We start from the raw sequence: 63,767 nt of genomic DNA, 5'->3' as shown, positions 1-63,767 counted from the left end.
TTGTAACTTCCTAGCCTAAGACGATGAAAGTAATTCTTCTGATGAGCATTGTCATTGTTGGTTTTGGTTGCCTTAGCACTCTTTTGCGACTACTTGAACTGCACAAACGAATCCCAATGATCTCTTAACTTTGGGTGCTTCGTGAAATCTGGTTAAGGCCCTTCTTTTTATAGTCTATGTTCATGTTCTTCTTGTACGTCTGAAAAGCAATCACACCCTTCCGAAAGCTCCAGTCTTTCACTTTTGCTTCGTCTACACCTTCAAATGTGAAGTTTTCTTTTATCTGTTCCCATATCATTTCCTTCTCTTGCTCAAGGACTACGCTTATGGGGATCATGCTTGTGGAAGCGACGCTCTCATCGATTTCATGGCTTTTCCAATTATGAAAATTTATGGGGATGTTATCTCTAACAAGAAACCCAATTTGATTCACCAATTTGGTCTTAGCATCGTGTGGAGCAATTGGTTCACCATCTTCATCAATTTTCGTGATGATGATACGGTCCTCTAACTTCCTCTTCTTGCCTCATTTCCGTTTAGGCCTCCTGCTCGATCCAGATGGCTGAAAACGAAAGAACTATAATTCCCAATAATCTTGATAAGTAAAGAATTCAAATAATATTTACATATAATAATTGATATACCTCAGCTTGTTTCCCATCATTGCCTCCCTCGGCAATCGGTTGCTCCTCATTGCCATCACCAGACATGTTGAGGTAGATGTCAGTCTCGCTATGATCGACCTCTTCATTTGGCGGATCATTCGTCCGACCTTGAGCAATCAAGTCCATTAGGTATTCCTCATTCAATCAGGCCTGCTCGTCCTCTGATCATGCCACTGTAACAAATATAATATAAAAATAATTATTCTAAGATATAGTAGGCATCAACAATAAAAACAATGACTACAAAAAGAATTAAACACTTATAAAATTTGTAAATAATAGAATATAAAAGGAATTATTCTAAGAAATAGTAGGCATCAACAATAAAAAGAATGACTAAAAAAGAATTAAACACTTATACAATTTGTAACAATAATAAATGACTAAAAAAAGAATAAAACACTTATACAATTTGTTACAATAAAAAGAGTGACTATTATAATAAGAATGACTATAACTTATACATATAATTAAAAAAAGACTACAAAAATGAATGACTAATAGTTATACATTTATTACAATTTGTTACAAAAAATGACTACAAAAATGAATCACTCATATTTATACATTTTGTAACAATAATTGACTACAAAAATATTGAATTTTCTACATTTTGAACTATATATACATTTTGAACGATTTGATGAATTTTGTAATAGTAAATGACAACATCATAAAATTTCTTGGTAATTTATAAAAGTATCAAAGTAATTTTCACTTATTTCTAGACATTTCTCAAAATTAATAGAATTTTGTAACATGGCATGTTGTACAATTTACAATTAATAGGCTTTTCCAAAAAGTTTTCTATAATTTCTAGCTAATTCAAGAATTTCTCTATATTTTCTAGCTAATTCAACATTTTCTACAATTTCTAGCAATTCATATAATGCAGAAATTAAAAAAAATAAAAAAAGATGACATCAGCCGGCCGTGGGCTTACATCAGCAGAGAAGATGCGAGCCCGCAGCCAACTGCGCGTGCGCTCGTGGAGGGGCGGAGGAGGCGCCAGTGGCGGAGTGGGCCAGGGGCTAGCGCCGGCGGCCGGGTCAAGGAGAACGCACGGCCAGCAGGTAGAGGAGGAGGACGACGGTGGTGGCGAAGTGGGACAGCAGCATCATCGTCGGGGGAGGAGGTGGCGGAGTGGCCGGGGCAGGTGCCGGCGGCTGGGTTGGGAAAGAGGCTAGCGGCGCGTCGTCGAAGGGGCAGCGGCAGGCGGGGAGGATGAGACCGGTGGGTAGGACACGGCGGTGAAGTGGGGGACGGCAGCACTGGTGTCGTCGGGGCAGAGGTTGGTGACGGGGATAGATTCCCAGTACCCGCAAGGAAGGAAGAAGTCGGACTCCTACTAGGATTTCCCTGTAATCCGACTAGGACTCATACCGAGTACTCCTACTAGGACTCCTTGTAATCTGACTAGTTCTCCTGCCCCTTGGAGTAAATAAAGGAGGGTAGGAGTACCTAGATCAGCAGTTCACCAAAGCTCACAACAAAGAACATGATCAATACAACACACAGGACGTAGGGCATTACGCGATCTAACGGCCCGAACCTGTCTAAATCGTGTTCCTTACGTCACCATCGACTCCTTGATTCTCGACGACACCCACCGCACAAAAAACCACATTGGGTACTCCCTAGGCGGGTTGCCTGTCTAAAACACCGACAGCTGGCACGCCAGGTAGGGGAAGTCGCCGAGTTTCTCTGTGCGAGATCGATGGCACCAGTCATCATCAAGCCGGTGTTCGCTTTTTGAAGCGGGTGCAACCTTCATCTTCAGCTCCTAGCTTTGCATTGCTAACGGTGTTGGATCCTACCAACGCTGCATCATCAACAACCAGGAGAAGACGCATCTCGACGAAAACTCTCTTCGACAACAAGCAGCAGATCTCGTCGAGAAAATCAACAATTTCGATCTGTTCAAACACCGAGTTCGACTACAACTCGGACTCAACCATGGCTCGGATTAGTCTGCGTGAGCTGGCAATCAAGTCACCGCGCAGACCGACTACAACTCCAAGTCATGTTCCATTCAGACTCCGCAATGCAACTGCGGTCCATCAAGCAATCCTTACTCGAAGTCCAATCCGGACTAGAGTTAGTTGACAACTCAGATACAACTATCTGGCGAAAACTTCGACTAATTACTAGTCGAGTATGACTACTTCAACTACGTTGCGGCGCTCACCGATGACTACGGGCGGCTCGCCATCGACTACTCCGACAACGTCGCGACACTCGTCGACGACTACTTTGACTACTCGTCTCGACTAGAAAACTAGTTGGGGCAGACTTCGCACCATCAACAACTAGTCAGAATTGACTCCAACTAGCCGGCTTCACCAGCAATTGTCGCAGCTTCATAGACGACAACTTTGTCTTCCCATCTCGACTAGAAAACTAGTCGAGGGCGTCTCTCGCACCCTCGACAACTAGTTGAAATCAACTCCAGCTAGTTGGCTTCATCAATGACCGCCACGGCTTCATCAACAATCATCCACAAATCAAGCTAAGTCTCTTTTCCAACTATTTTCCAGCTTGCTTTCCTCTCGCGCACAACGCGCGCTCTACTCGCTGGACGGCAGCAAACTCTTGCACACCACACGCGCTCTACTCGCCGAAGGGCAGCAAACTCTTGCGCACGACATGCGCTCTACTTGCCGGAGGGCAGCAAACTCTTTCACGCAATCGCGCTCTTTTTGTTGCAATGCCGACTACTCACTTTTTGTCTTCTCTTAAGGTCACTACTCTTGTTGAGCAGAACACGCCTTAACTCATGAAAGCCTCAGGTGCATCTGTCACGCCTAAGCCCATACGCGTATACGAGACAAAGGTCTCACACACGCAGTGGCAACAGCTACCCGGAGACTGAGAGCCTAAGCGTAACAGGCTAACTACTCGGGAAGAGTATGACCAAAACAAGAACTTGACTCGTAACTTTCATATTGATCACTGAACAAATTTCAGTAGCTTCAATACTCTGCAAATATGCTACATAATGTATGCATCTTTTCTTTCAGATCAAGCTTCAGCGACGACACTCCAGTATGCTCAGCGTACCTCCAAAGGCACAGCTAGTTCCCAAACTCGGGGGCTAAGCGCCAATCCGTACTCAGAATATCTCCAATGGCTCAGCTAGCTTCCAAAGTTTGGGGGCTAAGCGCCAACAAGTACTCGGCTTGGTTCCTATGGCTAACTTGGTGCATATGCTTGGGGGCTGGGCGCCGCGAGACTACTCAAATGATGACCTGAGTGAAGATTCAAGATCCTTTAGTTGATTACTTAATCAATTCAAGGCTCGGGGGCCGATAAGCTACACCCAAGATTTCTTTCAAGCCGAAAGAAGTAGATTCAAGATTTTGACCCTCAGCCTAATTCTTCGATTCAACCTAAGGCTCGGGGGCTACTCCATATGGAGTGCGACTTTCGCCGTCCTCCATATATGAAGACTACAATATCAAGATGATCAAAGGCTTTGAGCACACCATAGCCTCATGGCAGCTTTGAGAAACTTTGAAGATTCAGATGAAGTACTCGAAGAGCACCAACACTACTCACCGAATATCTTAAAGACTACTCGAAGACTGCTGCATTCGACTATAAAGTGCTTGGGGGCTTGATGGGGATAGATCCCCAATACCCGTAAGGAAGGAAGAACTCAGACTTCTACTAGGATTCCCCTATAATCCGACTAGGACTCATACGAGTACTCCTACTAGGACTCCTCCTTGTAATCCTACTAGTTCTCCTGCCCCTTGGAGTATATAAACGAGGGCAGGAGTACCTAGATCAGCAGCTCACCGAAGCTCACAACAAAGAACAAGATCAATACAACACACAGGACATAGGGTATTACGCGATCTAGCGGCCTGAACCTATCTAAATCGTGTTTCTTGCGTCACCATCGACTCCTTGATTCTCGACAACACCCACCGCACAAAAGACCACTTTTGGGTACTCCCTAGGCAGGTTGCCAGTCTAAAACACTGACAGTTTGTGGCAACAGGGGCATCGATGCACGACCGGGCCGGGGAGGAGGCCGGCAGCATGTCGTCAGGGAGTAAGCGGCCGGTGAGAAGGATGTGACCAGCAGGGAGGACGCGCGCGGCGACTAAGTGGGGGGCAGTGCCGCCGGTGTCATTGGGGTGGAGGTTGGCGGTGACGGGGGTGATAGTGGCGATAGCGGCGACGGAGGATGTCGATCGGGGGGGCTGTGGCGAAGGATCCGAAGGAGATAGGGGCGACGTCGCGGCTAAGTGTTAGGGGAGGAAGAGGATGGGCTTTTTATGCCCCCTAGTACCGAGAGTCACCCCCACACCTTTAGTACCGTTGCTGGCCACCACCCGATACTAAAGGGGGCAGAGCGTGGCAAAATGAAATTTCCCCCCTTTAGTGTCGGGTGTTTTTATCACCCGGTACTAAAGTGCTTTGTAGCCCCACTGTTTTGGCTTCCCGCCTAGATGTTTTTTTATTTTTCTTTCTTTTGCAATTGCTATTATATTCATTTATTACGTAGTAAATCAAATAACATTCAAAAAATTACAAAAACAATTTGTTAGCTTGATGTTGATTAGATATACACTATAAAAATATTAGATGCGGTTAAATATTAAACATAGTAAAATTATTAATTTTAACTTAGTAATAGGTTATAATGGTCATGATACTTATGTTAACTTTAAAATTCAAAAAAATAGATATTTTGACGATGCAAAAATTTAGAAAAATAGTGTCTATTGTGTTATTAACATGTTTACCATGACTTAGTCTTGTACTTATTTAATTGTACGTGAATTCATTATTTAATATTTAATGGTGCTATAAAAAATTAAAATATTTAATATTTTAACCATGCAAGTTCTTGTTTAATACCATGCAAATAGTATTGTTAATAAAACCATAGAATACATGACATATCATTACAATGCATTATTACATTACTTTATCTCTTGACCACAAAACATAGCATAATGGTTCTAACACATTACATATCATCATCCAACGAAACATTAATAACCTTCCTCCTGACGAACGTCCCTTGGTTGTGATCATGGCGTATGGAGCATCCTCTTTGGCTAACAGGATGGTTGGGTCAACATCGACTGAAAATGGAGGAAGATCATCAAACTAATCATAATCTTCTGAAATGTCAGTCTTGTCCTTAACTCCAACGATTTTTGTTTTCCCTAGAAGAACTATGTGGTGCTTTGGCTGTTCATCTGACTTATTAGCACCCTTCTTTTTTGGTTTGCTTAACATGTCATTCACATAGAAAACTTGAGTCACATCATTGGCTAGGACGAACGGTTCGTCTCTATATCCAATCTTATTTAGGTCCACTATTGTCAGCCATAGTTGTCTGCCGTTACGCCTCCTCCAGTAAGTTTCACCCATTGGCACTGAAATAGAGGGATTTTCAAAGGTCCATAGTCGAGTTCCAATATCTCCTTAATGACACCATAGTATCTGTCTTTTTTTCCAATGCTATCTATTGCATCTATACGAACACCACAATTTTGGTTTGTGCTTTTTTGGTCTTGGGCTCTCGTGTAAAATGTGTACCCATTTATCTCGTATCCTTGGAATGTCGATACTGAGATAAATGGACCCTTAGCCAACCATGCTAGTTGCTCTTCAATCATGTCATCACCCATCAGTCATCGCCGCAACCAAGAGGCGAAAGTTTCAATGTGATGAATTGTAATCCAGGCCTCAGTCTTCCCCCTGGTTTGAGGACCGTACAATGGTCTTGTACTCCTCCAAGTATGGAGCCACCAGGGATCATTGTTGCAGGACCGTGAAATGTGCTTTACAAAATGTACTCTCATCGATGTCCATCCGAGCTTTCCTCCATAGTGTGCCCTTTCCTTTGAGTCTCCCCTCATGGCATGATACAGGGACTCCAATCGAACTTAGATCGTCAATAAATTCAACACAAAACTCAATGACCTTCTCTATTCCATATCCCTTTGTGATGCTTCCTTCTAGATGGGCACGATTACGAACATACTTCTTCAGAACAGCCATAAACCTCTCAAAACGGAACATATTGTGTAGAAATATAGGACCAAGAACAAAAATATCTTCACCAAGGTGGAGAAGGTGGGTCATGATACTAAAGAAGGAAGGTGGAAAAATCATCTCAAAGTTGACAAGGCATTGCACCACGTCATTCTACAGCTTTAGTAAATTGTTTGGATGGATTGCCTTCTGAGAAATCATATTGAGGAATGCACATAACTTCACCATTGCCATTCTCACATTCTATGGTAGGATACCCCTCAGTGCAGTAGGCAGCAATTGTGTCATCAGGACGTGGTAGTCATGGGCCTTTAGATTTATGAATTTCTTCTCTTTAATATTTATTGTTCCCTGTATATTCGAGGAGTAGCCCGATGGGACCTTGGTACTATTCAAGCACTCAAACATGTTTTCCTTCTCTTCCTTGTTGAGAGCGTAACCGGTAGGATACAAGTAATGTCCATCACCTCTCTTTTTCGGATGTAGGCCATCTCGTTGTTTCATACATTTCAGGTCCCAACGTGCTTCAATTGTATCCTTTGTTTTTCCATATGTACCTAGGAAGCCAAGCACGTTTATGCAAAGATCTTTCCCAATAAGGTAGCTCCAAAAATATAGACTTCTTCTTCCACATGGGTGCATGTCCGTCCTCGTCGTTCAGAACAGGTTGACTACCAGAGCCCTTGCCAAAGACTATCCTCACATCCTTTATCATAGAAAATACACATTTATCATTAAAGTGAATGGGCTTAGTATGTTTTTCTTCCTCCCCTTCAAAATGCTTCCCTTTCTTTCTAAACGGGTGCTTAGCAGGAAGAAATCATCGATGGCCCATATACATGACCTTTTGACAGTGTTTCAAATATATGCTGCAAGTATCATCTAAACAGTGCGAGCAGGCTTGATATCCCTTGTTTGTCTGTTCGGATAGATTACCAAGCGTCAGCCAATCATTGATGGTTACGAACAACAATGCACGTAGATTAAAAGTCTGCCTTTTGTTCTCATCCCAAACATGTACACCTTCTTCCTTCCATAACAGTAAAAATTCATCAACCAACAGTCTTAGGTAAACATCAATGTCATTAACAAGTTGTTTTGGACCTTGGATATTTACCGGCATCATAAGGAACTTCCGCTTCATGCACATTCAAGGCGGAAGGTTGAACATACATAAGGTCACATGCCAAGTGCTATGACCACTACTAAACTCACCGAATGGATTGAATCCATCCGTACTTAAACTAAAACTTATGTTCCTTGCATCCTTTTCAAACTCGGGAAATTCTCTGTCAACTGTTCTCCACTAGGACCCATCAGCGGGGTGTCTGATCATTTCATCTTGCTTACGTTGTTCTTTGTTCCAACGCATCAACTTAGCATGTGCCTTGTTTCTGAACAAACGCTTCAAGCGTGGTACTATATGGAAATATCACATTACCTTTGCAAGAACTTTCTTCTTGCTAGCCTGCCCCTCAACATCACGGGGTCATCTCGCCTGATCTTATAACGCAGCGCTTCGCACATATGACAAGCCTCCAATTTCTCGTATTCCTCACCGCGATAGAAGATACATTCATTAGGACATGCATGTATCTTTTGTACCTTAAAACCCAGAGGGCAACCAACCTTTTTCGCTTCGTATGTTGAAGATGACAATTCATTCCCCTCAGGAAGCATGTTCTTTATGATTTTTATTAACTCATCAAAACCCTAGTCAGAAACTCCATTTTTTGCCTTCAATTGCAGCATTTTCAGTGTTGTACCCAACTCTTTTGCCCCTGTTTGCAATCTGGGTACGACAATATCTTATGATCATCTAACATACGCTCAAACTTCTTTGACTCCTTCACATTCTCGCAGTCTTCCTTTGCATCTCACAACACCTGACCTAGATCATCAGTAGGACTTTCTTCTACAACCATCTCTTCTTTAGCCTAGCCCATTGCAGCATCTACAAAGGCACTTCATTGAGTCTAGTCAAGAATGTAGTTATCATCTTCTTTATCATCATCATCATCTTCCATCATAACTCCTCTTTCCCCGTGCTTGGTCCAAACAAAATAGTTAGGCATGAATCCTAAACTGTATATGTGGGCGTGAATAGTCTTTCTGGATGAGTAATCCTTCTCCTTTTTGCAAATTCGGCATGGACAACAAATGAAACCAGATGGCGGCTTGTTAGCCTCTGCCAGATCGAGAAAATCATGCAAGCCATTAATGTACTTCATGGAGCATTTGTCCGTGTTATATATCTATTGCCGATCCATCTACAAAGTATTATCGAACCAAAGATATTCTGATCATCCATACAATTATACATGAAACACAACAAACAAGATACAAATACCATTAAACTTAAATGTTGCTCAAACTTTAGATAGAAATACACAAATTTAAATTTTAGACCTAAACAACATGATACATTACGACAAACTCAAATGTTTATGAAAGTTTAGATAGAAATACACAAATTTAAATTTCAGACCCAAACAATATGATACACTACGACAAACCATCCACTGAGTAGTATCTAGGAGAACTTTAAGCATCCTTGGGTGCGAAGATAAAGGTTTCGCTGACCTAGCCTCATCCTGTGGTTTATTTGTGCCTCCAGTGACGGTATTACTCAGTAGACCTGAAACACCCTGGACTGGCGGTGGAGCATAACGACCACCAAAAGGAGGTTCTATACCCGCCGCAACAGCATCTTCATGACATCTTTCCAAATAATAAAGCATTGCTCTCTCCCACGTGCTCATTTTCTTCAGCTTATCATGAGGGCCAACTATGGTTTTCCCCATACCACGAGAGGAATGACGATCGCCCCACCATCGCCACTACCTCCAGCAGCAGTAGCCATCTCTATGTACCACAATTTATTTAGCTCATATTTGCAAATGACTAAACTATGAACAAATTATATTTTTCCCCATAATTTATTTAGCTCAACCATAACATATAAATGAAAATTTTCTCCATTGTAGCTTATTCTAAAAATGACTAATTACATACCTCTATTCATCTTATTATCTCTATGTACCATAATTTATCTTGCTCATATTTGCAAATGACTAAAATATGAACAAATTATATTTTACACCATAATTTATTTAGCTAATATTTGTAAATGACTAAACTATGAAATTATTCCTCTAACCTCATATCAATTTCTTTGACTAATATGAAACATAGCATCCAAAAAAATTGTAGCTTATTCTAAAAATTACAAATACGAGCTCTAAATAACACATGCGTATAAATGAAAATTTCTCCATTGTACCTATTCTAAAAATCACAAATTAATCTAGCTCTAAAGCATAAACTTAGTATACTAACCATGTATCAAGGGAGGATGAAGTTTCTAACCTTTAGAATACTTGAATGAGTGAAATCCCCACGAAATGGTCAAAAATCCGACAGCACTTCCCCTATTTCGCCATGAATGGATGAAGCCCGAGCTGGAGGAAATGGCTAGGGCAAGATGAAGAAGATGCCTGATTTATAAGAGGGAAGTTAGGGCTCCAACCAATACTAAAGGGGGTCATGGGGGGCTTCTAGGGAACTAGTCGTTAGACCTGGTACTAATGCTCATATTAGTACCGGGTCAAAAACCAACCGGTACTAAGCCTTAGGACGAGTGCCGAGTTTTCCAGTATACTAGTAGTATACGTAGAATACATGTCATGTTTGGAGGCATCAATGCATATGCAAATGAGGAGCATTAATGGATTATGTGTAGTTTAAAAAGGGCTAAAAAATTCCACAAGGAAATCATAAGTGATGACTACACAAAAGGTATATAAATGATGGAAAGTTTCCGTTATGAGTTTTGAGTTTCACTCATGTAGGGTTCCTTGTCAAACTTTATAACGGTTCTTGACTGAAGACACACATCTATCGCTGGTTGCTTATTTAGAAATAGAATCATAACTTTGGTTTGAGGAGCTCCCTGGTGCGAAAGATAGGCACACATATTCCGGGCTAGGATAGCCATTCGGCTAGGATGGCAATGGCTATACACTACTAGACAAACGACCTTTCGTTCCATACCTTTGTACCAGTCACTTTTTGACCTGGTACTAATGCTAACATTAAATTTGGGAGTCCTTGAGAAACCTTTAGTACTGGGTTATAACATCACCTGGTATTAAAAGGTCTCTTTTAGTACCGGGTGGTGCTATGACCCAGTACTAAAGGTCCTCGTAGCTTTCGTACCGTGTCGTAATACCACCCGGTACAAAAATCCTCTCCACAGGTTACTTCAAAAGAGGAGCATACCAACTCCATCACATGTGCTATGTAGGTGAGATGGTAAGGAAGGCTCGCGCGAGGCTAGAGGTCGTGGGTTCGAATCCCACGGGCTGCGCACGCGCATATTATTACGCTTGAAAATCACGTGACTTGTGATGCACATGTGCAGGGGCCTCCCAGGTGTTCGTCAATTTATTTTTTAGGAAAAAACAGTTTAGTATCTGTTGGTACAACTAACCGATACTAATATGGACCCTTTAGTATCGGTTATTTGATCCGGTATAGTACCTACTTAGCAGTACCAGTTGCGAAACCGGTAAGGAAGGTTGAGCACCGGTACTAAAGGGGACTTCTCTAGCTACGATAGTGACACAAAAGTGTAAGATGCATGAGGAGAGGTATGCCTGCTTCCTCCTACCGTTGAATTTTGCTTTACAAAAGCTACAGATATATCTACATATCTACTCTATTAGATCCTCAGCTCCCTGTCGATTGGGCCACGATAGATGTAGGAATGCACAAGAAGGATGCACCATCGGTTGCCTCATATTTGATTCGTTCATGGGCGTGCTCACACACACATGATCAAGCAGAGCCTCTCGGCGCTCCTGGACCCAGATTGGGAATCCAAAAGATACAGGTGTGCGCGTGGGGTGGATCAGTTACCAGGCCCTTGTGCTGCCACCCGGACCACAGGACGTGGCCGCACGGATCTTCTTTTCTTGTTCTTGTTCTTTTTCTTTCTTGTGGCCCAAAGCATTTCCTTTCCATCCATCAGCTGCCATTCATCCATGCATATATGATCTGATATGATGACTGTATATATCTGTATCTATCTACCTACTATCTATATGTTTCTGTATGTACCTTTCTATCTATCTACTTGCATTAAGTACTGGCTCCACGGTGTGTATCTCTCATTTGTATGTTTGTGTATTTGTTTCTTTTTTTGAAAATGGAAATTATTCTGGTCTCTGCGACTGCACACAGCCAAATTTTTATAGAATATTCAACACATAAGCTGATCAAAAAGAAAAGGGAAACGAGCTCGCATATAGAAGGAAAAATTATAAGCAAAGTCTATTATTATTTCTCCCTCCGTTCTTGGCGAAGATATCCAAAGCGACTACCTCCAATGCTTTGCTTGCTAAATGTACAGTTTCCTTTGCTCCCTCACGCAGCAGCAAGGACCAGAATCGTAGCCAATATGCCTCTCTGAACACAGCGTATCTTTTTTTCCTAAAAACACTTCATTACGAGTACACCAAATTGCCCATATAAGAGCTGCGACTGGGATAAAGATTAATCTTCTTTCTTCAATTCTTATGCATGTTAGCCAATTACCAAGCATATGAGTTAAAGATCTAGGTGGCGTTAACCCAGTAGATATCCGAACCACCCTCCAAATATTTTTAGCATGCTGGCAATCAAAGAATAAATGTTTAATTGTTTCATTAGAATTACAGAAACAACATTTTTGACGCCCAATCCTGTTTCTTTTTGCTAGATTATCCTTTGTTAATATCACACCTCATTGGAGGTACCAAAGAAAAATCTTAATTTTCAAAGGAATATTTAGCTTCCAAATAAATTTATTTGTAAAAGGAGAACTCCTGGTTTATCAGATATTGATACATAGACCGGACTGAAAAATAACCTAGTTTATGCAAGTCCCAGGTAAATTTATCACTCCCATTTGAAAGTTAGAAAGTGGCTATTTTAGCTACTAGTCTAGTCCAAGCTGATAGTCTATCCCCGTTAAAGCCTCTTCTAAAAGATAAATTCAAAGGCGTTTGAATTTGTTTCCCTTTTAATTATGGTATACATCTCCACCCCTCATATATATCAAGGTGTGAGTAAGAAGATATATAGTTCAAGATCGATCCACAGTATCTCCATACGCAATTATATTATCAGTCCTGTACATGCCTTTTCTTAAGTTTGATTGAAATGACCTAGATGTTTCAATTATTGGATGAACATCCCAGACATTGTACTTAATATATGATTGTTTAATTTAAAGAATTTTTGGCGCCAACTTTGTAGCATTGTAAAAGCCTTTGCATACAATTGTACAGACATTCTTGGGGGGTCTCACTTCAGACGAAGGATGACAGATTCTTTCATTTATCGCATGTTAAACCAATATACAGAAAACGTGGGAATTAAATAATCACTTCAACACTAATGAGCAGGGCCCGGCTTCCTTGCGTGGCAGTTTATATATTAGTAAATATTTTAGAGAGATGGAAAGAGTTACCATTTGTCCTTTGAGTTACCATGCCTAAGTAGTTTAATAGTTTATGAGGTTTAGTTCATTGTATCCACGCATGTCTCATTGGCATGGGGATCATCGTTACTATCTGGTTTACTGATGTGGGGGATCGTCACTCTAGTTTGTATATGTACTCTACTTACTCCTGGCGGCAGGTCTTTTTTCTTTTTGCAAAACACAATACAACACTACAAGAAATGTGACCTTCTATGACGAATCTGTGCTGACGTTAGAGCTTTTCGTCATTACTATATTTTGTTTTATGATATTTTCTAGGAAGAAAAAATTGTCACAAACTAGACTAATATCATTTCATGACGAACAATAAATTGTCACAAGATGGCATCTAATAAACGTTACCATGATAAAATTGTTTCGTCATATATTTTCTTTTAGAATGTTTTTAAAATGATATTGTCCCTTCTTGCAAGATGGACCCACCTATCATAGTGGGTCCCAAGTTTCTGATCAAGTGGCATATTTTTTTCTCTCCTCATTCTTATTTTCAGCCCAGCCTTCCCAGCCTGCTTCTAAGTGGACCATGGCCCATTGGCCAATTTCGGACCTGGCCGCTAGAGACTGCTGGGCCGAGGGACTGGGCCAGGTCGAACTATGTACTGGGAAAAAATTAGAAGAAAACAAGAGGCCGCCTGGGAATCGAACAAATGATCCCCCCTTGTGTATGGTAAGTATTCTTGCCACTGCGCTAACAAGTTGCATTGATTTTGGTGCATGAATATAGTTAAAGTACAAGTTCCGTTTGCAGGGGCGCGAGGGCCATTGGTAGCACGCCGTGTGGCAGCGCGTGCTGGCTACCTGACTACCTCTACACAACAACGCCTGCAATAGATTATATTTCTCTTTTTAATCCAAAACTAAAACTTGTTAACTGGTATTTCTCCCTCATAAAAATTTCAAATTTGATAGTTCTTTTTTCCTGAACTTTTCTAAAATCACGTTCTTTCATTTAATAGCATTTGCATTAATTGATATTTTTGAGATTTTTTTCATAGGGTTTGTTTTCTTCTAACAGAGTACAAAATAGAGAATAGAAAAAAAATTGCATAACAAGTGATAATGTAACTTCATATTTTCTAATATCAAGGTAAATATAAGAATGTGTCCAAATTTGAGTTATACAAGTTCAAAAATGTTTGGTGGTATACAAATTTCATAGTTTGAGTTAGAGTTATATGGAACTTTGTGAAAGATGTATCAATTCATGAATGATCTATAGTCTCACTTTATCAAAAACATCTAATTTTTTTATGGAAAGCTTATGGACCCGAGTCAAAAATGAGCCACCGAAGGCCACTGACAGGGGAGTTTTAACCCCGGTTGCAAAGACCAACCGGAACTAAAGTCCCCCCTTTTAGTCCCAGTTGTAATAGCTAGTGGGATGAGGAGCGTTTTGTCCCGGTTGGTGGCTCCAACCGGGACAAAACGCCCATTCCACGCGGTTCTCCTCTCTCTCCATCTTATCTTCTCCTCACCCTTCCTATCCTTGCGCAGGCAGCCTCTCTCCCTCCACCGGCACTTTCTCTCCTCCCTCTCCTCCTCTCTGAGCCACCACCGCCCCCTCCCCTTCCTCTCTTCTCTGCCTTCCTCTCCCGCCCCCTCCCCCTCTGCTGCCCCTCCCCTTCCCCATCTGCTCACCCCTTACTGGCAATGAGGGGCGGCTGTGGGGCGAGGGCAGGGTAGTGGCACGCGGATGAGCAGCGCCGGCCAGCCGAAGGCGGCGGGATGGTGAGTGGCCAAGCGGGCGGGCGAGCAGCGGGCGGTGTGTGTGGCGCGGGTGGGCAGAGCGGAGGTGGGTAGAGGCGGGCGGTGGCAGAGCCGAGGCGGGTGAGGGCGGGCGGCCGCGGGCGAGCCGGGGTGGGCGGCCGGCATGGGCGGGCCTTTTTTTTATTTTTTTTGGAATATTTTTAGTCCCGGTTGGTATTACTAACAGGGACTAAAGGGATCTTTAGTTTCAGATGAATGACTCGGAACTACAGGACCTCCTTTTGTCTCGAATACTTAGTCCCGGTTAAATTTTCGGGATCTATGATCTTGTCCAACAGGGACTAAAGGTAGGTTTTCTAGTGTGCGCGGAGGCCACGGAGGAGCCAACGGATCCCCCTCCTTTCGAGATGGAGGAGATAGATCTGGCGCGGGATCCATCTTGCCTTGGATCGCTTCTCCTCCCCTCCGGCTCCAGGTGAGTTGCATTAGTCTTTTCCATACGCCTGTTTTGAGCTAATGCTAGCACTTGAGTTGAGATGAAGCATGGCTTTTGGTTCATATTGTCCGAATTTAGGAGCTAGCTTGAATATTCGTGTTGAATTTAAACATTCTTTGCCATAGAATTGGAAAAGGAAAGGCAAATCTCCATTGGTTATCATAAGAAAGTATGACATCTGGTCTGTATTCATGGTGCAGTTGGCCGTAGCGTAATTTCTTTTCTAAGCAGGCCTTCTACTGCTTGGAAAGACTTTCGTACGTGTTCTTGCTTCCGACAGGCAAGGTAGAATATGTTTTGTTTGTTTGTGCTTGCATACACGTTTTTTTAGCAAATCTCTGACATTATTTATGTTTCTGCATTTTGACGATCGAAAATATCAAATTGTTTACAACTGCATTCTGTACATCCAAGCTTATGTTCTTCTCTAACTTCTCCCTATGCAGGGTGTCATGGAGGATGTTGCTGCTCGTTTGCTTTCCCTTCACCAACAGCTGGTTACTCTGCATAACTTTTCACAATGGCAATATCCGAATGTATGATCATCCTGTAGCCGATGAGAGCAAGGTATCATTGTTTCCGTGGAGTAGCAGTAGTTCTTCTTGTAGTTTATTCCTTGATCGGTGTAGTTTGGATATTCTTCTAGTCGTACTACTTGTAGCATTAGTGTGAAATCAGTGATCTGTGTGATTGAACCTTGTCCTGCTAGTGGTCTAGTCCTTGCTTCCTGGATCTTGTATTTATAGACGTCAACTTTACAGATGTGTCATTCTCTGCCGTAATTATTCATCTTTTCTTTATGGGGGACTTGCTTGATTCCAAGGGGAGAGCTGGAATTGGGACTTTGTGTCTCTGACACTTCAACCAACCTATCTAGTTGCTATAGTGTTTGGAGTTTGGATAATATTTGTGACTGGTCGTATTTGGGCAATATTGTAAAATTTGTATTAGGCAACCGCTACTTATTTGCTTGCCTGGAATGTAACTATGTTGCCTCGAATTATTAGTTTCCTGTGTTCTTTCTTTTCCTTCTTTGTTTGCCTTGAGTAGCAGTTCGTGTAGCTCTAGCTGATGTTGAGATTGTAGCTAGTTTCAGTGGTGCCCTGCTGCTCGCTCTCTTTTCTCTGTGCCTACATAGTCTATGTAATAGAAAAGTTGTATGTAACTAAACAAACAGCAGTGTGCCTACATAGTGTGCCTTATCCTTTTATTTTAATTTATTCCTTGTATTTTGCAGGTTATCTACTGATCTCATAGCTGCCCAATTTTTCTGGCTGCAAGGAGACAACTTTGGACATAGAGAAAATGGCTGGGAAAAGAGACAACTTCGGGCATAGAGAAAATGGCAGGGAAAAGCTTGACCAGTATAGAGCATATCATACTCAGGTTTGTGTAAATTCATCATATATTAATCTTACGCAGCATTTCATGTCTACATTTTTTCCTTGACATGAAATACGGACTATAAATGCGCCATAATACATATATTTGAACTGTTATTACCATATGATGCTTTACTGAACTTAACCATGATTATTAAGGATGAAGCATAGACAATTGAAAAATATAGTTGCCTTTTCTGCATCAAAAGCATACGTCTTCAGCTTTTATTTGGTAACTAAAATTATGATTACTAAAATGTAGTCTGTTGTAATACTGCAGAATAAGGGACTAGATGGATCAGGCCGTGGTGAAGGCAACTGTCAACTTCCTAAACATGGCAGTGAAGCAGTGCTTGCTGGTGGCCACAGATTGCTTGTTGCAGAGCCAGGAAAGGCATTTTGTCGGTAGATGCAAGTGGCTCTATCGTATTTCTCTTCCAGAGATGATGTGGATCCTTATTTAGCCACCAAGGATTTGGTTAATAATGTGAATATTTTGATTTTTTTTTGGAACCTGTTAAATATGTTCTTTGCTTTAATATGGGCTGTTAAACGGGCTGGGCCCAGAAATGTGATTGGGCCGAAACTGAAATGGGCCAAAAGTGACTTGGCCCATAAATTATTGGGGAGTAAAGAAAGAGTGTGTGAAATGAGCCTGGCCCAAAAGCAATCGGGCCTGCCATAAAAAAATTGAAAATGGACCTGAAAATGGATTACAGGTAGAAATAGTACTTTCTCTGATGTGGTCAAGCCCAAAACAAATGTTCACTAAGTAGGCCTGGCCGAAAAACATGTTGCTCGATACGTGGGGGCTTTGTTGGGCCACAATGTACTTTATGACGTTTCTTGTGCTTGATAGTGACAAAAAAACGAGCGTTAGTGACGATAGAAGAATTGTCATAAAAATTTATGATGAAAAAACTGGTTTTGTCACTGAATGCCTTTTATTATAGGGTATAGGTGACAAATAAATTTTCATCACACGAGTGCCACAAATTATGAAGCACGACGAAATAACCAGTTTTAATAAGATAAATGAAACGTCACTGAAGACCATATATGTTGTAGTGCAAACACAGATGATCCCATACACGCACACTTCAATTAGTATTACCAGACCAGCTTGTCGTGTAGTATCATGTTTTGGCAGTTGAGAAATGCCGGTTGTTATTAAACCCCCCAAACACTAGAAATTAGTGATTTATGTTCTTTTAGTAGTGGCAGATTTTAATTTTCTGAAAAAAGAGAGAGAAAAAAAGGATTGAAGATGCTTCTTAGCTCTCTTTTCTCTTTTTTTCCCTATCCTTTCTGCAGGGTATAAGGAAAGGTACGGTACCAAAGTGGTGACGTGACATGTACATGTGGTTCTTCTGCAAAGTTGATAGATACCTGCACATATATTGCCAACGTGTCCTTATATTGTGATGCCGCCATTGGACTTTTGCTAAAGGAATGGGTTAGGCAATAATATTTACTTTCTTGTAGAGGAAAAGAATGTAAACCGCAAATATTGACAATACGGGAGCAATAACAATCCTGACTGAATAATAAGCTGTAAAATAGATCTAGGCATAAGATCTTCATTTTACCAATCCAATAAAGAATTAACAAGTCCAATTCGTTTCATTGCTATCATATGAAGCACAAAACAAATAATAAGTTGTGCATGCCTTTTAATTCTCATGCCAACACTTACCGAAATGGGAAAAAGGCCCATTTACCATATATGCCGACATGTATTTAAGATGGCTGCTGCTCACTATTTCAGTCAACATCTACAATTGTCCTGTATAGTTTTTTTTGGCATAATTCTTTATTCATCAACAGAGTTATAAAGTTACAAACGCCTTGAGATGGATTTAACAGCCAAACTTACCTACCAAACTCAGCATAAATCGCACTCCTTGTGATAGTGTGAGCATCCATATTGGAGCGCCTGTTTTTATGAACAAAATCAGCAGCGCCAAACTGTGCTGCTGTAGCCTTTATCTCCCTGATGATATGGTCATGAGCAGCCATTTCTCCCACCTTGATTCCTTATCCTAGCCTGAAGTGTTGAACCATAAGATCACTCGCCAATGCCAGGCCTTCCCTGCACACAATAGCCTCGACGATCTTTGCATCTGAGAGTCCATGAATCACCAGTGCAGACGCTCCTAGAAAGTTTCCTGCAACGTCCCTAACCATGGCAGTCGTCACTGCCATGCTTGAATTCTTCGAAGTGGTTGCATCGACATTGATTTTAACAAGGCCCGGTGGTGGTGGGATCCACCAAGGTGGGACACCTTGGGTACGTCTCACTGACTCTGCGTGCACCGTCTTGATCATCTTCAAGTCAGCTATAAAATTGTTCACAAAACAGTAAGTAGATAAAGGACTTTGAAAAGAGCTCTCGTGAATCACCTTCCTGCGAGCATACCAGATGGCCCAAAGAGTGACCACCATCCTCGTCAGATCCTCATGCTTTAGCGAGCTGATAATAGCCACTAACCATCCCCTAGGCTTAGTCTCCTGAGTTTCACTCATCAGCTATGTAATTTCCTCGCGTTCCAGAGCCCACACGCATTTCGCCAAATTGCACTCTATCAATAAGTGCTTCCAAGAATCAGGCATACCACAGATCGAACAGGTGCTTCGAGTAGTCATGTTCCTATGGTGCAGTACATCACCTGACGGCAAGGAGTGATGAGCAAGCCTCCACAAGAACACATGTATCTTTGATGGTACCTTAACCTACCATAGCGACTTCCATTCATTTTCCTCGGACCTTAAATCTGATCTCCCAGCAATATTCTCTAGATATGTTGTAGCTCGTTCTTTGTTTACAACCAACATCCTGTAAGTTGAACGAACTGAGAAAATATCCCTCTTTTCATGGTGCCATGCCTAGAAATCCCCTTGTTTCCGAGTGCAGAGGGGTATATTCAGAATTGTGTCAACATCAGACGGACAGAAAACAGCATGAAGCTTTTGGACGTCCCATGAGGCCGTCATGTGATCTATCAGCTCGCTAACCATTTGCGGAGGATCTGTCAAGTCCATCCTAATGGGGCGAAGATAATTTGATCCCGAAATCCAATTCATATTCCATACATGTGTTGATTCTCCGGTTCCAATCCTCCTAATTAATCCCTGCTCCAGAACTTCCTTGCCATCAAGTATGGATCGCCATATTTGAGAAGGAGAAAACCCCAGATTATCATATAAGAAATCCACATTTGGGAAGTACACTGCTTTTAAAATTCGCGCACTTAACAAGCTCTCATCCATGAGGATGCGCCATGCCTATTTCGCTAGTAACGCAACATTAAACAGCTCAATATCGCTGAAGCCCAGGCCGCCCATGCACTTTGGTTTGATCATCTTATCCCAAGTGACCCAATACGTTCTAATTTTTCTATCCTTGCTACCTCACCAGAAGTTCCTCAATAAACTATTGATGTGATGGCATAAACCTCTAGGGAGCTTAAAGCAGCACATCGAATAAGTAGGTGTAGCCTGCGCAACTGATTAATCAGTACATCCTTGCCACCCAATGACAAGCACTTCTCCAGCCAGCCCTGGACCTTTTTCCACACACGATCTTTAATGTATTTGAAAGCCCCATTAGTGGAAACACCCATGTCTGTTGGCATGCCCATGTATTTTTCACTCAGAGATTCATTATGGCTTGATCACCTCACGAAGAGACTATCTACAGCCCTTCGTAAAATGAATCGATGACTTGTCCATATTAATCCTCTATCCAGAAGCTTGACAGTAAATGTTGAGTACCTCCTTGATCTCCTCTACACTTTTCCTATTAGCTCTGAAAAATAGAAGGCTGGCATCTGCGAAGAGTAAGTGAGACACCACCGGAGCTGACGGCGTCACTTTAATCCCATTGAGTATGGATGAATGATTCTTAGCTTTTAGCAGGCATGAAAGGTCCTCTGCTGCCAACAAAAATAGATAGGGAGAGATAGGATCTCCTTGTCGAATACCCCTCGACGGTTTAAAATTATCAAGTCTGTCACCGTTAAAAAGAACTAAAAAAGAGACAGTAGTTACCAGGCGCATCACAGTCTCAACCCAACATTGGTGGAAGCCCAATCAGAGCATGATCGCTCACAGATAGTCCCACTCAACTCGGTCATAATCTTTCCTCATGTCCAACTTCAGAGCACTACATCTCGATTCATGAGGCCTTTTCCGCTTTATAAAATGCAGACATTCATATGCCAAGATTATGTTCTCTGTAATAAGACGCTCATGTACAAATGCAAACTGCTCTTCTGATATAATCTCAGGCAACATTTTCTTTAGCCTGTTTGCAACAACTTTCGAGGCGATCTTATATAGAACATTACAAAGGCTTATAGGCCTAAACTAGCCCAACTCCTTTGGATCTGCCACCTTGGGGATTAGAACAATAAAAGTATCATTTATTGATGTAGCATCCTTCTCCCCTCTCAAAATCCTCAACACTATTGAGGTAACTTTAGTTCCACATAAGTCCCAATGCCGCTGGAAGAAGTGGGCCGGAAAAATGTTAGGCCCCGGGGACTTTGTCGGAAACATATGAAACAAAGCTTCTTTGACTTCCTTCTCTGAGAAGGCTGCAAATAAGCTATTGTTCATTGCTGCAATAACCTTCGTTGGGATTGTACTCAACACTGCCTCCATGTTATTGGTCCCCTCAGAAGTATACAACTCCTCGTAGAAGCTAGTGTTGGAGGTATGCCCTAGAGGCAATCATAGAGATGATGATATCTAATTGTATCCATGATTTGTATATTGTGTTCATTGAATATCCATTAAAGGCTACTTGAATTGATCTGCAATTATGTGAATTGTATGTGGAACTCTTTAATTGTATGGTTATTCTAATGTTGTCCCTAGTTGGAGTTCATGTGAGGACACACATGAATATTAGACTAGCACATGTATTAGTTGATGACTATGTTTCACAAGTCATGGATATGGAGATGTCAAACTAATAATGTGGGCACATGTGGAGACATGTGTTAGGATTGACCCAACACGAGAAGTAGTTCTCTCTTTACACAACATGTACGCTTTGTCCTTAGACCTGAGATTATCGCATGTACTCAAGATGTGGATCGACTTACTTAGGAGCTATCAAACGCTACACCGTAACACGGTAGTTACAAAGGTAGCTTTCGGGTCTGTCAAGAAGTATGCTGTGAGGCATGATCAATCAAGATGGGATTTGCCCCTCTCTGATTGAGAGTGATATCTCTAGGCCCCTCGAGTGATCGGATCCGAAAATGCATGGCCATCCTATGTACGGTTAAGAATTAACCTACAAAGGGATTCCGAATCATAGGATCGAGAAAGAACGGTCGGCTTGGAGCTAGACCAAATATCATGAGGCAAAAGGAATAGCATGTACATGATGTTGTGATGGTTCATCTGATATGATCTTCGTGTGCGTATAGGAGTTGGCACGTCTTGCTAGAGGCTGCTACCGACTATTGGGCCAAGTAGGATTACTCGGGCCATGTCTATATGTATTCGAACCTATAGGATCGCACACTTAAGGGGCTGGAAGCCCAATTCGGATATGATCCGAGTTGGATCAGGTTTAGAAGTACTAATGGGTCTCAGACCTACAGGCCCGTCAGGAACCTCTATAAATAGAGGGGTGGGCGCCCTAGGGTTTCATCTCTTTGGCCGAAAACACATCTACCGCACCTCCCACGCCCTCGTCTTGTTGCAACTCGTGGACCTAGTAGTCCGACTTGCGATGCTTCCTCCCTGCACATGTGGATACCTTGGAGGTGTTGTGCCTGCAGCACTTGGACAAACCGCCAACGAGCCACGAAGAGCCACCGACGAGCCATGACGAGCCGATGACGAGCCGCGGCACGAGAAGGACCTCGTTGTATGTGGACGAGTTGCTGAGGAGTTGCTCGACGTCGACGTGATCGACTACGTGTTCGACTACGCTAATCGACTTCGCTCCCCCGACACGATTCTACATCTTCCGCACTAGTGCGTCAAGTGGTAATCCCGTGATCCATATACGGCAGTTTTCCTGGTTTATGTGGTAGAAAAATTTTGTTTTGTGCTAGCGTTGCCTACCTCGTATCCCAACAGCTAGTTGCTAGATCACTCATCTCCTAGACATTTTCTATCACCTGTCCATCTGGTTTTTTCAACCTTGCGATTCTGTTTCTCCCCCTCCTCCTGCTAGCTTGGATATGAAAAAACCTAGAATTTTTGTCACCTGCAGAAAGCCACATAATTCCGGAACATTGCCTCCACATTATTTCTTCTCTGTGGTTCATTTCCAAAATTTTCTCCTTGATCTTAAGCTCCACATGAGTTGGACCCGTCCTCTGCGAGTCAGACTGTAGCCACTCTAGCTCTTGTTTTAGCCTGCGCAACTCCCCGCATACATGCCCAAATGTGTTCCCGTCCCACCTCACAAGGTGGCTAGAAACTTTCTTCAGTCTGCTCTGTAATTCCCGCAGGGTTGTTGCTTCATTCTCCTTCTGCCATGACTCAAGCAGAGAGTTAGAGAACTCAGCATGGGATTCTCACATAACTTCATACCTAAATCGTTTCCTTCCTCGAGGCCGCGGCTCCTCCAACTCCAGCTCAGCAACATCAACACATGATCCGAGGTGACCGCCGATAGATGCTTGCACTTCACCAAAGGGAAATGCACGCTCTAGTCCGAGGTTGTCAGAGCGCAATCCAGGTGCACCCAGCAATAGGAGCCCCCATTTACCTTCTTTTCATACATCCAACTATGACCTTCATAACCTAAGTCATTTAGGCCACATACATCCACCATCTCACAGAATCTGACAATTTGAGCATGGCTTCTCTCCTGTACACCCACGTGTTCTGTTCGATGTAAAACTTCATTGAAATCACCAATACACAACCATGGGAGGTGTGATGATGACTTGATATATTTCAACATATCCCACGTCTTGCACCTCTCGTTTGTTTGTGCCTCCCCATAAACACAAGTCAAGCGCCATGGGTCACCATCCCCTTCCTAGACTAATGCATTAATGTGGTACTGAGAGTAAGGCAGCAAAGTCACACTTATATTATTATTCCAAAAAATACCTAATCCGCCACTGCGGCCTGAACTACTAATAGCTAAGGAATTATCAAAACCAAGAGTCTGCTTCAGTCCTTCCACCCATGTCTTGTGCATCTGAGTCTCGCTGGGGCAACATCCTTCGCTAGCTCGCAAACTTCCTTAATTGTCATGGCGTTGCCAAGTCCGCGACAATTCCAACTGAGGCAACTCATTGGGACTGGCGGCGCTCCTCACTAGAGGAGTTCATTCACAACAAAAGCACCCTGCTTGGCCCTTGCTGCTACCGCCATCGCAAATAGCTTGAGCCTGGGGAAGAAAACTAATCTGCACACACCCACGAGCTCTGAGAACTGCTATCCTACCAAGGCCGGGTAGCTGAGCCGGTCAGCCCCTTGTTCAGCCATAGCAGGAAGACAGGCAGGAGACGCGGTGCAGGGACAGGGACCACAACCTTCATCGGCGACGATCGCTGTCAAAGTCGCCAAACCCTAGGAGAAACCTAGGTCTCCGCTTTCTCCATTTGCAGTGCCTTCGGCCTCACAGCCCGCGTGCCGCGATTTGTCCTGCATAGTTGACAATCATAGCATGTTCTCTATGACATATTGATGAAAGAATCGGCCTGCTACGGTTCAGTAGCTGGCTGCCCGAGTCAGCCTACTAACGCCCAGCAGCATTCCATCATGCAATTGTGGCCCATTTCTCAATCTAATTTGTTTTGCGGCCCATGAAACATACATGTTTTGTCCATGTGTCTTTCTTACCCATTAATATACAAGCTTGGCAAGAGTTTGAGAGTTTTCCCCTAGGTGACTCCTAGGGTTCTTCCTACTCCCACTAATTCCGATGTAAGTTCTCCTTTTTCTCCTTCCTAATTGGATTTTGTATGTGCTCTGGTCTCCCAATTATGATTCGAGTTGGCTAAAGGGAAAACGTTGTGTTTGTTTCTCAGCCTTGATTGCATTTTGGGGGTACCTGCGAGCGGGTCTAATTAGTTTGGGGAGATGACCGATTCCAACCCGAGATTGCATTTTGGAAGGAGGATTGAGCCTGAGTTGGATGAGCTGATTCAACATTTGAAGATACGTGAGGATGAGTATCAGGGTGTTGTTGTCTTGGAAGAGGATCTAGAAGAGCTGAAGGCTGAGGCACGTTGGACAATATTGACCAAGATTTTATCCCCAATCCATTTAGTCATGCACGCTACTTTCTTAGCAAATATAAAGTATCCTTGGAGTTTGTCAAAGTATGTTAGTTTTAAGGCAACACATGAGAATTTGTTTGTTTTCCAATTCTCGTGTCTAGATGATTGGCGCAAGGTTCTGGATGATGGGCCATGCTTTTTTTCGAGGGGGAATGTTGTGCTTTAAGAGTACGATGGCATCACAAAACCATCACGGTTAAATTTAGGACCTTAACCCTTTGGGTGCGTGCTTATGATCTACCATCTGGTTTTAGAACAAAGAATGTTGGGTACCAAATTGGAGACAAAATTGGACAATTTATTATGGTGGATTTGGATGACGAAACTGGTGAGTGGTGAGATTATTTACGCGTTAGAATAAAGCTAGATGTTCAAAAGCCACTCACTAGGATTGTTTTTGTGTCGATGAAGAAAATGAAAAACGTTTACTCTTTCGTGTAAAATATGAAAAATTGCCAAAGTTCTGTGCTTATGTGGGCTACTAGGTTATGTTGATTTGGAGTGTGGTGGAGTGTATGATAAGGTGGCCTAGCAGTATGGGGATTGCTAGCCCTGAGAGGAAAGGAAGGGTAAGGGGAGCAGATCATCAAGTTCGACACACACACAATGGGGTCGGATTCAAAGAAGTTAGGTAAAAGATATGATACTCTGAAATACTCTCAAGTAAAATGCTACAGCGGTATCTGTGCGCTTGCGGATTTACTTTGCGAGACATAAGAAATACCCCATTTATTTGGCCTCATTGGGAGGCTTTCGCAGTTCTCGGATTAACCTTTTGAGGGAGGTTTCGCCCAAACCCACGAAAAATAGGATGATACTGTAATTCCTAGGTTCTTAAAATGGTGGGGTGTCATTCTATCATCTCATTACCGACTAGCTCAGCATCGGATGGGTCTAGCTGTACAAATTGCGCAGTGTTAAAACTATACGTATAGCCATCCCTTCGGTCATAGACACCCCTCAAACAGACTTTACGTTTTAGTCTTTTGGGATACTTATATTATATTTTAACTACCTTGGTTTTAAATTAATAGTACATGATTGGTCGCTTAGACTTTTTTCCCATAAAAGAAATTTTATTAAATCCAAGATCTTTAATTAACCTGATGCAAATTCTTTTAACCATATTCCTAGCCTATGCATTACCAGGATACACAAAACTCTAGTCACTTGGACTTGGAAGGGAGTGAGCCTTAGTGTGGAGCTGACAAAAGATTGGACTCGGGAGCCTAGTGTGTCTGGAATGTATTGAGATGTCGTGAGATGTTTATTTTGGGATGAAGAATTATTACTCTTTTATTACCCCTGCTACCTAGGAAGCCCTAGCTTTTTATAATATCCCTTGCATAATTCTTATACCAGTCCAGATCACTTTAAAGCTTCCCTATATATGGGCATTGCAGGGCTACCGGAGTTTATGCGTGGAAGCGTTTTTTTTTCCTCGGTAAAAGGCTACATCTACCTGTTCCAAAGTCCAAAGTCGTGGAGGGTCAAATTCCAAATTCCAGGTCGTCGTCTGTGGCGTTTCCATTGCCCCGGGTTGGCCGCGCTCAAATAAACCCACCCAAAAAAGCCACGAATCAGGTCGCCGTCCCCTTTGGTGTCCGTCTCAGACAGGGAAAGATGTGGCGCCACCACCACCATGTCCTTGTCCTGCTCGCTTGCCTCTCGGTCCTGGCGGCCGCCGCTGCCGCGTCGCCGGCGAAGCCGAGGCCGTCGTCCCCCGGTTCCGTCCCCCCGGCCGTCGCGGTGGACTACGTCCGCCGGTCGTGCCGGTGGACGCGGTACCCGCTCGTGTGCGAGAGCACCCTGGTCCCCTGCGCGCCGGCCGTGGGTCGCAGCCCGCGTCGGCTGGCGCGGGCGGCGCTGGTGGTGGGCGCCGACCGCGCGCGCAACTGCTCCGCCTACATCAAGGCCGGCGGCGGCGGCAAGGGGCCGGCGGCGAAGGACTGCGCGGAGCTGGCGCGCGACGCGGAGGAGCTGCTCCGGCAGTCGGCGGCGGAGATGGAGCGGATGGGGCGGGCCGGCACGCCGCGCTTCGAGTGGTCGCTCAGCAACGTGCAGACCTGGGCCAGCGCCGCGCTCACCGACGCCTCCACCTGCCTCGACTCCCTCGCCCAGGCCGCCAGCGCCAAGGAGGACAGGGACGCCGTCAAGAGGCGGGTGGTGGCCGTGGCGGAGGCCACCAGCAACGCGCTCGCGCTCGTCAACCGGCTCGACCCGGCACCGCACCGCCGGCTCTAGCAGTTGGCCAGCCAAATCGGTCATGTTTGATCTCCGCCTCCATCGCCATACCTGTACCTTTTGGATCGGTCTTAGTGACGATTGATTTTGTTGTTCTTGTTCTTGTCTGCGAGTAACTGTGTGCAAAAGTAATTGGTTTTCAGTCCTGGTTTTCAGAATGTTCTGCTTTTGGTTAACTAATAAAATAATCTAAGATGTGATGAACCTAAGTATCTTTGCGTCGAGCTGGCTCAAAGGTTGCAAAAGCTCAAGCAAATCAGTGGCAAATCATCCAAGAACAGAGCTTCCCTAGCAGTTGGCCATTTGCTCACCCGAGAATGCAAGCAGTGCTCTGTTTCTTCTATCCATGGCATGATAAGTTTCGGTTGTCAGTATGAAAATCCTTGCACTCTAGTTTATTGTTTGCTGGGTTTGACTGATCTAGTGGCTAACTGACTGCAGATCGAATTAGAACTGTAGTAACAAGTTGCATATCTGCACTGAGTAGTTTTTTATTAAAAGGATAAAACTAATAAATAAATAAATGCTCATACGGAACAGGGGACTTGTACACATGGAGCATCATGAATCACCCTATGGGCTATGTCAAACTCTGAACCACAACTCCATCTTTCCCTGCAGTAACCGTCTACGTGGAGCACTCCAGAATTCCTAGTAACTGCTATGGCAGCCCATGCGGCACCAGTGTTTGCTTGCAGGCCGTGGCAATCTGCATTCATTCAGACATGCAAGCAAAGCATCAGCCGCAGCTATCGCAAAGTTGGTGGTGGTTGGTTTCCTTCATTGATTTCGATTCCAAATCCAGGTCGGGTGCGGTGGATGAGTCATCACTGCAAGCGCTGGGCCTTCATTGAACAGCCATCAGTACATGAGACGGACAGGGCACTACTCCCCTCTCATGTTGTAGGAGTGCTGCAATAAAATTGACCTCCGATCGTACTGTAGCTGTAGGATCGGGGGAAAAAAGAAAGAAGCATCGAATATATGAAGGGCCTCTCCGTTCATCTGTCATCATTTTTAAACCTTCAGTCTGTCGAGTTTTGGATCGTTGGATCACAACGGACGGCTCAGATCACACATCTCTTCCTCCTCCCAGTCTCCTCGCCGCTGCCCCGACACCACCTAGCGCGCCACCTCCCCACCTCGCCGGCACTGGCTCAAGAAACCCACCCATCCCCCTCCTCCACCCTCTCCCTCTCCTTGAACCAGCCTTCCTTCCCCTAGATCCACCTGCCCCATAGCTCCTTCCTCTTCTCAGCTCCAACGCCCCCACCTTCCCCCACCACCCGGCCGGATCCGGCGGCGCCTCGCCGCTGCATCCGTCGTCCCGACGACCGCCACCGTTTCGGCCTCAACGCCCCCGCCACCTACCCCACCCATCCGGGTCCCCCGCCGCTTCGCCGTCCGCCCCCATAGCTGCCACTACCCGATGCTCGGAGGCCACAACCCCTCCCCCCTCCCTCCCCAAAACCCCAAATCCTGAACCCGAACCCCCAACTCAAGAGCTCGTCGGAGTTAATGGAGGTCGTCGGAGAATGCCGAGCACGGAGGAGATAGAGTCCAGCACGAATCACGTCGCCAAATCCTAAGGTAAGAAATTCGACAGATTTTCTCCAAGAAATGAGGCGGCAGATATCTAGATATCTAGCATTTCTCATATATGAAAAAGGCTAATGAGCAGTGATCAATGCCAACATTCCACCAGCACTCATGCCGTGCTTATTATCCGCTGGTTATTATACTGATAATCTCAACCTTCTCTTCGCTTTTAGTAGTCATCGAATAATATAATAACCAGGAAGTAGGCCAAGATCCATTAACTCCCGGGACGAATGGATGGATCCATAGGCCACTCGTGCTGTCAGGCCAATCTCAATAGGAAGTTTTACGAGATTTTCATGGTATTAAATTCAATACCACATCAGCAAAATTGCTGATTTGATAAGGTAATTAATAGATGGAGTTTTATAAGATGAAAAAGGAGTTTCATCCCCATGACACTCATCTAGCACAGTTATCTAGTTCTCAGTCTAGATGATTGTGTAATGAAACTGTACTCTGAGACTGACCAGATTGCATCACTTTGCAAGGGAAGACCCAACCCAACGCAAAACAAGCAACGTCGCTTTACCTGAAAGGAAGACGTAACGCTGCATCATCGCATTTGCATGTACTCTTGCTTGTGCGAGTGTTCTCTCCCCGCCGTGGACGTCACACACACACACACAGACCTAGATCTACGCACAAAGACCATCGCCATCTCATCTGTTACATGCATGTCCCTTTCCTTGATCCATTGCCCAATTCGCCATGGCGGTAGCAGACTAGCAGTACCATTTATTGGTGTGTCAGCAGTGTGTATGTGCACATATATGCTTCTCCCTGATAGGTCCCTTTTCTCAGCACCAGCCGCTGCCACTTATAGCCGGACCGGTCAATGGATCCAACACACGCATGGGCGCCCACGTCCTTGCACTGCTCCTTTCAACTTCCTGTCCGATCCACAGCAGGAATGCAGGAATTTCAAGGTTTCCTCAATCGGGACGCCAAACAATAGCCGCGAAAGTTTACTTGTCGGTGCTGCAAGAATATGATACAGTGCCGTCCATCACAGATACTTGCAGTGCTAACTAGATCGGGTCACGATGCATCCTTTTTCATGGCACGGTGTAACGGGGACCAAGCCAAATGTGCTCCCAGCCAAAGACACGTCGGTCCCCACAAAAATGAAAAAAAAAATAAAGACACGGTCAAAAGCTAGCTGTTATTCCTCTAACGATTATCAATTTTGGGCAATTTCTCGACCAACCAAGACCAAAACTAAGACCAACAGAAGGTCAAATTTCAAAGGATGCCTAACGGTGTCGAGTGTTTACTCAACTGGAATCTTATTAGCGTCCTGTACGACGACAAACCTCCTCCAGTACCAATGACGTGCCCATACCGCTCGCATGGCCTCGAGCGGCACGCCCTTGGTCTCCGGCAGGAACGCCGCGATGAAAGCCGTCATCGCCAGGACCCATCCTGCGAAGAAGAGGAATATCGCGAACTTGAGGCTGCAGAGCAGGGACATGAACACCTGCGTCTCCACGAAGGAGATGACGAAGGCGATGGACAGGGAGATGGCCTGCCCCACGGACCTCACGTCCACCGGGTGGATCTCGCTCCATATCACCCACTTCACCGGACCCCAGGAGAAGCCCATGCTGAAGGTGTAGAGGCACATGAGCACGAGCACCGCCTCCGCGTAGCTCCGCGCCATCGTCACCCCCGCTGCGGCGTCGTGCTTCCCGAGGTGCGCTGCTAGGATCCATGACACGGCCACCTGGCAGAGCAGCATGCTGACGCCGCCGGCGAGGAACAAGAACCTGCGGCCGAAGCGGTCGACGACCAAGGAGGACATGACGACAGCGCACAAGCCCACGAGGTTGATGATGACGGAGCCCAGGATGGCCTTCTGGCTGCTGAACCCGACCGTCCGGAACAGCACCGGCGCGAAGATGAAGATGACAATGAAGCCCGTGAACTCGAAGAACACGGGTATGGCCACCATCATCACCGCGTAGGGCCGGTACCCCTTGCTGCGCAGCCTCTTCAGCGCGCCCTCGTCGTGCCGGCGCGCCTCCTCGACGGCGCAGACTATGTCCTTGAATTCGGCCTCGACGTCGGCGTCCGCACCGCGGATGCGCTGCAGCGACGCGCGGGCCCTGTCCTGCTGACCGCGAAGCACGAGGCTGCTGGGGGTGTCCGGGACCAAGAGGGCGCCGGCGACGATGACGATGGCTGGCACCGCCGCGGCGCCGAGAGAGACGCGCCAGCCCCAGTCCGGGATGGGGTTTGTGAAGTAGTTGACGACGTTTGCGATCACTGTGCCGGCGCAGAGGAAGCTGTGGTAGGCCATGGTGAACGCTCCGCGCCACCTTGCAGGGGATGTCTCGGCGAGATACAGGGGAGCTGCCTGTGCTGTGAAGCCGACACCAAAGCCTAGCAGAATCCGGCCGATGATGAGCATGGCAACGTTGACGGCCGCAGCGTTGATGATGGAGCCGGCGAGGAACAAGGCGCCACCGATGAGCATGATGGCTTGGCGACCTACCCTTCTCGTCACACGGCTCGCCACCAGTGATGCCAGAGTGGCTGCGATGTACAGCGATGACGTGAACGCGGTAAGAAGATGGTTGTCATACTTGCAGTAGGCGTCGCGCTTTGCGCTCTTCATCCCACGAAGCACCTCCGGGAAGAACTTCTTTAGGAATGACTCCATTTGCGTCACGCCACCTGAAATTTACCATTATTATGTGTATGAAACTGCACAGAGGTCTACTGCATTGTAAGTGTAAAAACACGCTTTATTTCAGTTGAACAAATTATTGTTTTCTCTATATTATGTATACATACAAAACTCCAATCAGCATGCATGAATGCTATGCTTATACTTTTTGTAATGTAGCACTTAATGAGGAAAAATGTTTCCTCAACGGTTGAACCATGGTCACTGGTAATATGCATTTCAAATTATATTAATACACCATGAGAATAAATTATGTTAGTTGCTAAATTAGGTAAATTTATACATTTTTTTAAAAAATTATGACACATCCACTTTACCTTTTTAATTGTTAGTTATCCAAATTGTAAAATTATACATTTCAAATTGCAAAATTCAATGACTAATAGGATTAAAAAGCCAAAATCGGGATTACGAAGAGCCATGACACGTGCCATGCATCAAGAGCTGAGTTAACAGAGGCTAAGGCTTCAATTAAACACGTATTGAAGACACACGCGTTTGTGCGATTCAAAGAGGAAAACTATGAATATGGATGAATTGGTAACAAAAGGTTGTCACAACGGGGCACGGTATCTGTATATGTGTTATGCTGGAAAAGGAAAAAAAAGTGAGCAAAGGTAAGTACTTTCAATTAGTTGTGGCCCGCAAATTTGTCTCCACTTATGTCTTCTAAGATTGTCGCCTATATATTCAGATGTACTGGTTGATGGATCAGTTATATGTCAAAATTGGAGAAAGAGAAAAAGGGAGTAAATAAAACCAGCTTTACAAACTGAGTTGCAAAAGGCCGTGGTGTAAATGGCATGGATACGTGTCCTCATGACCAAGGTGGTTTCCATAGTGATTCGGTGGTAATTTCAGATGGCCAACAGTTTTTTCCCTTCAAATATGATTCGAAATGTGATAGTTCTTTTAGAGGTCAGCTTTTAATTAAGGGGGCACTATCTGTCAGATACGGTACCCCCTAGCTAAAATGCCCATCGGGTTGAACAAACCCATCACGACCTGAGACTGGCATAGTATCTAGAGATTTAACTGAGAAGAAGGCATCGAATGTCTATGTATCAACAATCCGCAGCTGAGAGCAACTCTTTAATAAACAAAACTTGAGCTATGTTGGTAGTGCCTACTTTGTGGCATTTAATAAAGATTTTAATTTGTTAGATACATTAATGCTTTACAAATGCTCATACATGTATTTTTTTTCCTTCTTTCATATTGTAAATTGGTTTTAAAAATGGTTGTATTTAATATATCTCTTAATTACAATTGCCATCAACAACATCTACCAAAAAAATCCCAGGCACATATATTAATTCACACGCACTTTGAGATTGTGTAGTTCAATAGTATGTGTTACGCGGCTCAAAGATACTTGGCAACCCAAACACCGTACTTTCTCATGAGTTTTCTACTCGATTGCCTATACATGCACTGGCGGTTCAAATGAATCTGGGTGACCTCCTGAATCCAGAGAAAAATAGTCTCGCTTAAGCACGAGTGACATTAAGGGCTTGTTTGGTTGCCTATACAACGCAGCACATAGAGCAGTATCTTGTGCTCAGTTTCACTTCTGTTGTTTTGCCAGATTATCCATGTTGATTACAGGTAACCTATAGCTGATGTTGAGGCATGCATTTTAGGTTGGTTTCACCTAAGACTTAGGTAGCACCGATGCAGGAAGAATAGGGAGAATTACGGTAGCAGGCTCACCTGCGACACCAACGTCATAGCCGAAGATGAGACCGCAGGAGGCGGCCATGAGGCAGATGACCACAACGGAGACTGTCACGCCACCGCTGTAGTCGTGCACCCGACCGCCCTCGACCGCGGTTAATCCTCCTGCCATATCCTTTCTTCTGCTGTCAGGTGCCCACCGGGGACACAGCTGAGCTTGCAGGTATATATTCTTTGCCTTGGCTTTGCTTCCGATTTGCAGCTTCAGCTAGCGTTGGGTTGGAAGACACAGGAATATGATCCTCAACACAGGAATGCGTTGAGGGGCAGGACCCCGGCTAGGATATGATCACCAGCTTATATGCAAGGATTCCCATGGCACAAAACCCATGATCCTCAACCATCTTGCCATCTTTTTGCAGTATCTTATCATGCAAGTCCTACAAAAATTTACGCATATGTACTGGGGGACTCGGGATCTGTTATTTTATCCTGCACTGTACTGATTGATAAGCAAGGTGTGAAGGAAGCTAGCTACCTAGAGGTTGGCATGCCAGTTGTCAGTTGACAAATTGATTTCTTGATAGGCCACTGGGTATTTGAACATGGTCAAAATATGACTGCAAGAATATTGGACAACAACCTAATTAATGGTCTTGTTGTGACAAAAACAATCTCATCGCATTACGTATATACATGGGACGACAGAAGCTCTTTGGCTGTTCATTTAATTTTAAAAACTTCAAAATTCATTTAGACGAGTTGGACCAAAACATTTGTGGTACGGAAACAACCAGCTGTACTAGAATTTAACTCTTCCAAAACGGATCATCCAGCGCTGCACGCATGTTACTCGTCCCATTAATTATCGTTGCCACCATATGTTATTAGCAAGTTGAACAAAACCCACGTTATCTACGATCATTTACCAGGATATATACTTAAGTATATGTAAGAGAATATATTCTGTTGGCAGCTACCATCAGTTCATTAGGCAGCAACCATCATTAGCATCCTATGCGTTCAAAAACACGCCCAAATCAGTTTACATAGGGAATATGAGAACATTACTTCTATATGACGACTTGACGAGTGACTCCTCAACAATTGATTTGCAAGATGATTATTAGTCTATTTCATGCGATTTTTGTTTATGGCAAAGGCAGCCATAATTACACAGTTGTCAAATAATTTCATAAAGAAGCCCATTTCACAAAGAATTGTGGCTAATTTGATATTTTTTATCATTGTGATCATAATATTATATGTGGCTGGTTGAGCATAATCAATATAGTTGGTCAAGTATTTATCAAATATTATATTTCCCATTAGTCAATTAATATAGATAAGAGTAAAAGGAATCAACAAGAGCCGGTTATTAGCACTGTCAACCGTTGCTTGTTGATCGGCACATCCATGGTTGTTAGTAGGGCGACGACGCCGTGGAGTAGGAGGCGACGGCGGCCCAGAAGAGAAGAAGCAGGAGTGACAAAACGGGGACAGCATCGAGCGACCGGGCCCTGCTGCCCGGTGAATGAGGCCAATAGCCTGTGGCCCCAGAAATGTCCGGAGCATGCCGCGTGCCCCGCCCCATTCGGCCATGTGTTCGTAGACCCATGGGCCTCAGGGTATCGTAAGAGTTTCGTGGACCAACTAGCCTCGACGTTGTGATGGATTAGGCCTGACCTGACGCCCAAACTAGCACTAGCTTGTTCTGAACACTTTCTTTGCTGGTCATCATGCAATGAAGTCATTTTCAAGCGTCGCACTTACTCATCATGGTAATAAGTTAATATGATGGAATTGATAAGAGTGGCCCGAATCCTGAAATGATAGGATGCTGCTAGCCCTTCGATGCTTGCATATATGTACTGTTCATGGGTTGCAGGTTGCAGCAAAATTCACAAATGCGACAGCTGAAATGCCCCGGCAAATCTGAATGACACAAGGCCTAGCCCACCTCCACAAGCTCTACACACTAAGTAAACTCAACACCCCGAATTTCTACAATGCGCGCAAAAAGAAGAAAAAGAACGCAGACAGTGAAAAAATGCGGATCCTCAATGGAAACCGGTCGGTGCAGATAGAGCTAGCTTACCACATTTCTCCTTGTTGTCCTCCACTGAAGAAACGGAGTTGTCCTCATACATCACAGCCAAGAACTCCAACCACATACATGCGTGCTTCAAACAAATGCTCCCGAAATGGAATGTCTTGAACAAGAAATAAAAGATGGAGAGATAATAATGTATTTAGTCCTTGATGTTATTGTTACTCTCCACAAACTGTGAGTGCCATTGTCCCTCTAAGGTTCTTGACCTATTTTGAGCATTCCAAATTGCCCTTCCTAATATATAGCACTTATGTTGATGTGTGTAAATATTATATAAAGAAGGGACTAAATTGTAAAAGAAGTAATAAAGATAAAAGGAAAGTGAGAAGGATCAGGAAGGCCCCATGGTTTCCGAACTCTGTTCTTCTTTATTGTTCTTCTCCTCCAGCTAAATCCACCAAAATGAATCAATTACTCTTCAATTACTTATCATCCCTCTAGTTTCCTGGTCCTTGACAGCCAAGAACAGCAGCAGGACGAGCAATGGGTAGCTGACAGTCATGAGTGCCCAATTCACAACCAGCTGGGTTATCAGAGGAGTCTTGTGCATGTCGATTTGCCATGCAACAGCTGCCCCAGCACTCTGCACTGCGTTGTAGAATCCGACATACCTGCACAGGATCGGAGGCAGATAAGAATCCTTTTGAGGAAAAACTGGATAAGCAGCTTTACCCTTCCACCCCCTTTCTGCAAATCAGAAGTAATAAGCTATCTCAAGGACGAACTTGAACATCTATATGGGAAAAATAATTGAAAAGTATATTTGGAGGAAAGAGAGAGAGATTAAAGGAAGCGTGATATATTCTACACTTCTACTACTCCCTCCGTCCCACAAAGAGTACCATTTTAGCTATGTATCTAGACAACGTATACGAGCTTTGTTTGTGTGATGATTAGAAGCATCGTACAGGGCTGCTTCAGAAAATATTTTGGCAAGAGGGGGCCATCGCCCAGGTACATGTTGCTTACGAGCTTTGCTTTTGTCATTTTGTTAATTAGATTCGTTTGGAGTCGATACATGTTGCTTTGGATCTTAAACCCCCATACTAAATTCTATGTCTCACATATATGGGGATCGGTTAAATGGGGTCAATAAAAAACTAAGGTACAAAATTCTTGTCGGGCCGAGTGGGATATGTTTGGCGATTTGGGTTAACTGTAATAATGTGATTTTTGACAAAGCTCAATTATTTTTCAGAGTAACACATTAGTTTTGCTGGTCCTTGCTGTAAAAGGAGGAGGAACGCCATCACTTAACCACCGCATCCAAAATTTGGAAGCCACATATATGGTGATGAACATCTTTGGCAAGCAAGGGTGGAGGTTAGTAATAGGATATGTGCAATAATGTTAATCTACACAAAATTTTAAATTATAAAAGTTAAAAATATTGACTAGAACAAACCTAAATGGACTATATTTTGGACCCTTGCTGCTCTTTCAAGTCAAGAGGATCAAAACCCTGCGAAAGTAATAAGAAAGTTGCATTATTAATTAGATTTATTACCTGCTCAGGATCTGTGAGTCATTTGCGAGGGCACCAATGATCCAATAGACGAGGCTCTGGAACATGGCATCAAGTAGCCCGTAGCTGAAGAAGAGCAAAAGTGGGCCAGCGTATCGGAGCCCATCCTTGAAATCGATGAGGTCCTGCCACTTTCCATCCTTGTACCTGAGCTGGTTGGCAAGGCCTCCTCCCCAAATAGCAGTGCCAAGCACAGCAACAATAGCAACCCCAATGAGCCCCCTCTTCCTGCAGCTAGCGAGCCCGAAGTCCAGAAAGTATCCTATGCCAGCCGAGCCTATCATCCGTGCGCACCAATAGAAGACGTTATTGAGACCCTGGGTACGGAGATTGAAGAGGACGCCATTGACGTTGTTGAACTGGTAGGTGTAGAAGAAGTTGCTGGCCCAGGCAGCGGGGAGCACGAGCAACATCTTCCAGTTGGTGAAGAGCTTGAGGATTTCAGTGCCCTCTTTGCCCATGGAGGAGTAGGTGAACTTTGTGGCCTTGCTTCCGTCGTCGCGAATGATCTTGTTGGGTGGCAAGATGAGGAGGGTGAGTGTGACTCCGAGGAGCATGAAGGCCATGAATGCAATGTAAGTTCCATCGTTGACGCTAGCGGCATTGCTACCACGATGGTAGTTGAAGGAGAAGGGGAAGAGCCCCCCGATGACACCTCCGAGGTTGTAGAAGCACCAAAAAAGGGATATGTATGTTCCACGGCGATTTGGGGGTGGGTAGGAGGTTATGATAGCACCCTGGGCAGCCCAGAGGAGGCCCGCCCCAACACCAAGGAGGGCTCCCGCAGTGACGGGGAAGGTCTCCGAGTGGTGATGGTTGTAGTAGAGGAAGGAGGCGGCATAGAGTGGGTACGCGAGGGCACCTAGGAGCAGGGTATTGCGTGGGCCAAAGATGTTATGAGCTGCGCCGCCAACGACGCCGAAGACGGCAAAGCAGGCGTAGACGGCAGTGTTAGCCTTGTCGATGGTGGTGTGATCGATCTGGCCGCCACCACCAAGGCCAGAGAGTGCATTGAACATGCCGGGGCAGCAGAAGCACACAAGGCTTATCAAGAACACCTGCGTCAGTGGGGAGTTGTAGCGGAAGAACCCGCGTTTCGCAGGTGGCGACATCTCCTTCTCCTCCACTGGCTGCTGCGTCGTGGCCATCGCAGACATCTTGTACTTTAGCTGGGGCACCAGCTTTGAGAAACACTATCCTGCTCAAAGATAGAAGGTACAATTGGAGTAGGAGTTAGTATGGCGAAATGATAATAGACGAATGATGAGTAAACTTTATTTTGTCTGCGCTGTTTTTGCAGGATGGAAAGATGGCAGTGATGAGAGAACAGGATGTCAAGAACAAGAATCATACCTTACAGTGCCGTTTCAGGAAAGCTGCAGAGACTCTTGCATATATAGAGGGAGATAGAGAGGAGGGTACACATATAGAAAAGGAAAGGAATGGAGGAAAGGGGCAGAAGAGTATTTAATGCCATGATAACTGGTCATAAGAACGCATTGCATGGACTTGATTAAACGTGTAAATCCCATCACTATAAAAAACGGTTTCCAGAGTGGTTGAAATGGCATTTGCAGGGGCAGGCACGTCACCCGCTCCTAGCTTTTGCAGCTACAAATAGCTGTTTGTAGGAGCGAGTAAAAGACCCGTCCCTATATTTTACCCGCCCCCTGGTAATGGTGTCTTTAGGGACGGGTGACCATCACCCGCCCCTTCAAACTGTTTTGTAGAGGCGGGTGATGGCATGGAAAGATCATTTCCGCTAAAAAATTTAGTGATTGAAATTTAAATTTGCCGAAACTGTTGCCCGCCAGTTTTTAAAATTTTTAGTTCCCGCTAATTTCACTCTAATAGTCTAGTGTGCGATCCAATTGAAAAAAACTATAGTGATCGACATAGAATATATGTTACATAAATTCAATTTAAGTATATGAAATAATAATAAGGAAATAGAACCATATATATACATCATTAGAGTGCACATTGACAACATATTTTTCTGCCACTCACGAAGGCTAGCCTTGGCGGTACTCTTGATTCTCCCACTCACGAAGGCTAACATATTTATCTTCTTGTGCTAATTCGTGTTCTGGGTGATAATAGGTACCCATCGGGTTTACCACTTCACGCAAAATGAAACGACATAAATCAGCACCTATATTTAGAAGTTGTGGCTTGTGGAGACGCGAACTATGTAGTCGAGGCCTAATCTGCAGCTAAAATCCACGAAAAAACTAAGCAAGTGTTAGATAGGTGGAAAAGAATGCAATGTACATCCCTATATATGAAACGTAAACGTAGCCCCTTACACGTTCGGGATTAGTTGTGTATCTCCCGAGCATCTTGATGTGCTCGCACATGTAATACCCGTAGTGTACAAAACCAGATGGTTGCTTGTGGCATGAAAAGTTTGTGCGTACAACCATTTCTTTCGGTCTCTCAGGGTTATGAATCCCTCTGTTGGTAATGTAGGGCTGGTAAGTCCTATTTTGAAAAAAAAATAAGAAGTTAGTTTATATGTAATTTTTGGGGGAACAATTTGCACAATGTAAGTGTACACAACAAGAAATTCACTAACTTTTGTAGGATAAATATGAATTCTTTGTAGGTGCTCTGGTCATAATCCAATAAGTCAAATACGGTCACAACTCCGTTCTTTGGCTATATCATAAAAGCAATCCAATGACCCCTGCAAAAATATTATATAAGTTTTTTGGCACGAAGGAGCAAGGGTATATATTATAACAAATGGTGGAAATTTAGACTCAGTGAAAGTTGCAAGGCACCCATATGTAATGCCTATCTTGCCACTTAAGCATCATATACGCTATGTAGGCTGAAACCCTCCTCATAGCTTTTTTATGTTGTCGTACTCGTTTTGCCTTTTTGTCCTTCTTTATCTTGTACTTAGCTAGTTTGTCATGGTTGTCTTCCCACTGGCTTGGAAAGTTGCGCCTAACTTCGCAAATACCATAAGGATCAAGATATCTAGCCTTCTCCTTTACAACATGCACGCAATTTTCTTGCATCATGTACAATGTATCACAATTAATTAGTTATAGCATAAGGAGGCGCCGCAGCGGCAGCCCATGGAAGGGGACGGGAGGCGCCCGGCGCGAGGAGGGAAGGCACCACGGCGGCGGCGGGCGGAAGGGGATGCATCGTGATGGGAGGCGACCAGCGCGGGGAGGAGAGACCGCGGGGAGGGCGCCGCAGCGGCAGCCCGCGGAGGGGGATGGGAGGCACCCAACGCTAGGAGGAGAAGCGCATGGCGGCAGTCGACGGAAGGGGACGCGACGTGATGGGAGACGGCCAGCGCAGGGAGGGCCCCGCGAGGATGGCCCCCCGAAAGGAGGGAAGGAGATGAGGATGTACTATTACCGTGCACATGTCTTTCGCCCTGGTGTGAGTTAATTTATCGCTTTGTAGCCGTTTGTGTGGTTATCTATCGCTTTGTTACCAAAGTCTCATTGGCCCAGCTCCTATTGAAAGCAACCAAGGACTACGAGCATATAACGTGGACTTGAAGGCGGCGAGAGTACGAAGAAGTTTCTTTGTGCTTCTGAGGACGGCTCCCTCTCTTCGTTGTGCTCTGAGGACGGCAACATAACTCATGGAATGAAATGTGAAAGCAAAATAGAAATCTTGGATTTCGTTGTCGTACGTGATACTACATTGATAGCTATTGAATACACTACTACAAAAATGATTTGTAGGCATGCCCCGTTTTTTTCCTAAGGGCAGGCGAAATTGCCACCCGTACCTACAAAACAGAGGCGGTACTGTAGCATGCGGCCCGCTCCTAAAGAACCATTTGCAGGAGCGGGTGATAACGTCACCCGCCCCTGCAAATGGCGGTAATTTCCAGGGACGAGCGATGGGGTAATCCAAATGGGAGGAGGGCGCCACGGCGGCAGCCCGAGCGTGGAAGGAGGCGCCACGAACGGAAGGCGCCGTGGGAGGAGTGGAGGAGGCGTGGCGCTGCGGCACGGCAGTGGAGGCGTCGCTAGGAGGCACTGCGGCGGTGGAGCTCGCGGGGGAGGGGAGCGGGAGCGAAGCGACGCCTACAAATCATTTTTGTAGTAGTGGATTCAATAGCTATCAATGTAGTATCACGTACGACAACGAAATCCAAGATTTCTATTTTGCTTTCACATTCATTCCATGAGTTATGTTGCCGTCCTCAGAGCACAAAGAAGAGAGGGAGCCGTCCTCAGAAGCACAAAGAAACTTCTTCGTAGTTGCCGTATTCTCGCCGCCTTCAAGTCCACGTTATATGCTTGTAGTCCGTGGTTGCTTTCAATAGGAGCCGGGCCAATGGAGACTTTGGTAACAAAGCGATAGATAACCACAAACGGTTACAAAGCGATAAATTAACTCACACCAGGGTGAAAGACGTGCACGGTAACGGTACATCCTCATCTCCTTGCCACTGCTTGGCTAAAATGATTTCAGAATTACAAAAAACAACAATCTCTAGCTGGTAAAGACAAACAGCACATAAGACTTAAGTACTCCAAACTACTATGGACCGTCCATCTATTTTAATCTCAAAAGCTCATCAATTTCTTTTAAAAAAGAACCACCCATGACTATTATATGTATTATTAATGCCTCTTTTTTTGCTACTGGAAAGTTAGCAAGCATTTGCTCCCTAATTATAGCTGTCCATTATTAATGTCTTAGCATCCAAAGATTAGAAAAGTGACGGCAAAGAGATGTGATAATACACCATTGGACGTGCACTACAGGACTCACCGCTTTTGCCCAGGGTTTCAATCAAATGGCCGACGGTCGCCAGTTATTTTATCTACTAATCATTATCTCATCTCTATTGTTTGGTCGGCCATTAAATCAAAAGAGATACTAATCATTTGTTCCCGTCGCTCACCTACACAATCTTAGTTACTGAAGACTCCTTTTGAAGCCTCTAGGTAAAATCACCTAGAATCGTAGGTGGACACTCTAAAAAAAAAGAGAAATTTTAGAAATTCTCGTAAAAAAGCAAAACATCTAAGATATCAATCGGTAGACTCAAAACCTTCGTAGCCATTAGATCTATTATGTCTTATAAAAAATTACCTACCTATGTTATTATGAAAATAGCCTAAAATAATCCCCTAAATCTATATCTAAATTACCCCCTACCATTATATAAATAAATTAAAGTAACCCCCTAATCTTCATCAAAATTACCCACTTATACCATTATAAACAATATTTAAAATAACCCCCAAAATTTGCAACTAAATTGCCCACCACTAATACTTTAAAAATAAGTAAACCCTTAAATTTGCATCTATATTACCCATATATGCTATTATTAAAAATAATATGAGGTAACCCTTCATTTGAATCTAAATCACCTTGATTAAAAATACACACCAATATATGATTCTAAATCATCTATTTCTTATACCATTGGTATATGATATAATGATTAAGATATATAGGCATGATGTACATCGCCATTTATGAAGATATAGAGGAAGTGATGGGAATATAAATTTCTATGTTAAAATTATAGCTCAAACTTAGGGTCCATTAAAAAAATTCAAGCACATATGTACGATGCAAAGTGAAAAGTTAAAGATTATAAGTGTGGATGAAAATATTGTAGAGAAATTACTAACTAAAATCTCACAATCGAGATGAAGATAGTAAGTATATATCTATATTAGTATTTTGTTAAAATATTTACAGATGAGAAGTTGCTTAAGGTAACAGTTTTGTTGCAATGGGGCCTAATTTTTTCCATTGGAAACTCCGCATAAGTTCTCACAAGACATGCTAGAAATAAAAGACAAATCCTAAAAAATCTCACAAAAATCAGAAAGATCAAACATTAGTTATGTAAACTACAATAATCGTAGTTATTGGTCTATTATATTCTCTAAAAAGTTACTTGCCACTATCATTATAAAATTATTCTAAAATAAACCCTAAACCTATATCTAAATTACCAAGCTCTGCCATTATCAAAAAATAATCTAAAGTAACCCCATAATTTTCATCCAGTTTACTCATGCATATGATTATAAAGCATAACTTAAAATGTCATTCTTAATTTGTATCTAAGTTACACATGTATATTGTTATTAAAAATAATCTAAAGTAAACACCTAAATCATCTTGATCTAATAATCTTCATGTGCATCATATAAAAATGTCCAAAAGTAAACTAATATATGATTCTAAATTATCTATTTATGTTATTTTTAATATAGAAATAGTAATTTAAGATATATAGGCACGATGAGTGTCACCATGTAGATCATTTATACATTATGTGAGGAAGTGATGAAAAATAATGATTTTTATACTAAACATAATGTATGGAGGCATCATACAAAATGAAAAAGTGTGAATGTGGATGAAAAAGTTTATAGAGTAATTACTAATTAAAAGTCAATCACAATTTGATAAAGTTAAGTACACATCTATATATTATGTTGAAGTATTGATAAAAATGAGAGACTAGTGTCGGGGATAGATCTCTAGTACCCGCAAGGAAGGAAGAAGACGGACTCCTACTAGGATTCCTCTGTGATCCTACTAGGACTCATACCATGTAATCCTACTAGGACTCCTCCTTGTAACCAACTAGCAATCCCACCCCCGGAGTAGATAAAGGAGGGCACGGGTCCCTAAATCAGTAGGCTAATACCTCATAGATCTACAACAGAGGACCAAATCCTCAACACCAAACAACACCCAAGCGCAGGGTGCAATATATAACACCCAAACAGGATGTAGGGTATTACGCTACTCTGGCAGCCCGAATTTGTATAAATTCATGTCTTCTGTCCTCACTTTTACCTTCGAGTTCCTGATCTCGACGAGCCCCACTAATCAAAACACAACCTCGGACACCCCCCTCAGTAGGTTGCCGGGTCTAAACACCGACATTTGGTGTGCTAGGTAGGGGTGATTGTCGAGATCATCGGATGAGCTTGAAGGACCTCATTAAGATCAATCTACTCTACAAGAAAAGAAGCAAGTTGCTGAGTCAAAGTTCCGAGTAAACAAATCTATGCCGAGACAGAATCGATGCGCTACGTGTTCCAGTCAAAGATCGAGTCGGTTTCCACTGCAGGCTGCTGCATACGTCTCGTCGATCAAGATAGAGGCAAATCCGATTCGAGTTGGGAGATCAAGCAGACCGAGGGATCCACGCCATAATTTTCAAGATGACAAAGATCCGACTACTCTCCATGAAATGCAAATTTGAGGAATCTGTGATACATGCACAAGGAAGGCTACCACAAAACCTCAAAATCATAGCCTAACATATATAGAAGATGTACCCAAGCAATGCTACCCTGATGTCTGGCCGCATCAAGTCATCGATGACTACTTCGACTACTCGTCTTAACTAGAAAACTAGTCGAGGACGGTCTACTTTGACTACTCGTCTTAACTAGAAAACTAGTCGAGGGCGGGTTCCATGTGATCAACAACTAGTCAGAATCGACTTCGACTAGTTGGCTTCATCAACAATCGACACGACTTTGTCAACAATTATCCATGAATCAAGCTAAGTCACTTTTTCAATTATTTTATATAATTTTTCTAGCTTGTTTTCCACATGCAGCGCAACACGCCGACTACTTATTTGTGTACGCCTCTCGATGGAAATTACCCTCCAGAGCTACACTTTGCCAATTATTCATGGGGTATGTTAACCGACAGATATGGGCTTGGTACACAAAATTATGGAGGCTATAGCCACGAGTTTTGTGCACTGAGTTCTGGAAGCTCCGCCAACAGGATTGTTACATCAAATTTCGGAGGCTATGGCCATGGGTTTAGTGCACTGAGTGCTGGAGGCTCACAACGGCAACACCCTAGTGAGGCACAAATCCAATGCGTGGCAAACACGCGCTCTGCACACCATAATTCCCAAAATGACAAAGATCTATTACAGTCACACGCTTACATATATCTATGGGCCCACCAGAAGGTTTGGATGGCTCTAAGTATGAGGCTGGACACTGAGACGTATCTGACATGGAGACTATGGCGCAGGATGGCATAGTCTACATAGGAAGATGAGAACTAGTTGAGGATTAGGAAAAGTACTCATAGCAATAAGAGTAGGACTTGTCTAGTCGAATCTGAGTAGTATTCTTATAACCAACCGACCTGTAGCCCTGCTCCTAGCAATATAAGGCTAGGCAGGGATCCCCACCAAAGAAATTCAATCCAACCAACACACAGAATGTAGGTATTACGCTATTCAGCGGCCTGAACCTGTCTAAATCGTGTGTCTGCATTTACCTTCAAGTTCTTGATCTCGATGAGCCTCACTAACCAAAACACTACCTCGAGCACACCTCTCGGTAGGTTGCTGGGTCTAAACACCGACAGTGTAACAACCAGGTGTTAAAAAGGTTTAAGAATAGTTATTTTGAGGTTGAGAATAAAATTTGGGTGCTAAGAGAGTTTATCGGCAAAAGTCAACTTTAAGCCAAATGTTGACCAAAAATGCCAAATTGAGATTCAAATTTAGAAAAAGATGTCAAATGCGTGGATTTAGACTTTATGGACAATTGGAACTTAAAGAGACCATTTGAGAAGCAAATGGACCTTAAATTATCCAAAAATCAAAATGAAGGATGCTCCTGTTCACTAACTAAAAATAGGAATGACTGCCTCTGAAAAACAGTACTAAAAGGAATGAATTTTGATTCAAGAGATTTTGAAGAAATCCTATGTGGACCTTTGGTTTTATGGGCAAAATGGAACTTTTATATCAAGCTTAACATGATCTCCAAGTTTGGCATGAAATAATTGGCATTTGAAGTGTTAAGTGGAAATTCAAGATTTAATTGGAGAATGTGGTGCTGTTTTGTTAAGAAGTACAGACATTCAGTGCAAACTCAGTTTAGTGAAAGGCAAGAAATGGCAGTTAGCTTCAGGGCTAGATTTGGAAGGGAAAAAGAAGGATTTGACTTTTGAGATGAATAAGGGAAGTGTACAGAAATAGGTTCTTTACAACTTCTATAAAGGGAGTTTTGAGAGATTAAGTGAAGAAAATGGAGTAAATACAATCTGAACTTTCAGCTCAACCAAAATATACAGTTCTATCAATGTTGGAAAAAAATGTACAGTGACAGTTTGGTTTTACCATCTCTAGCATAAATTTCTGAGAAATCTAGTGTGGAAGATACATGAGTTCTTGTGCAAAATGGAATCTTTGTTAGTTAAGGAACAAAGATAGGTAAAGGGTGGAGGCTATAACTCGAGTTTGAGCAATTGAAATCAAACCCGAAGTAGGGAAGAAACTCTATTTGGGGAAACTGTTGAACTGAATCATTCTGTTTCAGTTACAGAGAGTTTTTGGCCGGACTTTGAGTTTCAAAATCTCGGTGCTAGAGTGCTCGTCTCAGTTAATGGTGAATCTATCAATTGAAGTACTCAGTTTACACTACAAGATTGCTTAAAGGAGCATCGCAAATCGCAATGGAAATCAGGGGAGGATGGGCGGCCCCCTGCAGAGGGAGGTAGGGGAGCACGACGCGTGCCCCCGCCGGTGGAGGGAGGAAGGAGAGGGGCGGCCCGTCGGCGAAGGGAGGCGGGGGAGGACGAAGTGCGCCCGCTGGAGGAGGGGGCGAGGGAGAGGAGGGCGCCAGCGGAGGGAGGCAGGGGAGGACGGCATGCGTCCGCTGGCGGAGGGAGGTAGGGGATGGCGGCGCGGCTGGCCGTCGGAGGGGGCGCGGAGGAGAAATCGAGCGGATTCATCTTGGGGGCGGCGGACCGGTGCCTTGGGTGCGGCGGACTAGCGGGGTAGGGTGCGGCCGACGGTGGTTGGGCGCGGCTGCCAGCGTGGAGGACGGATCTAGCGGCGGCGGGATTGGGGTTGGACGGGTCTGGCGGTGGGGGTGCGAGCGGTCAGGACGAGGGTGTGGGGGCAGGGGTCGTCGGTGAGAAGCTGCAGGCGGTGACGTGGAGGAGGGAGGGATCGGCAGCGTGGAGGAGGGAGAGTGTGGCGGGCGGGGCAGCGGGGGTGGGGGTGGGAGGGCACGAGGTGGGCAGAGTGGAGTAAATGAGGGTATGTGGTATCAAGTTACTACTTTAGGAGGTTTTTAGGAAGGGGTGGAGCTCCTAAAGGAATTGAAGCCTCCTAAAAAATACTTACAGTCAATGTGTTTATAGGAACTAAAATTTAGGAGGCTGGAAACAAACTAAAAACATGATATCACATACATATTGTTCATACATTAAGTCAACACGAATTAAAAACATGATAGCACATGCATATTGTTCATACATTAAGTCCACACGAATTAAAAATATGATAGCACATACATATTGTCCATACATTACACCTGGTTCAAACGAATGATAAAGCACACCAGGAAATAGACATAGGTCATGGTGCAAGTAAAGAACACAAAATACCACATGATGCCACAGATAAATTGCTCACATCTCAACTTGCGCCACCACCGAAGCGCCGAGTGATGATCTCATCCTGCATATCCATATAGAATTTTTGTTGTCGTTCACTCATACCTCTAAGATCCATATTTATGATTTCCTCGTCATCGTTCCTCAGTTTCAAAGCTAGTTCTCGCTGCTGTAGATCAAGCCTTCTATTCTCTGTTGCAATATTCTATGCTTGTTGCATTAGTTCTAGCTTTCTATTCTCAACTTCATGCTTTAATTCTAGCCTTCTAGTCTCTACTGGAAGTCTCACATCATTGCGCTCTTTTTTCCTAACCTCTTTCAACTCTTCAGCCTTTTCTTTCTTGGCCCACAGATTTTCCATTGCTTCCATATAAAGGGTTTCACCATTAGAAATAGGATTTTTACCTCCGTGTGCTTTCTCCTTCTTCTTACCATCTGGCCTGCCTTTGTTTGGTGAAGTATGACAGGGGGAGAAGGCCCAACAATTGGCTCTGCCTGCTCTTCAGGTAAGCTTTGGCAGTTGGACCCATGGGTGCGGGCGTGGTGCCAAATTCCACCCGTGGGTATAGACCCAACCCGACCCGCATTAAGATGGGTTGGGTGTGGGTGTGAATTTTCACCCGTGGGTGCCCAATAGGACCCATCATATATAACAAGGTATATCCTAGTTCACATCATGACACATGCCTCTTTGTACCATGAATTTGGTCCAACCCAACGGAAACCCTAGACTACGCAATCACTCACTCGGTCACTCCCCTCCCCTCAGTCCTTCTCCCTCCCCTTATCCATGCCACCATCCCAGTTCCCAACCTCCTAGGCACGCCGCGTAGGCCACGCGCATCAACTCCAGACCTCCTGTACACGGATGCAGAGCTGAAATAAGATGACCATTATGTGATGTACTGTGCTTAAATATGAAAGTTTGGCTTCCTAAACAATTGTTTTTTACTGAGATGATCTTATCATTATATATTGCTTGATATCGTGTGATCGTGTTGATATATACTGTATGTTGCACCCGCGGGCGACCCAAAACCTGAGGGTGACCCACGGGTGTGGGTGCGGGTGTGACATTTCACCCGCAAGTCTATCCGAGGGCGGGTGTGATATTTCACCCACAGGTCTATCCGAGGACGGGTGTGACCAAGTGTTACGGGTCTTGTTGAGGGCGGGTTTTTATTCCACCGCACCTCACCCACCCATTGCCATCCCTGGTAGGCTTCCAAACTGAAGGTCATCGGCATCGACCTCACTACTGTCCACATTGGTGTCCACAAAATGCTCCCAACTTCCCATTTCATGCTCCTGCAACATCACCACATATAGGAATTAAATTATTGTAAATATCCAAATGGCTGCAGATAAATTTTCATGTTGCATATTGGAAGCTCTACTAATTAGATGAATCGATGTGCTAGTTCAGTTTTGAAAATATGCCTCTTTTCCTGTCTCTCTCTCACTGATCCCTACATGCAGACGCAGCAGCAAGATCCTATCGTCCTACACGCAGCAGCAAAATAGAATGGATCCCTTTCTCTTCTCCCATCTCCCTACACGTAGCTGCTACAACACCAAGCAATGACAAAAATCGATTCTTGTCTCTGTTCCTATCTCCTTAAAGCAGCAGCGAATTGAAATCTCCTCACGCGGGGGCTGGACGCCGTGCAGGACCGCGCCTCCGCATCCGCCGGCTTGCGGAGTTGCGAGCTGTGCGGGCCGCGCTGCCGCATCTGCCGGCGTGCAGATCTGCGAGCTGTGAGGGACCTAGCCGCCGCATCCGCTGGTGCGTGGCGGTGCGAGCTGTGTGGGGGCCAAGCACCCGTGCGGCCGTGCGGGAGGATCTGTGAGGGATCGTCGGGCTCGTCGCCGGAGGTGGCAACTAGATCGACGAAGGGGCCGGCGGCGCGATTGGGGCTGAGTACGAGAAAAATGCAAGGCATCGTCGCTGCGCGAAAAAAAGCGACGGATCCGGTGGCCGTCGTCCACAAGGACCAGGCAACCACCCGGCTCTGACGCCATGGCCTCTATGATACCTGGTTGCATCGGTATAGATAATGAAAAAGTTGGGACCTTATACCTTTTCGTGGAAGAGCCACGTTGCTAGTTTTTTACCGAAGAACTTGTGAGGAAGATTATTGCTTGATGGGATCTCAAACTTATGCATCCTTACACAATGGTTAACATACTGTCTAATCTTCTCCGGCTGGAGTCTGGACTGAATTGGAGCCTTAACGTTGAAAGCTGCCGCCCATAATATGGGCTTTGCACCTTTGCATGCGGAGAGCTTCATGGGCCGGTCTTAATCTCACGTGGTCAAGGCCCATGATGCAATCATGGATTTGGCCTGTGCCCACTTGATTCTCCGGTCAGTTTCTGAGTCCTCTGCTCCCGCAAGGACCTTAATTGGCATCATATCATAAATATGATACGATCTAAAAAATTCGCTAGCTCATGCACACAGGTTGTAGCAAAATCCACAAAAGCAATTGCACGAATGACTCGACACAATCTGAATGACGCATGTCAAGAGAGGAAACCATCGCAGAGGATAACGATCAAAAGAGTACATCTTAGTTTGCTTGATCACTAGGAGAATTCATTACCACAACTTGTCAAGTTGCACTCTTTATTCATCAACAAGAAAATGCAAAGAATATGGCACCAGATTAGTAATGAGCACCCAGGTCCTAGGCATAATTATGTGTCTAACCAAAGCCGTCAGTACTCAACCATAGATCTAAAAGTAACTGTGCATCTAATACTAGCACTCTAGCAGTACTTAGCACAATTCTAAACCGAGAAAGCGTACTACTTTGACCAACGATGCAGCCTGGTGCTTGGCAACTGACGGCTGATCGCTGCGTGGTGTGCAGGCACATGCCGCTGACAATTGCCATGGCAGTGACACGACAGAAGAGCACTGGAGCAGGACAGTTGGCTTGCTTGCTGGGCTTCTCCGCCTCTCCGGGCACCTGCAAGCGGCTGGCTCTACTTCGTTCATATAGGACACCACCGCAAAGACACCATGATCCTTCATTTTGTCCTCGAGCAACTGGAATGCATGCATGAGATCATCCATATTTCTTTTCTCAAGCACGTATCATCACCAGATCCATACATGATCAAAAAATTAATTGAATTATGTATCTACATGATATACATGTGCAAGTGCTGCAATGTGTGTACACGTCTTGGAGTGTCCATAGAATTGAACCACGTCAGCTGTTCACAGTTGAACCGATGCCAAATAAAATTGGCAAAACAAACAAAGTTATGCTCAGTCTTGCTCCTCTCCCTCCAATGGATCGGAGCTGGTTCATGGTTGCGCCTGGTGCCCGGCCAAGGCCAACTGTGCGGAGAGTGCAGGCCCAACGTAACGGCGCGCCTGAGCTCGCGAGCTCACGATCGCCGGTCGCCGCCGAGCCCGAGCAGTAGTCTTGATGAGCTCCGTGTCGGCGTGTCCTGCTGTCAACTCGCCGACGCTATCCAGTCTTCCGTCCTGCTCACCTTCACTACCGGACACAGTCAAATTGCCGAGTGCCAGGGGCACTCGGCGAAGGGCAGAATACCCTCGGCGAACCGTTTGCCGAGTGTAACACTCGGCAAACGGCACACGGCAAATGTTTAGTCGGCAAACACTAGTTCGCCGAGTGTTTTGTGTCGGGCACTCGACAAAGACTTTGCCGAGTGCCCAGAAAACACTCGGCGAACAATTATTGAAAAAAATAAAAAAAAATCATACACGGGCGCCACTGCTCCGCCGCCGCCGCCGCCGCCACCATCCTCTCCTCTTCTCTTCAGGCCCCGGTGCCGGCGGATCCGGTGGAGGGGACGGGCGGGCGGCGGATCCGGGGGCCGGGGGCCGGGCGCCGGGGGGGCGGCGGGCGGATCCGGGGGCCGGGGCGGCGGATCCGGAGGCCGGGGTGGCGGATCCGGGGGCCGGGGCGGCGGCGGATCCGGGGGCCAGGACGGCGGGCGGATCCGGGGGCCGGGGCGGCGGGCGGATCCGGGGGCCGGGGCGGCGGCGGGCGGATCCGGGCGGCGGCGGGCGGATCCGGGGGCCGGGGCGGCGGGCGGATCCGAGGGCCGGGGCGGCGGATCCGGGGGCCGGGGCGGCGGGCGGCGGCGGATCCGGCGGCCGGCGGCGGCGGATCCGGGAGCGCGGGTCGGCGGGCGGTGGGGCCGGGGCCGCCGGGCGGCGGCGGGGGACGCCGGGCGGCATGCCGGGCGCCGGGCGGTGGCGGGGGGCGCCGGGCGACGCGCGGCGGCAGGGGCCTTCGGGCGGCGGCGGGAGGGAGAGAGGAGGGAGTGAGGAGGGAGAGAGGAGGGGGCCGGCCGGGAGTGAGTGATGTGAGAGAGGGGGGCCGGCGGAGGCACTTATGAGGGGGCCGGGCACTTGGTTTGCCGAGTGTCCTACGTGGACACTCGGTAAAGAGTTTAAAAAAATATACAAATTTACTGACTATACAAAAAAATTTAAAAAATATCTAACAGTTTCAAAAAAATACCAAATTTTCACACGGACCAATATAGGTTCTCTACTGACTATACAAAAAGTTTTGTAGTCAAACCGAACTCGACCGTCACTTCGACTCTAAATTTTATCGAATCCTTCTCAAAGTTACTATTCTTCTTCTGAGATACTTCGGTTTGTAATCATTGTACATGATGAAATGTGCAAAACCTTCTCAATTTTTTTCCACAGCCTCCACGTATTATATCATCACATCATGGCAAATCTCATAATTTTCAGACTTTGATTGTTTTTTTTACAATTTAAAAATACTACTGCCACACGTTCATGGTCGTATTTCCTGAACAAGATGTTCGAAATTTCTTTTCATTTCATGGGTCAGGTCTCAAATTGGTCCAAATAACATGAATATCATTTTTCTACTCATTTTATTCCATAATTTGAATCACTTGCAGTTCAAATTTGACTTATACCAAAAATTCCCTTGAAATGCAATTAATTAAATAAATATAGCAAATAAATTCAAAAATATACCAAATTTTAACATGGAGTACCACATGTTGTATGTGGGGAGTAGAAAAAATTTCATGGTGAAAAGAGAAAAAAAATTATTTTTTTGCCGAGTGTCAAAAAAAACACTAGGCAAACCCACCTCTTTGCCGAGTGTTTTTTTTGACACTCGGCAAACCCCCCTCTTTGCCAAGTGTTTTTTTTGACACTCGGCAAAGAGGGGGCTTTACCGAGTGTTTTTTATTTAACACTCGGCAAAGCCACTATTTGCCGAGTGTTTTTTTTTACCGAGTGTTTTTGGCTTGGCACTCGGCGAAGAGCTTGTTTGCCGAGTGTCCGAAAAAAAACACTCGGCAAAAAGAAAACACTCGGCAAATTTAAAGTTTCCCGTAGTGCTTTTTCTAATTCTGCTTGAGATGATTGACGTACATGACAGGACTCTGTCGATCACATCTATTCATTCATGGAGTACGTCTTCTACCCCAAGCTAGCTAGCTTCATGACTAGCTTCTCCAATCAACTCCAGATGGTGGTTACGTAGATAGGTTTTGGTGATTATATGGGAGCACCAATCTTCGAGACTAGAGCATCTCCAACAAATTGTCAAAACTTCACTCCTAAAATATTTTCTCTCCCCTTCTCCAATAGCAGCTTTTGGATTGTTGGAGACCTTGTTACAGCATACTATTGAAAATTCATCTCCAAAATCCTTCCTTAGACGTGGACCCACCTGTCAGCGCCCCCTTTCCCTGGTACCCCTCCTCTACCTCGGTCCCTCCCTCCTCCTCCTCCTCCTCTCTTTCTCTCTCGCGCACCGCCGCCGACCGCCCTATCCTCCGTCCTCGCACGTGCCCTTACTACCCATACTTTCTAATCCTCGGTTCCCTCTTGGTCCCTCCCAGATCATACCAATCACGATGAAATAATACAATAGTTCGATTTATGCCACGCCCTGATGAGTTATACCGCAGCTCAATAATTTCTTTTAGACAATCATAAAACTCAAATAGCTCACTGTTATAAAAGCCTGCAGCCATAATCCAATTGTTCTGTGTCTTCCGATTTTCCTCTTGGGCATGTGTGTGGTACCGGACATCGCTAATAAGATATGCTGAATATTTTTTTTCTCGCTTGTCTGGTAAAGCTGATAATGCATACAGGTCCTCGGAGACCTTTTCTTCAGGCATCTTTTCAATCTATACAACAAAACCATAGTTTTATATATAGGTCCTCACCAGCCAATATAAGTTTGTTCTGAAAAAGCAGAAAACTTACATGCGATTTAAACCATTGGGCCAATTCTTTCTAAATTCTACAGTCAATAACCTGGTCCGACACACCTTCCGCTTTTAAATGATCCCTGTATTATCGGTGTTTAGATCTGGCAACCTACCAAGGGGGTGCCCGAGGTAGTATTTTGGTTGGTGGGGGATCGCCGGACCTGGAACTCGAAGGTAAAAGTAAGGACACGAGACAGATTTATACAGGTTTGGGCTGCCAGAATAGCATTTTACCCTACGTCCTATTTGGTGGAGTATATTGCGCCCTGCGCTTGGGTGTTGTTTGGTGTTGGTTTTGGTCCTGCCGATCTAGGGACCCCTGCCCTCCATTACATACTACAGGTGGCGGGATTACTAGTCAGTTATAAGGTAGGAGTCCTAGTAGGATTACAGTACAAGAGAATCCTAGTAGGAGTCTGTCTTCTTCCTTCCTTGCAGGTACTGAGGATCTATCCCCAACATGTATATCCTACAAAAACACATCCATCTGAAAATTAGACCGAAATAATTGCAGTACAATCATTGCATGACGGATTACGTACCCGATATATGGCTCAACCTCTTCGCAATTGTTTATCACATACATACCAAACCAGTTTGTCATAATCCAAATCAAGGAACGAAGTCTTCGCTGCTCGAATTACATCAACACTGTGTTGGAAACAAGATAAATCGCCTTCTTGTAACAAATCAGCATTCTCTCTATTCCTGCCCTCCTGATTGAATTGTGTGCCAATATCATCATCCGCAAAGTACCTTGAGCAAAATATCAAGGCCTCATTACCAACTTATGCTTCTACAATAGATCCTTTAGGCCTAGTCATGTTTCTCATAGAATGCTCAATGTGCATAGCCTTCTTTCGATAGGATACATCCATCCATATTGTACTAGGCCTCTTAGGATTGCTTCCTCAGGCAAATGGACAACCAAGTGCACCATAACATCAAAGAAGGCAGGGGGGAAACTTTTCTCAAGCTTGCACAAAATTATTGGGATATCTGTTTTCAATTTCTTCAAAACATATAACTTTAGAGTTTTGCAATATAGTTGTCGAAAGAAGTTTCCTAATTCCAAAACAGCTGAGTATGTCTCTTTATCCATTAAACCTCGAAGGGAAGCAGGCAAAATCCTTTGGAGTAGGATACGACAATCATAAGTTTTCAGTCTTTGGAGTTTGCATCCATTAGTGGCAATACATCTTGATAAGTTAGAAGCATATTCATCTGGGAACTTCACCTGACTTATAAAATCATAGAACACCTTCTGTTTCTTTTTACCCATTATATACGGAGCTTCTAGCATTTTGCATGACTCTCTTTTTATAGTATTCAGCATGCGTAAATGTGGTCTAATGCCCATCTCTTCCAAATCAACCCTAGCATTGATTGTATCCTTTGTCTTCCCAACAATTTTAAGTAATGTTCCAATAAGATTTTCGCATATGTTTTTCTCAATGTGCATGACATCAAGATTATGTGGCAGCTTCAAAGTTGTCCAATACGGCAAGTCAAACAAACAAACCCTTCGGCTCCAACACTGTCTAGGTTCCCGCTTCATTTTCTGACTTGAGGAGGCTTTCCTAGTTTAACATCTTTAACCTTCTCCAGTTGCTACTAAAGCTCCTCAGTAGTAAATTCCTCTAGCATCTCTCAGTTTTCAGTATTACCATCAAACTCTACTTTCTTTCTTCTCCATGGATGGTCAGTTGGAAGGAAACGACGATGGCCAATATAACTTATCTTGTTCTTCAATCTCCTTGATCAAGGATCCTTGTCACAACGCACACAGGCATAATAACCTTTTGTGACTCGCCCCGCCAATGTGCTCAGTGCTGGATAATTATGTATGCACCAAATAACCGTAGCATGTAGTTTAAAGGATTGTTGAATACAAGCATCATATGCATCGACACCCTTCCAAAGGTCCAACAGCTCATCTATGAGAGGTTGCAAGAAGACATCAAAATCCTTTGATGGAGAACTCAGCCCAGGGATCAATAATCCCATCATGAACTTTGATTCTTCCATGCATACACATGGTTGCATGTTATACGGCATAACAAATATTGGCCACATACTATATGAGTTGGTCATGTTACCAAATGGATTGAAACCATTGGTTGCAAGGCCAAGTCTAATGTTCCTAGCATCTTTTGCAAATTCCAGCCAATTTTTATCGAAATCTTTCCATGCCACACCATCAATTGGATGGCTAAGCTCCTTATCCACCGGTTTTCACTTCAACTTGTGCCATTATGCATCCTTTGCGGTTTTAGATGAAAGAAACATCCTCTTCAACCTTGAAACCAACAAAAAATACCTCAATACCTTCTAAGGAACGCGCTTCTTGTTGTCTGCATCTTTCCATCTTGAATCTGATTCACAATACACTGGGCACACATCATGGTCAGCTAGCATCTTGTGAAACAATACACAATTATTCTTGCAAACATGGATAGATTCAGAACACATACTCCTAGGAAAGCAAGGGATAACACCTTCAGAAGCGCATGGAATGTGACATTGCTGATCCGATAGAAAGACTTGATATGAAGTAACTTCACAACAAATGTAAATTGTGTATATTTAGATCCTAGTGACATCTTGTGGTTTATATGTTCCTTTATACATTCTAACATTTTTCCTTCAAGCTCTTTAGCGTGGCACATGTTGGCTATCATTTCATGAAGTTCATCTTCAGTGCCTTCGTCCTCCTCCATACCTGATATGTGTTCGATTTCTTGAACCATTTCCTGATCACCATCTTCCTGCAGAACTGCATTATCCACAACCCTGGCAGAATTTTCCTCAACCCCAATTGCATTTTTCTGAACCCCATTATCCTGCAGATTTGCATTTTTCTGAACTCTATCCTTGAATGTTTCTCCATAATGGATTCACCTAGTGTAGGTGCTTGTCATCCCATTCATAAGTAAGTACAGGTTCACCACATCTACAGTACATCTAGACTGATTCAGGCATCCACGACACGGGCATAGTATTTGTTCATCGTCAGAGTATCTACTCTTAACAAGTTCCATGAAATCATTGACCCCTTTCTCATGCTCGGGAGTATATAGTTGAAAACCGTGTATCCAACATCTATCCATCTAGGAAATTTTAGCAAATTCAACTCAAAATTACTGATCAGATTGAAAGACCTCAATGCGAAATGAAATTTTGGCAAATTCAACTCAAAATTACTGACTAGATTGATGCGCCCCAGCTGGAAGCACCAGATTTGTGCTGCCTAGGATTGAGCCACCGCGGGGAGGCGCATATCTCCGCCGAAGTGCTCTTTCCTTGCCACCTTCTCTCTATTTTTCTTTTTTCCCTATCATGGGAACGCGGTAGCGGGTAAACTATTTTTTGGCTGCAGCGTGAGCTTTTTTGCCGTCAACTACCACACTCACCTGAAACTTACCTTATATGTGGGACCCAGTCGCGGTAAAGACTTCCCATTTGATCGGTAACAGGTTCGACCCACGGGAGGAGTATGTTTTCCATTTTATTTTACCGCCCTATTTATCATGGGACCCTCGTAGGTTTATGACGTTTTCATAGAGCTTATATCGTCACAAAACCACCATGTAACAACGAGTGACGATTTCTTTTTAGCCCATAACTTTGTCACTAAATTTGCTTGGATGTGAAACTTTATGACGTTTTCAGCCAGAAACGTCATAGATCCACGACGAGAATAAATGTGTCATAAAAGTTTCATCATAGATCAACACATTTCTTGTAGTGTATCCTCATATCTCCCGCTGCCAGCCCCGCCCCGACTACTCCCGTGGCCGTCGCCGGATTCCTTGGCCTCCCGACAGCGAAGCTCTCCTGGCCGGTCCCGTTCCCATTATGCCCCTCCCGATGGCGGAGCTCGCCCGACTCGCCCCGCCCCTCTCGACGGCAGATCTTGCCTGGCCGGCCCCGCGCGAGGCAAGGCAGGGCGCGGCTGCCTGGCCCCTGGCGCAGCTAGAGCTGCATCGTCGGGGCGAGGCCGCTGGGCTCCGAGGCGAGGCTGGGTCGATCGGATGCACGATCGCTGGGTCGCTGGCGCGTGGTGGTGCTGGGCGCGGCCGCCGCGCGCTGGTGGTGGATCAAAGCGGACATGTCTGACGTGACGTGCCAATCCAACTGTGTCGATAGGGGAGAGGGGTGGAGAGGCTTGCTTCTCCCTTGCATCAAGGGGGGAGGAGCTGAGTTTTTAGCAATTACCAAAACAAAAATAGTATTGGGGAAGAGATTGGTAGTCTGCTTGAGTCCTCTCTTATTTTCAAAATCTTCTAAATGGTAGATTTTTAGTATTTGGGGTGGATACGAGCAATCTGCTAGAGATGCTTGTAGATGGATCCTCTTTCCCTTTTCCTACTTTAGGTCATAAATGGATCTTCCTTCCATCCCTATTTTCCCTTTATTTTGTCTCTCTCAATCCCTTTCTTTTTTTTTTCCCATGCCACACATCTCCCTTTCCTTCTCTAATCTCTACAACCGTAGGATCTACAGGGGACAGGATTTTTCTGGCCACCCGATCTTCCCCGCCGCCGGTCATCCCAAGCCTCACGCCACTGCTGACCTTCCATGAGCTCGCGCCGCCGCTGACCGTCCACGGGACACCCTCCGCAAGCTGCGTGCGCTGCTGGCATGTTGACGTCGTCCGCGCCGGCTGTCCTCCGTGTGCATCGCCGACCTGGTGGCGCCATCCACCGGCTACCCTCCGAGCGCACCACTGGCCGCGCGACGCCGTCCCCGAGCTCCGCATCGGGCGCCCTCTGAGCGCACGCTGCTGGCCACCTTCCACGCTCGTCGCCGGCTACCCCCGTCCGCCCCGCCGCTGGCCATCCACCACGCCATGCCGCTGGCCTCAAGGAATGAGAGGAGGCGCGTGGGAGAGAAGAGAGGGAAGGAAAGGAGAGAAGTGCAGCTGACTGGTGGACCCTACGTGTCAGGCGATGGAAACGGGAAAGGGGATCTGGTGCCGCACTTGTCTCCAAAAATCAAAAAATATGAAAGGGGATTCCTCTATGGTGGGCTGCCGGCCAGGCATCAGTGTATGTTTTACTTGTGTCTGTTGCTTTGTTTTGTAATAAAATGTGATTCAAGAGGTACATACAAAATATGAAATTTCCTCAAGGTCAGTCTTGCCACTTGAAGCTTCCTGATCTTTGAAGGTTCATCTATTCCTTCTTTTCTGCGGCCAATCTATTCCTTTATTTCCAAATATCCCACCAAAACAACAACAATACACTAATGCTGTGCACTTTGTTTCAGTTTAATTTGCACGGGAGATAGCATGAAGAACAACCTGCACTGCATTGAGTGGATGATTTACTGAAATAAGGTGCATTGTTTAAACGTAAATGTTACAATCACTAAAATGTGCGGGCTGTGAAGCAGCAATATTTATACTCACCGGCGGCATGGTTATCAGATGAGGGTGATTTGGATCAAAGTACTTGGGATTTTGGTTAAATCTGAAGTAAATTCTAAAACTTCTCATAGTAATCCCATGGACCAAGCAAGTGGTAAGAAAGATGGAGTGAGTCGAATGCAAGACTCTTGTTAGGAATGTAAAACTGAAGAGTAAATACCCCTCAGAAATAGAAAAAAGAGAGGCATCCTAGAGTCTACCTTTCCTTCGGCTCTTTCCACATAATAAAGTTTTGACTAGAGATAACCTAGCCAAAAGGAGCGTAGCAGATGGATCTTTTTTGTTTTGTTTTGAAAAAAGAGCAATGTTTTAACTCTCCGGCTACGAGGGTTTAGTGGTAGGACTATTGAAACAGCTAGTAACAGAGCTATAGCGGTTAAATTGTACATGAGCAAAAATAGTTGTATCTTACCTCAAACAACTATAGCTGGGGATTTAAAACCTTAAAAAGAGTCTGTACATCCTCTGTTTTCTATTGTGTAGCTGCTAAACAGATGTGGCTTCATGTTCCTCAGGTTGTAGAAGTAGAGCGCGTGGCTGTAATTTTGAATCTAGTGGACAACTTTGGCTTGGCAATAAGAAATTCTTAGCAGCAAATGTTTTTTTACAGCTGCAATCCTGTGGGGGCTTTGGAAGGTGGGAATTAGTTTATGTTTTCAGAATGGTGCATTGAAGTGTCTTTTGAGGTTATGAATATTTGAAATTAGATGAACCACAAATTGCTCAAAAATCACATCTGCTACAAGGCAAACAAGGAATAAATACTCAAGCTCAACTAATCTCAACAAGGAAATAGTAATTGCCCATTGACACTACCATCCCGATCAGGTAATCCACATACATAAACACCACACCCTAAATTTCTCTCTTTTCTTTGTACTTCCTTGATTTCTACAACACTGAAAAGCCCGCGACATTCTTGATCTTTAGTGGAAGCTGGTCGGTGCGGACAGCTTGCTGTCTTTCTCCTTGCCGTCCTCCACCGAGGAAACCGAATTGTCCTCGTCCTTCACAGCAAGGAACACCAGTAGGGCAAGCAAGGGGTAGCTGATGGTCATGAGCCCCCAGTTCACAATCAGCTGGGATATCAGGGACGTCTTGCGCCTGTCGACTTGCCATGCCACAGCTGCTCCCGCACTCTGCACCCCCTTGTAGAACCCAACGTACCTGCATCAGAGTTGAAGACTGGTTCAGGCAAGGAAAATGTTTCTTTTTTCTTTTTCTCTCTGCCCCCTTTTCACAAAGGCTGGTTGGATAAGAATCTTTGAGGGGGAAGCTGGATAAGAATCTCTATCCCCAATCTTTTGAAGATGGTTGTGGAAGTCTTTAGCCATCAGAGATGACATGTTACTATCTTAAAGGTTAACTTTACCATCTAATAATAAATAGGGAAAGAACTAAAACTGAAAACTCTGTTCTCAGCATCTTAAGATGAACTTTGGCATCTAACGAGATATTGCAATGTGACTGCCTTTTAGCGTTATACATCTTAAACATGTTGCAGTGCTCCCTGTTAACCAGCATCTTGGGTGATGCTCTACCAGAAGAGTCCATTATCCCACGTCTTCAGTTATATTCTTTATATATGGAAAGGACACACAACAAAATTCAAGTTTTGACGATTAGCATGGCAAGGTGGCAGCAAAGGATTGTGTCTGCTTGAAGCGGTCAGCAGTCAATGGAATCTCCAGCCCAGATGTACTGACTAACAAGGAAACTGGGAGTATTTTATCCCTTCTGAATTGAATCGTTGCTAATTCAGTCTGCTACGCTACCAGAGATCATGGAACTATGCAGACAGTGACGTCCAGGGTAATCGTCTAGCTCCATGAACACTAGGAAGACATTTCTTTTTCTTTTGAATAATACATATCTAATTTTGTGAGACTGTTTTGCAGTTAAGTTCAGGCGTTGAGCACTCTGTTATGCCTACAACCCTGAATTGTCAAGTGAGCATCTTGAGTAAGAGGACATGAGCTTCAAGCTGCTAGTGTCAGCCAACTGACCACACGGGAATTTTCCTAGTAGCAACTAAGCAATTTTGATTAATACAACAAATTCCCAACATTAATTATGCTATTGAACCGTACCAAAAACAAAACAAAATAAAACAAGAATTGAGTTGCTTACCTGCTGAGGATTTGGGAGTCATTGGCGAGGGCGCCGATGATCCAGTAGATGAGGCTCTGGAACATGGCATCCAGCAGGCCGTAGCTGAAGTATAGCAGGAACGGCCCGGCATAGCGGTGTCCGTCCTTGAAATCGATGGGGACGGCCAGGTTGCCATGATCGAACTTGAGCTGGTTGGCCAGGCCGCCTCCCCAGATGGCCGTCCCGAGCACGGTGACGGCGACGACCCCGACGAGCCCCCTCTTCCTCCGGCTGGCGAATCCGAAGTCGAGGAAGTATCCGATGCCGGCGGAGCCGAGCATCTGCGCGCCCCAGTAGAAGACGTTGTTGAGTCCCTTGGTGCGGAGCGTGAAGAGCTTGCCGTTGACGTTGTTGAACTGGTAGGTGTAGAAGAAGTTGCTTGCCCACGCGGCGGGGAGCACGAGCAGCATCTTCCAGTTGGCGAAGAGCTTGAGGATCTCGGCGCCCTCGGTGGCCGGCGAGGAGAAGGTGACCCTGGTGGCCCTGGTGCCGTCGTCGCGGACGATCCTGGCGGGGGGCAGGACGAGGGCGGTGAGCGCGGCGCCGGTGAGCATGAACGCCATGAACGCGATGTAGGTGCCGTTGTTGACGCTGCCGGGCTTGTCGCCGTGGTTGTAGTTGAAGGAGAATGGGAGGAGGCCGCCGAGGACGCCGCCGAGGTTGAAGAGGCACCAGAAGAGGGAGATGTAGGTGCCCCGGCGGTTGGGGGGAGGGTAGGAGGTCATGATGGCGCCCTGCGCCGCCCAGAGGAAGCCCGCGCCGGCGCCGAGGATGGCGCCGGCGGCGACGGGGAAGGCCTGGGAGGCGTGGTGGTTGTAGTAGAGGAAGGAGCCGGCGTAGAGCGGGTAGGTGATGGCGCCGAGCAGGAGCGTCACGCGCGGGCCGAGGAGGTTGTGGGCGGCGCCGCCGAGGACGCCGAAGACGGCGAAGCAGGCGTAGAGGGCCGTGTTGGCGTTGTCGGCGGTGGTGTTGTCGACCTGGCCGCCGCCGCCCAGGCCGGAGAGCGCGTTGAACATGCCCGGGCAGCAGAAGCAGATGAGGCCCAGCAGGGACACCTGCGCCAGCGGCGAGTTGTAACGGAGGAGGCCGCGCCTCGCCGGAACCTCCGACGGCGGCGGCGGCGGCGGCGGCGGCGGCGGCGGGCCCTCCACCTCCGTCACGGCCATTGTATTGTATGTGAATCCCCTCCCTGACAATAATTGGTTGATTGATTGGGGGGATTACTGACGGAGACGGAGACGAAGACCCGAAGGTGGTATATATAGATCCTGATTTGTTGGGTTCATCGTTGCCTTGCAGATTGCAATGTTAGTTAATTTTGCGCGGCATATGGGTGACGGGAGGATGAAGAACCTACATTGTGACATTTGGAGGGATGCCAAAGCAGTTTAACGACTGCAGTTTAACTATACTTCATTGAAAAACTGTGCATTACCTATCTTTCTTTAAAAGAAAAAACTATTCCTGATTATTTTTCTTCAATCTTCATCTCGGTGGTTCCATCAAGATTCATTGGCATCGATCTGGCTTCACACTGGGGACGAATTAATTAAACTAGGAGATATCCTGGCTGATTACCTCAAAGACACAGCACTCAGATTCTTCAGTTGGGAGGTTTGGACATGATCGCTACTGCATCTTTGTCCGTCCTTGTAGATCACATTCGCTACTCCTTTCCCGTACAAGACAGAAGCCAGCTAGTATTATTTTTTTAGGAAACATCTTGTCATTAGTATTGTGATGAGCTGGCTAGGTTGATCGTGCAATGCGAGCTGATGTCTATGCCCTGCCTCGAGTCCGAATTTGATCACATTTTGACAAATAACGGATCGCATCGACACTTCCGAACCGGCCGGCACTAACATCGATGAGATGTGCATTAGCTGCGGCCGGTTGTTACACTCGTCAAAAACAATATTTGTTGCCCATTTGTCATTTACCAACAGGACATGCGCATGTGTGATCGAAAATCGTAGCCTGCAGGCTGCAGATGCTAGTTTTAATTTGCTCTGGATTTCATAAAATTAAAAGATTATAAAACACACTGATATTATATCTCCTCTGAGTAAGGGAACTCAACTGATGTTAGGGCCTGTTTGGATCCAAGGGCTAAATTTTAGCTCTGCACTTTTAGTCCAAAATTTAGCTCTTGGGATCCAAACAGGAGGGCTAAAAGTGACAAATAGCTAAAATTTTAGAGCTAAATTTTAGCCCTCAAAGAGGCCCTAAAAGGAGCTAAAAGTGAAACTGGATCACAAATTCCACCCCTGCCCCCTTTCCTCTCTCCTCCGCCTCCGTGCCTTGCCCCTCCTGCACCCCCTCCTGCACTTCCTCTCTCCTCCGCCTCCGTGCCTTGCCCCTCCCGCACTTCCTCTCTCCTCCGCCTCCGCCCGAGCCCGCCTCCTCCGGCTGGCCGCGCCGCCTCCGCCCGAGCCCGCCTCCTCCGACCGGCCGCGCTGCCTTCGGCCCCCCGCCTCCTCCGGCCAGCCGCGCCACCTCCGGCCCCGCTGCCTCCGGCGCCGCCCGAGCTCGCGCGGACGAGAGGTGGGAGGAGCTGGAGCGCGCCAGCC

General features: G+C 45.1%; 4 protein-coding genes and 2 pseudogenes across 5 annotated transcripts; 1 reads left to right on the top strand and 5 right to left on the bottom strand.

The window, feature by feature from the left end:
• Positions 1-5,649: 5,649 nt before the first annotated feature.
• Positions 5,650-20,441, bottom strand: LOC140223312 (uncharacterized; annotated as a pseudogene).
• Positions 20,442-26,510: 6,069 nt separating this feature from the next.
• LOC117862809 (21 kDa protein-like) lies at positions 26,511-27,538 on the top strand. Its single transcript, XM_034746332.2, has one exon. The coding sequence runs from the start codon at positions 26,709-26,711 to the stop codon at positions 27,327-27,329; it is 621 nt and encodes a 206-aa protein (XP_034602223.1). The 5' UTR covers positions 26,511-26,708; the 3' UTR covers positions 27,330-27,538.
• Positions 27,539-29,308: 1,770 nt separating this feature from the next.
• On the bottom strand, positions 29,309-33,774 carry LOC117863338 (sugar transport protein MST1). The gene is made up of 2 exons (XM_034747000.2): positions 33,334-33,774; positions 29,309-31,607 (listed from the first exon to the last, which is right to left on the bottom strand). Exons 1-2 carry the CDS (start codon positions 33,467-33,469, stop codon positions 30,202-30,204), a joined length of 1,542 nt encoding a protein of 513 aa, XP_034602891.1. The 5' UTR covers positions 33,470-33,774; the 3' UTR covers positions 29,309-30,201.
• Positions 33,775-35,113: 1,339 nt separating this feature from the next.
• Positions 35,114-38,154, bottom strand: LOC117865307 (UNC93-like protein 1). Of its 2 annotated transcripts, XM_072295029.1 has the most exons (3): positions 36,918-38,154; positions 35,861-36,021; positions 35,114-35,443 (listed from the first exon to the last, which is right to left on the bottom strand). In XM_072295029.1, the coding sequence occupies exons 1-3, from the start codon at positions 38,090-38,092 to the stop codon at positions 35,358-35,360; spliced, it is 1,422 nt and encodes a 473-aa protein (XP_072151130.1). In that variant the 5' UTR covers positions 38,093-38,154; the 3' UTR covers positions 35,114-35,357. The 2 variants fall into 2 exon arrangements, with proteins under 2 accessions (XP_072151130.1, XP_034605362.1); XM_034749471.2 differs by lacking the exon at positions 35,114-35,443 and having other exon boundaries at positions 35,524-36,021.
• Positions 38,155-54,169: 16,015 nt separating this feature from the next.
• On the bottom strand, positions 54,170-58,377 carry LOC140223311 (uncharacterized; annotated as a pseudogene).
• Positions 58,378-59,822: 1,445 nt separating this feature from the next.
• Positions 59,823-62,586, bottom strand: LOC117865535 (UNC93-like protein 1). Its single transcript, XM_034749759.2, has 2 exons — positions 61,177-62,586; positions 59,823-60,213 (listed from the first exon to the last, which is right to left on the bottom strand). The coding sequence occupies exons 1-2, from the start codon at positions 62,361-62,363 to the stop codon at positions 59,973-59,975; spliced, it is 1,428 nt and encodes a 475-aa protein (XP_034605650.1). The 5' UTR covers positions 62,364-62,586; the 3' UTR covers positions 59,823-59,972.
• Positions 62,587-63,767: the final 1,181 nt, after the last annotated feature.

This window comes from Setaria viridis, chromosome 7 (assembly GCF_005286985.2).
Source record: "Setaria viridis chromosome 7, Setaria_viridis_v4.0, whole genome shotgun sequence".
Taxonomy (NCBI): domain Eukaryota; kingdom Viridiplantae; phylum Streptophyta; class Magnoliopsida; order Poales; family Poaceae; genus Setaria; species Setaria viridis.
The sequence above is the reverse complement of the archived record's forward strand: the minus strand, read 5'-3'. Positions and strand labels throughout refer to the sequence as shown.

Excerpts from the sequence above, each read along its gene's own strand:
- LOC117862809 (XM_034746332.2), top strand. The coding sequence starts at position 26,709 with ATGTGGCGCCACCACCACCATGTCCTTGTCCTGCTCGCTTGCCTCTCG.
- LOC117863338 (XM_034747000.2), bottom strand. The coding sequence starts at position 33,469 with ATGGCAGGAGGATTAACCGCGGTCGAGGGCGGTCGGGTGCACGACTAC. Across the intron at positions 31,608-33,333 it reads CTATGACGTTGGTGTCGCAG|GTGGCGTGACGCAAATGGAG; the intron begins GTGAGCCTGCTA and ends GGTAAATTTCAG.
- LOC117865307 (XM_072295029.1), bottom strand. The coding sequence starts at position 38,092 with ATGTCTGCGATGGCCACGACGCAGCAGCCAGTGGAGGAGAAGGAGATG. Across the intron at positions 36,022-36,917 it reads GACTCACAGATCCTGAGCAG|GTATGTCGGATTCTACAACG; the intron begins GTAATAAATCTA and ends GATCCTGTGCAG. Across the intron at positions 35,444-35,860 it reads GCTGTTCTTGGCTGTCAAGG|ATGAGGACAACTCCGTTTCT; the intron begins ACCAGGAAACTA and ends TGGCTGTGATGT.
- LOC117865535 (XM_034749759.2), bottom strand. The coding sequence starts at position 62,363 with ATGGCCGTGACGGAGGTGGAGGGCCCGCCGCCGCCGCCGCCGCCGCCG. Across the intron at positions 60,214-61,176 it reads GACTCCCAAATCCTCAGCAG|GTACGTTGGGTTCTACAAGG; the intron begins GTAAGCAACTCA and ends ACTCTGATGCAG.